This window comes from Squalius cephalus, assembly GCF_949319135.1.
Source record: "Squalius cephalus genome assembly, chromosome: 8".
NCBI classification, from domain to species: Eukaryota; Metazoa; Chordata; class Actinopteri; order Cypriniformes; family Leuciscidae; genus Squalius; species Squalius cephalus.
Genome location: NC_137129.1, coordinates 28,685,672 through 28,757,760, shown reverse-complemented (window position 1 = coordinate 28,757,760; position 72,089 = coordinate 28,685,672). Strand labels below are relative to the sequence as shown.

Below are 72,089 nucleotides of genomic sequence, written 5' to 3'. Positions count from 1 at the left end.
CCTAGTAAGAAATCTAGCAGCTGCATTTTGGACTAACTGTAGCTTGTTTATTGAGGATGCAGGACAACCAGCTAATAAAGCATTACAGTAATCTAGCCTCGAGGTCATGTATGCATGAACTAACTTTTCTGCATCAGAAACAGATAGCATGTTACGTAGCTTAGCAATGTTTCTAAGGTGGAAAAAGGCTGTTCTTGTAACATATGAAATATGATTTTCGAAAGACAAGTTGCAGTCTAGTATAACACCCAGATCTTTTACTGTAGTGGATAAAGTAACAGGACATCCTTCTAAATTAAAGTTGTATTGCAAGAGGTTTTGTGGGCAGTTTTTTGGACCAATAAGTAATACCTCCGTTTTATCTGAATTTAATAGCAGAAAATTACACGTCATCCAGTATTTTATATCTTTAACACACTCTGTTAATTTAGATAATTTTGTGTTTTCATCTGGTCGTGATGAAATATATCATTGAGTGTCATCAGCATAACAGTGGAAACTAATTCCATATTTTCTTATAATATTACCAAGTGGCAGCAAATATATTGAGAATAGCAGAGGGCCTAACACAGATCCTTGCGGCACTCCATAGTTTACTGACGTTATCTTCGATTTTTCTCTATTTAAACAGACAAAATGGTAGCGGTCAGATAGGTACGATCTAAACCAGTTTAATGCCTGTCCCTGAACACCAGTGTAATTTTGTAGTCGATCTAAGACAGAGAGGTGACATTGTATGGGGATGGGAGAAACCCACCCAAATAAGCTTCGGTTAAACAGGCGTATAATAATTTGGGTAAATGTGTAAGCTAGATTTATGCCAATTTTTTCACATCTTCATAGACACCACAATGATTTCCCTCGTGTGGAATATTTTTCCTTGTAATTATGTATGGTTTGCAAAAATGTCAACTGCTGCGTCTGTGTAGATGAGAGAAGCAAAGTGTATGCGCGTTGTGCACATGCTACATTATGGCCAAGCATGCGCCCTAAAATAGCATCTGAACGCGCCACTGAAAACGTGCCACTGACTTTAGACTAGGTTTTTCCTGGTCTGTGGCGGAATTGTTTTCTGGAACTGCAAAATAGCACCATGGAACGTTTGCGCCGGAACACGCCTCCTCTTTACGCTGAACCACCCCCAGAGTACGTAAGTTCATTCCCTAATTTACCGACGTGCGTCTGTGGAGGGAAAAGTCCACTGTGAGTCGGGTGCAAAATAGGAATAATACATGCGTCAGTGTACAAAGTCAATAGCGCTGGGTGCAAGATAGGGCCCGTTGTCGATTTAGATGATTTAACAAATTTAGTAAATTCTTCCTCTCATATATCGAATTTTTCTTCAAGGAGACTACAATGCACTGCCTGATGCAATACTGTAGTACACGGTTGCATGGTTATAATTTTGTAACCGCACTGGGTAGTACATTAATATTAGCTCAAATGATCTATAGGGAATTTTAATAATTAATCATGAATATGATTAATATATTGCATATTACAGTTACATCAAATTGTCGAAGCTGAAAATAGATTATTGTATGTATGAATAACCAATCACAACGAATTATAATTCCTTATTCATATATCAATAGCCTTATTTCAGATCGATTTTACGAGATAACCCTTAATGGAAATTAACATAATTATCAAACAGTTGTTTGTCCAGCAAAACGGCCGTAAGATTAACTTATCAACTTCTCAATAAAGTTATCACTTCTTATAATTTCAGGAAGAATAGTTTCTGGCCATGAAACCATTATCCTGTCCTTATAAAATTTAGGTTGCTGAAAAGTACCAAATCGTAAAGCTTCGTATAGCTAGGATCAACAAATCATTGACTTCGTAATGTGAGCATTTTAAACAGAAGCAGTCAAGGATGTATTGGTTTTAATAATTGCAAACTAAGGAATACATCGAACTACAATTCACACAGAATATATGTATGTACAGAACACGTAAACAAATACAAGACAAAATTGGATAACAGATGAAAGAGAGAGGATGAAAAGGTGAGAGAGATGAGATCGGAAAATGAGAGAGATGAGAGAAAGTGAAAGCAAAAGATCATCTGAAATGATCACCGTAGACTAAATCACAGACAGTAACCTTTTGAAAGACAACAAGGAATCAAATCACCTTGAAAAAGGGAATAGCCAACCTTAAGCAGCGTTTAAAAGCTCGATTAAGCTCGATTATACTTGCATATAGTCTGTGGTGTTGCTGAGGCAAGAAGAGCGCGGTCGCGGGGATTTCAAAAGAGTCTTTTCCTTTGAGTTGAAGTCGCTTCGCTGAACGTAGGGAGAGTCCGAAGACGAAAATAAAGAAAATACTTAAAGAAAAATAAAAGAGAAACGGAGAAAAGCTCCCGAAGGAGCCATGGGACCAGAAATTCTCTCAGACGAAGTGCTCTCTGAAGAAACTTTCCGTGTCAGTCTCTTATGGAGAGACTTGGTTCACGCCTCTGTTCGCGCGAACAACCAATGACCGTACGAGAATCTGAAGCGGGAAAAGCGTTCTTTGTCCTGTCGGACGGTTCATTTACATAGCTTATGATGTTATAACATTTCGTCATTTCTACCCAGAAAGATTGTACACACAGAACAATACATTTTACTGTAATCTCCTATGTATGCGTGGTTCAGTCAAAACAAGACGGTTAAACAGATACCAAGAATGACAGGTAAAAGTAGTAGGTTACATATACGGTTACATTCATATGCAGAATTACACACATTTAAAGTTCCCTCACACGACTATCAAGCCCTGATATCGGCTACTATGACACGGGAAAATCAAATCCATGTTTATACATTTCTTAAGTGGTTATACATATGGAAACTGTAGGATTAACACTTTATTCCTACTCCTCTCCTAGAATCTCAGCTTGCTTGACATTCCGTTAGGGGTCATAAAGATTTTATGGTATAGCAAGGGGGTAGGGTCAAAAGACAATGTGGTGGATCGTTCTTAAAATACACACTTAGAATTCAAAACTACACATTAGAGAATCACACTATAGAATAAAACAAAACTAATCAAACATGCAGGCTTTAATATGTCACCTACAGATTCTGACTCATTTGTTTTCGGAATTAAAGGCAAAGGGATGTTTGCGTGTGTATGTGTATGTGAGAGTGTGTGTGTGAGATCTCCTGGCCACCTGGGTCTCTGACTTGGAGAGAGAGGGATGTGAGCAGATAAGAATCTCTTTGAAACCATCTCCTCGAGTTCTGAGATGTTCTCTGTTAAGCATCACTTGGTAACAAGCGTGTCAAAAGGGATCAATTCAGTCCAGACTCACGGCGCCATGCTTTAATTTACAATTATGAGTTTAAGGGTTAAAAGCTTCCTTAAAATTTATAATGACAAGTAATCATGAGTCCTGTCCATATGCTACAATTTATAAAGTAAAGAAGTTCATGAAGTCATTACTGCTGTGCTGCTTGGAAACGTCTGGTCTTGAAGCTTTATTTTTCGTTAGTTTAGCCTCTGTTTCAAATAACTACCTAGGGTTTTGTTTATTTTCTTCTAATAGGGTTGAAAACTAAGCAGATCTTGCAGCTTGTAAGGCCTCTCTGTCACGTGTCAGTGTTTGTTTGTCTTTTCATAAGTCACATGTCTTCATTTGTTCTGTTTTGGTAACCCTCTTTAGTTCATCTGTCACACCTGTTTACCTCGTTAGTCTTGTCAGCTGTGTCTCGTTTTCCTGATCTGTTTCCCGTATGTATTTAAGCCCTGTGTTTTGCCTTGTTCATTGTCCGTTTTTCGTCTTATTAAGTGTGTGTGTCTTAAGTGTCTTCTGCCTGGCTGTACCCATATGAGTTATATTGTAAGTCAAGTTTGTATTGGAACTTTTGACTCCTCTTCGTCTTCTTCTGCCTGCACCACACTGTGACAGAAGAATGGACCGCCCAAAATGGATTGTAGGGTAAAAATGATCATCATGGCTGAGGAGAGCAAACGTTTTTTTTCATTTGTAAAGGACTTTTGCCACCTTGCCGTCACCAGCACCCTCGATGACGTCTTTCTCTCCCACCTCCTCCCATCCACCACCTCTCAACCCTTCTTCTGCCACTGCCTGTCAGCCCCTCAGCTCCTCAAACCACCTTCAGGGAGGTGGAGTCGCCATGGGTCTGCCAGCCTGCATCTCCAGCCTGGTCTGTGGACCCCCGGTCTCTACCTCCAACCTCTGCGACCAGGACTCTACCTCGGCCTGTCGATCCATCAGCTCAACCTTGGCTCCTACCTCCCTCAGCTCCACCGTGGCCCTTCAGTTCACCAGTTTCGCCAGGCTCCCTCGTCCCCCCGGATCCACCTTGGTTGCTCGGCGACCTACCCTTGCCTCTGGACTGCACTAATCTGGCTACACCATGTCCCTTCGTCCCCCCGGCTCCATTGGACTCCTCACTCCCTTCTGTTCCTCCTTGGTCTTCACTCCGTCTGTCTCCACTGCGCCCTTCTGTGTCCCCGCCCGGCAACGGGGCCGCCACGGATCGACCTGAGACAACAGCCGTAATGTAGTTAGAACCCTTAATAGTAGGGTTCTCTACTGCCCGAGAAAGAGCTTGGTGCTGGCAATCTCTGCATGCGGCAGGAAGTGGTCTTTTTTTCACCTTAGTTTAGATTGATAGCCTCGCCTATGGTTGAGGGTCTTTAAGCAGAGTCCTCCAGTCCCTGCACTGAGCTCGTTCTGATTCCAAGGATCATTCTGCTGTTGACAGTGATATCAAGTGAGAGTGGCTCTCTGCAAGCCTCCTTGGTAAGCTGTCTTTAAGGTTGAGCATTGAATGTATTGCCCTCGGTCTAGAGGGTTTGTATGTTGAGTATTCCGCTCCCCAGAGGTCCGTATAGACAGTGATATCAAGTGTGAGTGGGTGGCCTCCTTGGCAGACATCCCAAGTCTCCCGAAAGTTCTGGGAGTCTCCCACATATTGATAGCGGCTCCCTGATGCCCGCAAATTAGTTAAAATCTCCCGGAATCTAGAGCGAGCGAGCAAGAGCGCGCAATCCTGCGCATGTGAGACAGAGGCTGTGTTCCAAACCAAGTAGCGCGCGCATGGCAGAGAGGGAGCGAGAGTGAGAGACCTTTCGTGTGTGTGCTAGTGTGCGTGTGTGCCTCATGAAGCGCATGTAAGATAGAGAGCATCCTGATTGGCCTGTTTCGGTAAATCAACCAATCAATTGTCAGTGTGGGCGGGCTTTTATCTCTTCTCCCGAACCTAATTAATCAGTTCAGGGTTACCTCCCTGAAATGACTTTTTGCAGGGATTCCTGTTTTCGGTCGAAGCCCACAGTAGTCGATTGTTGAGTTCGGGCAAATGATCGTACGTACTAAACCTATGCGCGTGAACTCGACAATCGATTATGGTGGGCTTCGACCGAAAACAGGATGTAAATACAGGTATGTGCGCTGGCTGAAATAACATCATTTTTATTCATATCTTGCACATCTACTGCAGTCAGATTCACCCGTGTTCACTCTGAAGGAATCACTCACATGGCTGGGCACTTGTAATGACACATCAACAGTGTTGGGGAGGTTACTTTGGAAATGTAATAGATTACAGATTACAAATTACCCTATTTAAAATGTAATAAGTAGTGTACCTTTTCAATTACTTTATAAAAGTAAAGTAACTAATTACATCTGATTACTTTTTGATTACTTTTAAGTTTCTAATGGATATTTTCAACTAAATCATTTTCAAGCATTTATACCAAGCAGGTGTGACCTTACAGTAGCTCTGTTTACTGTGAGAATTTCAAAATCTTTCATCACTTGAATTAAGATTATATTAATTTAATTTTAACGTATAACAACCACAAAACCAGATCTTATAACAAAAAAAATTGTTTGCTGCCGTTACAAAATCTAAATTTTGCATAGCTATGACAGAACACACTGGCAAGTAACAATGCCTTGAAAAAAACTTTAATCTTAAAAAATAAAGATATACATAAAACCAGATAGGCAGTTAAAACAGTTATTAAAACAGTTACATAAAAGAAAAAAAACACTGGTGTCTCATAGCCATCAATGCAATTAGGGAAAGAAATTAATTAAATGTGTGTGTGTGCAAATGCTCTTTACCCTCCAAAAATCAAACTGGGCAATAGAGCGACAGATAGAGTGTCCACACCACACATCAGTCATCAAGGGGTAGGTCACTGGGACAGTGCTGTTTGTTGTAACGGAGCAGTAAGACCTGTTCCATGTGGTCATCACTCATTCTGTTTCGAGATGAGGTCAAAAGATTGCCTCCATGACTAAAAAGACGCTCCACTGGAGCACTGGAAGGCAATGTGGTGTTGTACTTGATAAAAAGCCTCTTAACTGTGGGAAATGCCTTGAGACGTCAGGTTGTTATGTGAATCTTCTAAGTACTTTCTGACTTCATCATGAGTTGTGCTGTCAGATGATGATTTGGCATTATGAAAGACAAAAAAGTTTTCCTCTGACTCATCAGATTTCTCAGAGTTGTCATCTCTCACTGTAGCTGGACTGTGCAGTGGTTCCTGAGCAATAGCTTCCTGCAGTAAGGTTCTCCTCATGTCGTCTCTCTTCTCAGGGCTAAGCCAGTTTAAGCGGAACTTTGGCAGGGTTGCGGTCGCCATCTTTGCTTCATGGCTGGCTAACACTGATCCAAAGCGTTCTTCTATGGCCTCACCGATAGTGGTAACGATGTGTGAATTATAAAGCAAATGAGGCATCTTTTCAAATAGCTTAGTCTTAAGGCTAAGCAAAGTAGGGATTAAAAATCCTAGGTAACATTTGCTTTCACCCTGGAGAATGTCAGTGGCAACAGCTAGAGGCTTCAGAACCTCAATGTACTCTTTCAGGAATACAGACTCTTGTGGATGAAGCCTTGGCACATCAAGCTTATCACAGATCTCCCTCAGCTTTTCTTCTGGGAGCCCTGCAAGTTTTGTGATAGCCCTGAACTCTGAGTTCCATCTTGTGACTGATGGGACAGTCAGATGCATATTGGCAATCTCCTGAACAACTTCTGTGGCCAATGAAGACCTATGTGCTTTATTCCAGATAGATGAGCATTTAGCCATGGCACTTCTGTATAGCTTACGTGATGGCCCATTTGATGCTGCTTTGTGAATCTCATTGGTGGCGATTAGATTTAATGTATGAGCAGCACAGCGCTGATGCTGTGGAAGAAAAAACTGCTCTCCATCTCCATCTTCCTGAAGAAGACCACCGACATCCAAAAATCTCACTTCATCACTGTAATCATCTGACTCATCTTCTCTTACACCAAACTCACGGAATGCCTTTACAAAATTACTTCCATTGTCAGTCACAGTTGATTTGACTTTGGTTTGAATCCTGTATTCTGCATGAATTTCGTTTAGTTTTGCTGCAACTGCATCATAGGTGTGTCGACCTTTGAGACGTGTACATGCCAGTGCTGCAGAATGTCTCTCCAGCGTGTCTTTGTCAATCCAATGACATGTGACTCCAAAGAAACTGCGGTTTTGTGCTGACCAAATGTCTGCTGTCGTGCAGACAGTGTCCACATTACTAAGCTTGGAGATGACCGATTCCTTCATTACAGCAAACTCTCTGTCAATGCGCTGCATCAGAGTTTTTCGGCACATCACTTTCTTCCCGCCACTGATTCCCTCAATCAATTTTCGGAAGGATGGCTGCTCCACCAATGAAAAGCACTGTACATCATCAACCAGAAAGTTGAACACCAGTTTGTTCACACGTTGCTGTGACACACTAAGCCCTGAATCTATCCTTGCTTGCTTCAAAGGGGGTTGTGTAACCACATGGGTAGAGGAGCTAGCTGTTGCATCTTCCATCCCATCAGACTGACTCGTGTCTTGCATCAATAAAGTTCTTGAATGTTTCCTCTTAAAAAACAAAAAAAAAACAAAAAAAAAACAGAGATAATTATTTTTTGTTATATTTAAGAGAAAACACAATTCTAGATTATAATAATGTAGTAAAAACACGTTTTTTTTCTTCTTACTGATATAATAAAAAATAGTAAAAATCTGCATATACTATTATTTTTTACCACTATGTGTGAAGGGAAAACATTATACCATACAGGGCTAATAATTATTTCTCACTAACAGAAGCAAGAATATATTCTAGAATAGATAATGCCAAATCCAAACAGACTGCATCATTGTAGCTGTGTCAAAAAAATCCATGTTATTGTTTATTTATTTTTTTATTGTTTTAAAGAGTTACATTTCATCTAAACTGCTTAGATTCAATGACCAATTGGGGTGCTTCACTAGATAATAGCTCGATTTTGAAAGACAAATTGGGACAAACTAATTGAGAGATTTGTCCACTAGGTGGCACGTTAGGTCAACATCCATCATTAGAGAAAAGTTTCAAGCCCTCTAATAGATTTATATTTTTCGAAAATAAACTTAACTGCAGCGGATTTTCATCCTTCAAATCATTAGTCACGTTTCAGCTGAAAATCACGCAGTAGTCTAAACACTGATTTTACAAATGACGCTCAAAATTAAAATGGGTTAATGTGATAAAATCGCTTTGGCCAGAGGAGTCTGCTGGTGCCCTAAATTTCACAAATCGATAACTTTGTGAGTCATAACGTATGCTACAATGCCAAAAAAAAAAAACTAAGTTATATTAGATTTGACATTACCAACCTCATTCAAGGAAAAAAAATGCAAGCTATGTATTTTTTTTTGTGAAAGGGTTCATAAAAACAAGTGTGTCTGGTAAAGGCAGCTAGCAGGCTAGCTAATTTGTTATGAATGTTTTTAATATTGGTCTCGAATACACAAAGGGGACGATGAACGTGAGGGTGCGTTTTGGTGATTTTTTTTTCACATAGCACCTACAGTAAATCGACTTAAAACTACTCCGTCACTTTTTATCATACAGAAACGAGTAATATATCATTCGAAGTGAAAGGGTCTGTTTTTATTTCTGTACACTCACAATAAAATAAAGAAAGGCTAGGTTACATACCTGCAGATGCTTCCTCAGGTTCGACATTGAAGCTTTTGATGTCGAAAGTATTTTAACAGCTGGCAAACAAATTTTGCACTGAACTGTTATATTTGGGCCCCTCTCGGATTTCAGGGTGAAATTATTTTTAAATTTCCAGCAATGAAATGCATTTTTATCATTCGCCATGGTGGCAGCTTTCAGACTGGTTGTAGTAGCCTAGCGGCAAAGAGGATTAACGTAATTGGCAGACGTGGTGCGCCGCAAATTCAAACCGATGAACCAATCAAAAGCATCAAAATAGCACCGCTTTAATAAATGGCTTTAGCAGAAGGCATCGTGCATATCAAAAACAGGCAAAGCAACAGATTAATATTCAACATATCCCAGATTTTTAAAGAACATTTTTAGATGTAACCCCATTTGTAATCTTTAACATTTTCATAAGTAACTGTAATTTAATTACATTTTTTTGTCAGTAACTGTAACGAATTACTGTTACATTTATTTTGTAATTAAATTACGTAACGCCGTTACATGTAACTAGTTACTCCCCAACACTGCACATCAAGGATGTTAAGAGGCTAAAAGCAGGTTTAAAACTTGCCCCATTGAAGTCAACAGGGTGCAAATTTTAAAAAGAGGATAACACGGTGTAGGCAACACCGATTTTTGTCGTTGTTCTCTGTACTGACAGCACTCCAAATTTACAAAAAAATTAGCTCAATGTTAAAATTGACCGGAGTTCTCCTTTAATGCCTGTCCCTGAGTACCAGATTAATTTTGCAGTTGATCTGAGAGTATGTCATAGGGGTGTGACGAGACACTTATCTCATGAGACGAGACGAGACACGAGATTGGGTTCACAAGAATGAGACAATATTTTTGCACAAATATTCTATGGAAATCCTCAATGACAAAATTCATGACTGGAAAAATAGTCTGCAGGAGCATTTTGAAGTGTTTTAACTGATAATCTTCTAATGAATGTCATTTCAGTTCTACTTTATGAGTATGAATTATCAAATGCATTGAAAGACAACAATATACAAGCACTGTAAAAGGTTTAGTCACAAACTCAACTGTCTGGCTTCTCTTCTGTATGATTTCACATTAGTCTTGTCAGACCTTATTGTACATTTATGAGATTCCACATCTTTTGAGTGAGGCTGTGTGTGACCTCCTAATTGAACTAATTTCCACAAATTGAACATAGAAATAAAAACAGTATTAATAACAAAAATAAATAACAGTTTTCTCTTAGTCTTATAAAGTGCAAACAATAAGTGCAAGTGCAACCATAATCAAAGTACTGTAGCTGCCAGGGCATGGTGCAGGCAGAAGAAGACAAAGAGTCAAAAAGTTCAAATGCAAACTTTTACTTGCAATATAATTCTAACAGGTACAGAAAAGACAGGCAGAAGGTACACACACCAGAGCTGCCAACTCTCACTCATTCACCTTGAGACTCACGCAATTGACACTTTTCACACGCTCTCACGCCACACATTCATTTTCTCACGCACAGAAAAATCGTGAAGCAAAGAGGACACGGAGACCGACAGACTAGACAGAGCAGGTTACTTAAAAAAAAAATCTCAGCTTTCAGATTCTGTCAATTTTATTACGAAATTCAAACAATAAATACTGTTTTGGCGCTTGTAAATGTGATGTGACAGATCCCTAGCGGCACGTGAAGCGATCATCTCTACTAGCTAATAGTACAACTTACCAAAATGTATATTCCTCATTCATAATATCGATCAATCAGTGTTTTTCAACTGCGGAAAGGGGTCAATAAAACAGCTGGAAAACAATTGTCAGATAACATTTACCTCAGGAAAGCCATTTAATGACCATAATATAGGCTATATATCACGTTAGTTGGCTAGAAAAAAAGAGCAATAAAGAGTATTTTGCCAAAATGTGTACTATATGACATATTTATTATATTTTTACTTATATCATTAAATAAAGTTGTTATTATAATAAAAAATGCATTATATTTAATTTGAGTTATTTTTAACCTTAAATAATACTACTAGCTGATAGGGCTCTCTGTATGTTTACAGCATTAGGTGAGATTTTATTTTATTTTTCTTGAGAAAAATTAACGCCTATCTTGTGTACCTAATATTTATCCAAATGAGTCAATATTAAATCAAATCGCAAGAATTGAACTGAATTGAAATCGTGAAATTTGTCTCAAGCAATAATAAAAAAATGTAGCTTACCAGAAATTGTACCATGTAAACATTGTAACATGTTGTCACTAAACCTAATAAAATTCAGTTACTAAAATGTTTTTACAATCACGAAACACTTATTGTGATGCAAGACTTTGTTATTTTTTTATACATCCAGCGCGCTCTCTATGTCTCTCTCAAGATTGCCCGTGGGAGATGGGAATAAGAGTAAATCATGTACAAGTAAGTGACCTTGGAATCCTGAATTCATTTAAAGTTGTTTCAGGGTGTTCTCACTCCTTATCCTCGACAACTTTGCTCACAGGCAGTGAACACCAGAAAGCCCTCCTGTTTGGGGGCATAAAAGGACATCGTTTTTTTTTATTATTTCATTCTTCCTAGCCTCTTCAATCCCCTGGTCATGTGGTCTCAGGAGAGAGGGCACCCTCAGCTCGAACTTAATACGAAGGAAGTCCAACTCGGTAAAGTGAGCATCTACATGGTTTAGTTTAAGAACAGGCTCCTGTAGCCACGTCACAGCTGAATCACTGACATCTTGTCCAACTTTGATGCCTTCTTGATTTTAATAAAGGAGTGCCCATCCTTCCAATTCAGCACATCCTCATTCTTCATTTCAACCACTTCCACCTTCCTGGAGTTTGAGCTTGTCACAACACTCACAAAATCCTCAAAGTCGATTTTTCATCTCTTGCTCAACACCATGGTGAAAACTGTCAGCACTCATGAAAGTGTGCCCCTTTTCAAAGTATTTCAGAGTGATATCCTCCATCCTACAGATATAATACAGATGAGCAAATGCTAAAGCTTGGGTTGCTGAATATTCAATCGCTTACTCCAAAAGCACTCATTGTTAATGATATGATTTCAGATAATAACCTAGATGTGCTGTGTTTGACAGAAACCTGGCTAAAACCAAACGATTACATTACTTTAAATGAGTCCACCCCGCAAGATTACTGTTATAAACATGAACCTCATCTGAAACGCAAAGGGGGAGGTGTTGCTGTAATTTATAGTCATATTTTCAAAACCACTAAGAAATCTAGTTTTAAATATACTTATTTTGAAGTGTTGGTGCTTAATGTAAAAATATATAGTCAAGTCAAGTCAAGTCATCTTCATTTATATAGCGCTTTTAACAATGTAGATTGTCTCAAAGCAGCTTTACAGAGACAAGCGTATAATTTAAGGCAACAGTGATTGTTTCGGCTTTACAGCAGAGTTAAGTTATTTCCATCTAAAGTTAGTTTTAACTGATTTGCTTCCGTCGCAATGATCATTTGTTATTAAATTAGGGGCCGCTAAGACGACACCATTCCCTCTACACAGACTTTAAACGCGAACCTGTGAGAAACACTGATGGCATTCACATGCACATTTAGAATGGGTTCTATAGTTATGTGCGTTTGAATATACGCAGGTTTGGAATTCCCTACAAGCCAAGCCTAAACAAAATACTTGTCTTTCCTTATAAATTTTGATAAGGAATTTTATTTTATTTGTTGCTTTGGGGTAGGACCGCGAGACGAATTTTCCCGACAACGCCTTATCTGTAGAGTGGTAGTGGGATCCTCCATAGGGAGAGACTAGTTGGCACTTCAGCACTGCGTTGTCATCGGTCCAGGTGAAGGTCCTTCGTCAGATCTGGATACGGCCTGGATCCGGCAGGCTGCAGGAAAACCTCGGGATAAACACAGACACTAAAATTAGCGTAGATGCCATTCTTCTCATGATGTAACGAGTACATCAGGATTTTTGGGAAGTGTTCCCGGTTCCGGCTGACCTACTATATGCAGCCTAACATTAAATTATAGAAGTCTATAATGTATTATGTGAAAGCTAGGTCAAAGAGATGTGTCTTTAATCTGGCTTTGAACTGACAGAGTGTGTCTGCTTCCCGGACAATGGTAGGAAGACTGTTCCAGAGTTTTGGTGCTAAATAGGAAAAGGATCTACCGCCAGCAGTCGATTTTGATATTCTAGGTATTATCAACTGGCCGGAATTTTGAGATCGTAATAGACGTGACGGACTATAATGCGTTAAGAGCTCGCTCAAGTACTGCGGAGCTAAACCATTCAGTGCTTTGTAAGTAATCAGCAATATTTTAAAATTGATGCGATGTTTAATAGGGAGCCAATGCAGTTTTGACAGAACTGGGCTAATATGGTCATACTTCCTGGTTCTGGTAAGAACTCGAGCTGCTGCGTTTTGAACCAGCTGTAGTTTGTTTATTAAGCGTGCAGGGCAACCACCCAGTAGAGCATTACAATAATCTAGCCTTGAGGTCATGAACGCATGAACCAATTGTTCCGCATTTGTCAATGAGAGCATATGGCGTAATTTAGATATATTTTTAAGATGGAAAAATGCAGTTTTACAGATACTAGACACGTGACTTTCAAATGAAAGATTGGTATCAAAGAGCACACCCAGGTTCCTAACCGACTACGAAGACTTAACAGAGCAGCCATCAAGTGTTAGACAGTATTCTAGATTATTACGTGAGGAAGTTTTTTGTCCAATAATTAGAAACTCTGTTTTTTCAGAATTTAGAAGTAGGAAATTACAAGTCATCCAATTTTTTATATCCGCTATGCATTCCGTTAATTTTGTGAATTGATAAGTTTCGTTAGGTTTTGAAGAAATATAGAGCTGAGTATCATCGGCATAACAGTGAAAGCTAATGCCATGTTTCCTAATGATATCTCCTAATGATATCTCCTAGTACTGAGCCTTGTGGTACGCCATACTGAACTTGTGATCGATGAGACATCTCATCATTTACTGCTACAAATTGATAACGGTCAGATAAGTATGATTTAAACCATGCTAGTGCATTTCCCGTAATGCCAACATAATGTTCTAATCTATTTAAAAGAACGTTGTGGTCGATGGTGTCAAATGCAGCACTAAGATCGAGTAACACTAATAGCGAGATACAACCACGATCGGATGATAAGAGCAAATCATTTGTGACTCTAACGAGAGCTGTCTCGGTACTATGGTACGGTCTAAATCCTGACTGGAAATCCTCGCAGATATCATTTCTTTCAAGAAAGGAACACAGTTGTGAGGATACTGCCTTTTCTAATATCTTTGACAGAAAAGGTAGATTCGAGATCGGCCTGTAATTGACTAATTCTGAAGGATCAAGTTGCGGTTTTTTAACAAGCGGTTTAATTATAGCCAGCTTAAAGTTTTTTGGTACGTATCCTAGAGACAAAGACGAATTAATGATATTAAGAAGAGGATCTATGACCTCTGGAAGTATTTCTTTCAGTAGCTTAGTCGGTATAGGGTCTAACATACATGTTGTAGATTTAGATGATTTAATGAGTTTAGTAAATTCTTCCTCTCCTATAGCAACGAATGAATCAAATTTTTCCTCAGGGAGACTACAATGCACTGCCTGATGTGATACTGTAGTAGACGGTTGCATAGTTATAATTTTGTCCCTGATATTATCAATCTTATAAGTGAAGAAGTTCATAAAGTCATTACTGCTGTGTTGCTTGGAAACTTCGGTGCTTGAAGCTTTATTTTTCGTTAGTTTAACCACCGTTTCAAATAAATACCTAGGATTATGTTTATTTTCTTCTAATAGGGTTGAAAAATAAGCAGATCTAGCAGCTTTTAAAGCCTCTCTGTAAGTAATTGAGCTCTCTTTCCATGAAATGCGAAATACCTCTAGTTTTGTTTTCTTCCATTTGCGCTCCATTTTTCTGGCTGCTCTCTTAAGGGCCCGAGTGTGCTCGTTGTACCATGGCGTTGGACTATTTTCTTTAATCTTCTTTAAGCGCAACGGAGCAACTGTGTCTAAAGTGCTGGAAAAGAGAGAGTTAAACGTTTCTGTTGTAATATCTAGTTCTTCTAAGCTATCTGAGATGCTGAGATGATGAAACTGATTATGAAGATTATTAATAAAGCAATCTTTAGTATCAGAAGTGATAGGTCTCACATATTTGTAACACGGAGTCGGCTTTGCAGCCTTGGCTAAATGAAGTTTACACGAGACTAGATAATGATCTGAGATGTCATCGCTCTGCTGCAGAATTTCAACGGCATCCACATCTATTCCGTGTGATAATATTAGATCTAGAGTATGATTACGACGATGAGTAGGTCCTGACACGTGTTGTCTAACTCCAATTGAATTTACAATGTCTTTAAATGCCAATCCCAATGCATCTTTTTCATTATCGATGTGTATATTAAAATCACCAACAATTAGTACTTTATCTGCAGTCAATATTAATTCTGATAGAAAGTCCGCAAAATCTTTGATAAAGTCTGTATGGTGCCCTGGTGGCCTGTATACAGTAGCCAGCACAAATCTCAAACGTGATTTATCGTTTACACTATATATTTTTACATTAAGCACCAATGCTTCAAAAGAATTATATTTAAAACTTGATTTCTTAGTGGTTTTGAAACTATTACTATAAATTACAGCAACACCACCCCCTTTGCGTTTCGGACGAGGCTCATGTTTATAACAGTAATCTTGCGGGTGGACTCATTTAAAGTAATGTAATCGTTTGGTTTTAGCCAGGTTTCTGTCAAACACAGCACATCTAGGTTATTATCTGAAATCATATCGTTAACAACGAGTGCTTTTGAAGTAAGCGATCGAATATTCAGCAACCCAAGCTTTAGCATTTGCTCATCTGTATTATAGCTGTTTTTTATTTGTTGAACATCAATTAAATTTTTAACCTTAGTTGGGTTTAAACGTTTTTTTTGGATTTCCAAATTCGGGGAACAGACACAGTCTCTATATGATGATAGCTAGGTGAAAGAGGCTCTATGTGATAGGATTTATCTGACCTTGGTGACGCGAGGCCGCTAGCAGACAGTCGGTTTAGCCAGTCTGTCTGCTTCCTGACCTGAGCCCCAGATTGTCATGTTTGAGCTCTAAGACTATGAGCCATATTACTAGAGAGAAGAGCAGCACCATCCCAGGAGGGATGAATACCATCTCTTTTCAACAGGTCAGGTTTGCCCCAAAAACTTTTCCAATTGTCTATGAATTCTATATTATTAAGCGGACACCACCGAGACAGCCAACCGTTAAGCAAACATAATCTACTAACTATCTCATCACTCCTGCGAACAGGAAGGGGGCCAGAGCAAATTACAGTCCTTGACATCGTACTTGCAAGTTCACACACCTCTTTAATATTAATTTTGGTGATCTCCGACTGGCGGAGTCGAACATCATTAGTGCCGACATGAATAATGATCTTAGAGAATTTACAATTAGCATTAGCCAGCACTTTTAAATTTGCTTTGATGTCAGGCGCTCTGGCTCCCGGCAAACATGTGACTATGGTGGTTGGTGTCTCTATTTTCACGTTCCGTGTGATAGAATCGCCAATAACTAGGGCACAATCATTCTCAGTGGGTGTTTCACTGAGCGGGGCAAATCGATTTGTTATGGTAATCGGAACGGAAGAGTGGTTTTTAGATCCGCGACTAGAGCGATCCCTCACTGTCACCCATTTGCCCGGCTGCGCAGGCTCTACTTCAGCCGGAACCACGCCATGTAAAGTGTTCACTAGATGCGCATCCAAAACATCTAAAGCACTAGCACTCTTACTATCCTCAATTAAAGTTTGGATGCGTGTTTCTAATTCTGAAATCTTCTCTGTCAACCTAACTGTCTCCTTACATTTATCACATATAAATCCTATATTGTCGACAGAGAAGGCTATACTAAACATGTGACATGAAGTGCAAGTGACAATAACAGGACAAGACATTACTCACCGTGTTTGTTGACTGATTCTTACTCACCTGAGCTTTTTATGAACTCAAAGGCGCGGACGCGCGAGAGAAAAATAAATAAATAAAATAGCTGAGCGCACGGGTGGCGCGTTAACAGGCTAGCGAATTACTAGCGTTTTGTGCTAGTAGTACTAATAACAAAAGCTAGCGATGTCAGGTTAATCTGAGATGTTGGGTAAAATGTAGTAGTATAAACAACTAGAAATAGTAGTAAAATGATGGTTCAAAACAAAGAAATATAAGGCTAAGACGGAGCTTACCGCACCGAAGCACACAAACACACTCACAGCAGGCAGCGAGGCAGACAGGAGCAATCGATCAGCGATTCAGCAATCAGCTATATATATAGTGTAAAGTTAAACGATAAATCACGTTTGAGATTTGTGCTGGCTACTGTATACAGGCCACCAGGGCACCATAAAGATTTTATCAAAGAATTTGCGGACTTTCTATCAGAATTAATATTGACTGCAGATAAAGTACTAATTGTTGGTGATTTTAATATACACATAGATAATGAAAAAGTTGCATTGGGATTGGCATTTAAAGACATTGTAAATTCAATTGGAGTTAGACAACACGTGTCAGGACCTACTCATTGTCGTAATCATACTCTAGATCAGGGTTCACCAATCTCGGTCCTGGAGAAACACCGGTCCTAAAAAAACACAACTTGATCCTAAAGAATTAGTCAATTACAGGCCGATCTCGAATCTGCCTTTTCTGTCAAAAATATTAGAAAAAACAGTATCCTCACAACTGTGTTCCTTTCTTGAAAGAAATGATATCTGCGAGGATTTTCAGTCCGGATTTAGACCGTACCATAGTACTGAGACAGCTCTCGTTAGAGTCACAAATGATTTGCTCTTATCATCCGATCGTGGTTGTATCTCTCTATTGTTACGTCTAGAGCCGTAAGTTAATTCTTCTGTTAATTCTTCGTCGTCGGTTAGGAACCTGGGTGTGCTCTTTGATACCAATCTTTCATTTGAAATTCACATGTCTAGTATCTGTAAAACCACATTTTTCCATCTTAAAACTGTGTGCAGCAGCAGCAGCAGCAGCAGCAGCAGCAATGAGGTCCCATCTTCAACCCCAGACCTGAGACTTTGTTGAAGCCAGTAGTGAATAGTGTACTAGTGTTACTTGATCTTAGTGCTGCATTTGACACCATTGACCACAACATTCTTTTAAATAGACTCGAACATTATGTTGGCATTAGTGGAATTGCACTAGCATGGTTTATATCATACTTATCTGACCGTTATCAGTTTGTAGCAGTAAATGAAGAGATGTCTTATCGATCACAAGCTCAGTATGGTGTACCACAAGGCTCAGTACTAGGACCGTTGCTGTTCACTCTGTACATGCTACCATTGGGAGATATCATTAGGAAATATGGAATTAGCTTCCACTGTTATGCTGACGATACTCAGCTGTATATTTCTTCAAAACCTAACGAAACTTCCCAATTCAGAAAATTAACGGAATGCATAGCTGATATAAAAAATTGGATGACTAGTAATTTCCTACTTCTAAATTCTGAAAAAAGAGATTTTAATTATTGGACATAAAACTCCCACACGTAATAACCTAGAACACTGTCTAACACTTGATGGCTGCTCTGTTAATTCTTCGTCGTCGGTTAGGAACCTGGGTGTGCTCTTTGATACCAATCTTTCATTTGAAAGTCACATGTCTAGTATCTGTAAAACCACATTTTTCCATCTTAAAAATATATCTAAATTACGCCATATGCTCTCATTGACAAATGCGGAACAATTAGTTCATTCGTTCATGACATCAAGGATAGATTATTGTAATGCTATTATGGGTGGTTGCCCTGCACGCTTAATAAACAAACTACAGCTAGTTCAAAACGCAGCAGCTCGAGTTCTTACCAGAACCAGGAAGTATGACCATATTAGCCCGGTTCTGTCAACACTGCACTGGCTGCCTATTAACCCTCTGAGGTTTGAAGACAAGAAAGATGTAAGGTAAGAAATTCTTACATATTAGTTTGTTATTGTTGCATAAATTTCACATTGCAGTTGAACTGTTGCTAGCCTATATGGTGAATATTATAATATTTAGACCCGTGTTTACTGTTACTGTGTTTGTGGATATCTGCTCAAATGTAGATATGTATATGGTAACCATAATGTTTTATATTTGAGCGCGATCGCGTTTGAATGTATCATATTTGGATCGCGATCGCGTTTGAATGTATCATATTTGGATCGCGATCGCGTTTGAATGTATCATATTTGGATCGCGTTTGAAAAGCACCAAAGGCGCTTCATGTTTTTACTATTATCTCATTTCATGTCATCATAACGAATGGAAACATTTGAAGTAACATGATAATCAATATATTTTTCTCTAGCTTAGTTGTTACTGAAATATTTTGGAAGATTTATAGGCTGCTAATATGGTTATTGTTATTATTATTTTATGCAGCACTGCGCATAGCCTATGCCTATAAGGCACAATAAACCTGATGTTCATTATTATTGGAAACATTTATGTGTGTGTGTATGTGTGTATTCTGTGAATTTTAAAAAGCAATTTTAACCAGAAAAATCTAAAATTTATTACCAAAATCGTGCAGGCCTATAGTTTCTCTTGATATCAGTATGTTCACTTTTTTTTTTCTTTCAGGGCCCAGATGCCACTCCTGCTGACTTCAACATTCACATGAGTCTCTCTCTGTACATGAACATGGTAAAGTGAAAATCAAACACCTTGGAAATGAAAGGTATGTACAATGTTTTTAGGAATGGCACAAAGGTCTCTGTCTTTGGATCAGTGTGTTCAATACATGCTTTTTTGTCATTTGTTTTGTATCTTTGGATTATGTTGTGTTGTAAATAAATCCAAACAATTTAAAAACCATTCTTTTTTAAATCTCCTCATTTACAGTATTGTGCAAGGTTGCTCAGAATGATAGGGCCCTGATAGCTCCTAATTGGGCCGTTAGGGGGAGGTTCTTTGTCTTTCTCAGGTGAGAAAAGCTTACATATTAATGAGGTCCCGCATAAGGCTTTTTCACACAAAACACGTCGTAAAATGTTTAAATCAATATATTGTCTTCTCTGAATGAGCAGTCAGGGTGATTTTCACATAGTTTTAGAGCAAATATTCTAGGCTACGTCATACAATTTTCAAAAATCTTGTGAAGAAATAATCAGTATGGGTTTCATGGCCTTATTTCAGTGAGAATTTTTTTTTGTATTTTCACAAACCACGCATAAATGCAATTATCTCAAAACAAAAAACTTTTACACACATGCTGCTGATATATTATTGTAGCAGAGTTTGTGCTGAATACAGTGTAATTCGACTTTAGCCATGAAAATGTCACAAGTAACAGAAATAAGCACAAATGTCAGAGCATGTCAGAACACCTCCAGGGCCCAGAAAACAGCTCAGACCTCAGAGGGTTAAACATCACATAAATTTTAAAATATTGCTGATTACTTACAAAGCACTAAATGGTTTAGCTCCACAGTACTTGAGCAAGCTCTTAATGCATTATAGTCCTTCACGTCTATTGCAATCTCAAAATTCTGGCCAGTTAATAATAATACCTAGAATATCAAAATCGACTGCTGGCGGTAGATCCTTTTCCTATTTAGCACCAAAACTTTGGAACAGTCTTCCTAACATTGTACGGGAAGCAGACACACTCTGTCAGTTCAAAGCTAGATTAAAGACACATCTCTTTGACCTAGCATTCACATAATACATAATACATTATAGACTTCTATAATTCAATGTTAGGCTGCATAGATTAGGTCAACCGGAACCGGGAACACTTCCCATAAATCCTGATGTACTCGTTAATGTCACGTTTTGATGTGTTGAGTTCTGTTCTGTGGTCTTGTTTTCCCCTGTCTTTGTGATTTTGGTTTAATTCTGTTAGTTTTTCCCTGTCTGTTTAATTAGAAATTCCCATCACCTGTGTCTTGTTAATTATCCCGTTATCCCCAGTACATTTAAACCCTGTGTTTTCCCTCAGTGTTGGTTGTTCGTCGTCCATGTATGGTTGTGTGTACTGAATTCCTGGAGTTTTTCCTTTGTTCCTGTATGTTTCTGGAAACTTAGTTTGTAAATAAATCAACTACATTGAAGTTCCTGTGTCCTCGTCTTCAGCATCCTGCAACAACCCTGACAGAACGACCAACCTTTAAAAACCAAAAATGAGCAAGGTGAGGAATAAAAAGAAGAAAAAGGTGAACCCCATGGAAACACCTATCCTCTTTCAATATGAGCGCTCACTTGAGGAATATGCGGGGCTTTACCTGGATCTTTATGATGACGTGACATGGCATGAAGAGGAACTTAAACAGAGTTTTTGGGGTGGATTGAAAGACCCTCTTGCCCAGATACTTCTGGTATGAAGGCACAGTGCTGATTGTAGTGTCTACGGCTATTCTGTGTGTGTGGGCAACACACGCATCGATTACGGCCCATGAGTCCAGCCCCGAGTTTCCTGATATGCTGGTTCCGTCCAGACCCGAGTTTCCTGATATGCTGGTTCCGTCCAGCCCAGAGTTTCCTGATATGCTGGTCCCGTCCAGCCCCGAGGTTCCTGATATGCTGGTCCCGTCCAGCCCCGAGTTTCCTGATATGCTGGTCCTGTCCAGCCCCGAGTTTCCTGATATGCTGGTCCCGTCCAGCCCCGAGTTCTCCAATCCGCTGGTCCTGCCCAGCTCAGAGCCCTCTTCGCCACTGGTCCTGCCCAGCCCAGAACCCTCTTCGCCGCTGGTCCTGCCCAATCCAGAGCCCTCTTTGTCGCTGGTCCTGCCCAGCCCAGAGCCCGCTGATCCTGCGCCAGAGCCCGCTGATCCTGCGCCAGAGCCTGCTGATCCTGCGCCAGTCCTGAGCACAAGGAGTCCAGTCCCGAACGCCAAGAGCCAATCTTTGTGACTGTCCCATTAAAATGTTTGGGGGGCGCAGTACGTCCTCTAAGGGGACCATGGAGGTCGTGCCGACAGGGTCCTCACCACCATGGCCACCCGAAGGGTCCTCACCACCATGGCCACCCGAAGGGTCCTCACCGCCATGGCCACCCGAAGGGTCCTCACCGCCATGGTCACCCAAAGGGTCCTCACCGCCCTGGACGCTCGAGGGTCCGACAGCTCCGCCCTGGACGCCCGAGGGTCTGACAGCTCCGTCGTGGGCACACCCAAGCTGCCTGCTCCGCCCTGGTTCCCCGAGCTACCTGCTTCGCCCTGGAGGCTTCCCGTCCTGTGCAACCATGCCCTCGTCAGCCTCCAGGGCGCCCACCCTCCCTCCCAGTTGAAGTGCCAACTACTCTCTCCCTATGGAGGATCCCTTTACCACTCTACAGATAAAGCGTTGTTGGGAAAATTTGTTTTGCGTACCTACCCTGAAGTGACAAATAAAATAAAATTCTGTATCAAAATTTATAAGGAAAGACCAGTACTTTGTTTAGGCTTGGTTTGCACATGTATTCAAACGCACATAACTATAGAACCAATTCTTAATGCGCATGTGAACGCCATCAGCGTTTATCACAGGTTCGCGTTTAAAGGGGAAATGAAGCAGTCAATCAAGTTTACATGATTTACAAGATGGATTTCCACTATAATCAACAATTATATAAGAAACATGACAAATGTAAACATATAAAAGAAAAACAGTTATATCTTTTGCGGCCAGGGCGCCGCCATTGTGCAGTATTCTAACATGTGACGTCACGGGGTTGGTTGGCTCTGGGCAGTGAAAGACAGAAATAGAGAAAGATAGAGATAGATAGTGAACGACAGAGATAGCGAAAGGTAAAGATAGTGTAAGAGACAGTGAAAGATAGATAGTGAAAGACAAAGATAGCGAAAGACAGAGGTAACGTTAAGTTAGTGGAAGAGACAGGTAGTTTAGTGGAAGATGGAGACTGAGGAGCCACAGGACAGAAGACAAAAGGGAGGACACTATTGTATTGCTCCTGGATGTAAAAACGAATTTTACAGGGTCAAAGCCAAGGACAAAACAGTCCATTTTCATAAACTGCCGCTGAAACGTAAAACTGTACTGCTGTGCTGGCTAACATCGCTGAAGAGAGAGAGCCCTCCGATGGGCGCTGACTCCCGGGTTTGCAGTGAACATTTTCTAGAGGAGGATTACATTGAGGAGAAGACCTTTGAGTTTGGTAAACTAGTTGTTCGCCGGACCAACAGACTAAAGCCTGAAGTTGCTCCGTCTGTCTTCAATTTCACTGCATATAATGTGTGATCTACTGACCGCCCAACATACTCTGACAACAGCGGGACAGAGGCATCAGTCCGCCGTAGGGAAAGGGCGCTAAAACGCGCCAGCCAGGCAGGGAAGAGACAGGTAGGGCATTCAGCGACCCACAGAAGTCAGCATCAAAGATGCCCACACCAAAATCAAATAAACAATATTCACAACATCTGTTAAACGTAACGTTAGATGATCATCATGAGCATCTCTCAGTCCAAACAGCAGCACTCATAAACACCTGTTACCCTGATGGAAACCTCGAAGAAATATTTCTTACCGTGACTCTTAACTTTCCATAGCAGTCAAGCTTACACTTCACTCCAGACTCCAAACGTTTTACCACCCCTGAATTGACTCGCAACAAAATAAGCCTTTTTGACTGGCTGATGTCCGCTGTTCCAGCTCATTTATATATATGTGGACGATCATGCAACTTTCTACATGAGTAATATCCATCTGACTTTAACTAATGTTATAGCATATTAACTTTTAAAATTATACTGTCAAAGAGTATATTATAGTTATGTTTATATCGTCAGTATACATACATACACACACACACACACACACACACACACACACACACACAGACGATATAAACATAACTATAATATACTCTTTGACAGTATAATTTTAAAAGTTAATATGCTATAACATTAGTTAAGGTCAGATGGATATTACTCATGTAGAAAGTTGCATGATTGTCCATAGTTACAATTAACGTTACACTTTTGTACATTTGATTATCACAAGTAACTATCTTTCACCAGGGGAGAAATAATGGGCAATAGTGAGAAAAAATTATATATATATATATATATATATATTTATTTATTTATTTATTTTAACATCCCTCAGAAGCGTAACAAACATCCCTAATGTTACACATATTACTCTTATGTTAATAAAACACCAAATAAAAGTAATTTTACTGATTAAACCAACACTACAGCACACAACTTGTATGGACATTGAACCAAAAATTATTATTATTACATGGTTATTGTAAGAATAACAGAACAATAAATAGTGTTTCAGTGTAAGATTATTTAATATGCTTTAAACCAATAGTCAGGATGTAAGTACAAAGTATTCCATGATAAGGCTGTCAATATCAGTTGGGAACCTAAAAACAGTAAATGTGTTTACAGGTTAGGCAGACATGCAGTGTCAACACCCTCTCGACAGTCAGTGTCAGCACCCAGACTGATCCACTTGAACAGGATACAGAAGAGGGAGGCAATAAGCAGTACATTTGCACAGGCACTTTGACAGATGACATACTTAACAACCACATACTAAAAAATGACCATTCATATTTTACTTAGCAGTGAGGGCTGTGAAGAGTCTGAGGTAGAAAGTTTAACACTAGAACTCCCAAGGCGGTCATTTTGACCGTTTTTAAATTTTACAATGTAATAACTTTGTTAAAATAAAATAAATGTGGCTGTAGGACTCTGACTTTTCCTAAATATGTGGATATTTTATTCTGACACTGTTATTTTATTAAAATCATAAAACACACAACAGTTCTGACTATTTCTACCTAGAACTACCATAACGGTCATTTTGACTGCACGCGTTATAGATATCATAAGTCCGCTACATTGCAAGTTTCGCAGAGGGACTTCATCATACGACTGGCGAGCGAACTTCACTCCGACCACATGGAATCAAAAGCCATACAACTGGAGGAACTGCAAACAAAATAAAACCAAGGAGATGTATCAAATGTCACAACGTGTGTGGGAGCTGCACGCGAAAGGCGGTGTTTACCTGTGTGGAATGTGCGTAAGCGTCAATGATGCGGGGTGTTTGCGCCGTTCAAATGGGCAGTTAACCTGATTTTGTTCGTTAATATTTTTTGTTCACTGAAACTAATCGTTCTGAAGCAGTTCGTTTTCTTGTTTAGCTAATGTTCATGTTTTTTCTTAGCCTGTTTGTGTGTGTACATTTTCACATTCATTTGAATTAAAATTGTGTGTCCTGTTTATCATTACCTATCATTGCAGATCCATTTATTTTTAGATTTTGTATTGATTATTGAACTTATTTACAAACAGGGCTCTACTAACTGTATGAAGCTTTGACGTTTCCTAACTTTTGTGCGTGTCTATTCACGTGGTGAGTGCAGTGAAAAAAAATATTATTTTGATGCAAAATGTTCCTCAAATAGAGGCAGCACCTGTCGGGGCAATCTTTCTTTTGTGCTTGTTTTAAGGTCTATGACGACAGGAATTAAAAGCTTCATTGGAAAAGAGAAGGTTAACATGTAGCCTACAATAGATATTACATGACGAAAATGACGTTCAGTACGGCCATATGAACGTCAAAGTATGAACGGTCAGAATGACCGCTATGGTCGTTCTAGTAGTTATGGAATTCCGGTAGTTCTAGTGTTAATGGAAGAGAGTCAAGATAATCCCAATGATGATGAGTTTGAGTTGGGTAGTGAGGAAAGCATCAGTGATGAGGATCAGAGTTTCAGTTATGTTGAGGATGAGGAAACAAATGTCTCACAAGAGCGAAAAAGTATTGTGTCGACAGGAGAATTGTTGAAGCTCTTTCATGTGTGTCATTGGGAAGGCTGTGGCAAATGTTTGGTGAGGCCACCGACAGTCTCCAAAAGTGGATTTGGGCTTAGGATCAACACAGAATGCATTGATGACCATGATTTTATGTGGCATTCTCAGCCTTTAGTTAGAGGAATTATGGAATGCAATGTTTCTTTACCTGCTGCTGTATTTGTCACTGGTAATGAGTGCAGTCCATTCATGGAGATGTGCGACACCATTGGTCTGGAAACCATCTCAAAAAGACAGTGGTTCAACATACAGAAGGCCTATGTCATCCCAGAGGTTAACAATACCTGGACAGTACACAATGAGGCTGTACTGAGTGCCTTAGGTGATGAGCGGCTCATCGTGTCAGGAGACTCCAGATATGACAGTCCAGGTCACAACGCCTCATATGGAACCTACTCACTCCTGGACATCAAGTCAAAGTTGGTGGTGGCACAGGAAACTGTTCAAGTCACAGAGGTGAAGAACAGTTATTGGCTTGAGGTGGATAGTATGGAGAGGTGCCTTTCCAAGTTGGGAGAATATGATGTGACCATATCTGTTTTGGCAACCGACTGCCGCCCATCAGTGCAGAAAGTCATGCGTCAGCAATATAAATCCATACAGCATGAATATGACCTCTGGCATATTGTTAAGACCGTCAAAAAACGACTGCTGCAGTGCCACAATGAAGAGTTGTTTGAGTGGATCAGAATGATCACAAACCACCTCTGGTTTTGTGTCACAACATGTGAGGGAAGTGTGACAAAGCTGAAAGATAAGTGGATCTCAATCCTGCATCACATTACCAATGTGCACCACTGGGTATCTGGTGAGACAATGACCAGGTGTGAGCATCCTACCTACACCCCTGAGGAAGAGAGTCAGCGTCCATGGCTCCTCCCTAGCTCTGCTGCCTTTCAGCACCTGCAGAAGATAGTGCTTGACAAGCAGCTCCTGAAGAAATTGGAGAAAACCACACTGGGCATTCACACAGGACAGCTAGAAAGTCTTCACTCCCTGTACACGAAGTATGCCACAAAGAGGAAGACATTTCTGAGGGAGAGTTTGGAGGCACGTCTGCGGGTTGCTGCACTGGATCACAACAGTAATGTCGACCGGAAGACAGCTAAAACGAAGGAAGGTGAGGAGCAACATAAACACCAGTACTCCAAGTCTGCTCAACAGTATGTGGTGACCCCACTGAAGGTGGACAAGGATTATACCTTCAGGAAGAACATAGTGGCAGGAGTGATCAATAGGTGCAAGTCGACATCCATCCGGGCAACATTGCAGGAGCTGAAAACGGAGACTGTTATCACGCTGGCCCAGCACAAAGGTGTGGAAAAACCAGAGAAAGCGGTGTCTGTAGCCAAGCATCTGAGCAGATTCGCATCCTCACAGCCCCGTAACAGAGTAACAAACCCTGACTGAGGAAGAGCAGAAAGAACAACACAAAGTTGCTTAACATGTTAAAGTGACTAACACTATCCTGTACATTGTCAAAAATTAATTTCCTTGATTGTTCCATGATTACACTGTATATTAGAATTAATTTTGAGGAAAAATATTTTTTTTCTAAATGAGTTATATGGATTTACATTGTAAATTTCACATCATTTAAAGTACATTATTAGTGCAAGTCTGAGCTCGTTCAGTGTCAGACAAGCTCTTGTCATTAAATCACTATGCCTATTAAATATTTATTTGATGTTAAACTTTCAAATGTGTATTAGAGTCTTTACTCTATTAGAGTGATTGTTTAAACATATCCATGGTCACAGTATACTGAACCAGTACCTCAACCACCTAGCTTGACTTACCTGCATTGTTGTTAAATATTCACATTCCTTCTCAAAACTACTAAATAGCATTTACATGCACATTAAACCACTTGATGAAATATTACAATAAATCATATTTAATGGCAAACATTGAATGCGACTTAAAATTCATCATATGCATATTCAAAACCATGATATTCCAGGGATGGAAAAACAGCCCTGATTGAGCCAACAACACAGGCTGGAATTGGAATCCGGTTCTTCTTCCCCAAATGCCCCCTGGCCCAAAGGGTAAACTGCCGGTATGCAGTCAACCTAAAGAGACTGATGAAAGAAAGACATGTATTGGTTAGGTTTAGTATAACTACATGTATTCATACATTTACTCTCCAGAACTGTTTGCTATTCATGCAGTTCCACATGATTTAATTCATAACATAGTAGTATACATATGGTTGTGTGACAAGGTCTGATGATTGTTGTTTTCACCACAGGGCCACAGAATTCTGTTCAATACAGTTTGCCTGTATGGGTTTAGCACTGCAGAATAACGTTGGTAATGTAATCTAGCACATTACATTATGTATTATTTGTATCTGCTATCAATTACAAGAGGGTGAATAATTTCTGTCAGATTACAGAATATGGCTGCTGTGTAGTGATGATCTCACTCAAAAGTTATTGACAATAAACCTGGCTGACAAGGGAATGCTTGTCAACTAACGTTAGGTAACGTTACAGTCGTTATTAACTAACAGCTGTAAGCATGAACTAGCTAACGCTAACTTAGTGAAGTTTATTAGTACCAGACAAAAAGACGACGTCTAACGTGATATGTTAACAAACTGCACATGGAAACATTGTTCGCGATGTCTGCCATCATATTCCTGTCTCTTGTCAACACAATGTAAGTTAGCATGTATTTGTTGTAATGTACTAACCCTAACCCATTCGGCGGTGGTTAAAGCTAGCTTGACTTACCAGCTATTGATGGGACACTCCAGTGTCTCCGCTCTGACATCCTTCAGGGAAAGCATTGCCACTTCCAACACGTCTACCTCCCGGCACAGCATGGTAAATGTGCGTGCCATGGTGATGCAGGATTGGCCACGCAATACATGGTCAAGATCAGCCTCTTGACAGCAGATGGACCCTGATACGGTGGGAATCGCAGTACAACAGCCACACTGACACCAGGTAGCGTTGCCAACCCGCTCTTCGCCCCAAACCACCACCGGCTGTTCGACATAACGACGTAACGTTACCACTGCTCGGTTCCCACGCCGTATCGGCTCAAATGCGTAAGCAATGGGACACACGGGCTCAACAGGTCTTTCGAGTTCGTCTTCCTCCATTTTTTAAATCAAGCGCGGTACAGGTCAGAACGCTTCACTCTCTTCGCTCACCAACCAACCCCGTTACGTAGGCTGTAACGTCACTTCAAAATGGCGACTAGCTAGCTAGATATTACGAAAATAATTTTGTCATATCTGTGGTTTTAACAACTTTAAAAAAAAAATTTAGGCAAGGTGATTTTTCTAATATATGTAGCTACTACCAGTGCGAAAACATGGACGTTTCATTTCCCCTTTGAAGTCTGTGTAGAGAGAATGGTGTCGTCTTAGCGGCCCCTAATTTAATAACAAATGATCGTTGCGACGGAAGCGAATCAATCAAAACTAACTTTAGCTGGAAAATAACTTTATTAAAGAACAACTATAAAGCCAAAACAATCTCTGTTACCTTAAATTATACGCTTATCTCTGTAAAGCTGCTTTGAAACAATCTACATTGTTAAAAGCGCTATATAAATGAAGATGACTTGACATGACTCCATGGAGGTGGTATCACCATTTAGGATAGCAAGAATCAATTCTTGTTATGGGCAGAACAGTTGTCCTCCCAGAAGATGCTGTGGCATATGTCCCTTTCTTTTTTTTTAGTGCAGTCACATAGGCTGATCTCTGCTGTACTTCGCCCTGCCATGACCTCATGCCAGACCACAGAGATGGTGTTTTTTATTTTTTTATTGCCAACAGAGGTAAAGGTCTCATGGAATACCACAATGCACTTTGTAAAAATTTATGTTTTCAGACCAGGCATACAAGGCAACATGATTACTTTTTGAAGGTCCACACTCTTTACTAATGTGTCCTCTGGCCAGTCCTTTGCATCATCCGGGTAAATCATCCTGCTCTGCACGGCAGACTCTTTATGCCCACGCCACCTGTGGCACTGCAAGCAGTCTATTTCATTGCCATCCACATCATGTTCATTTTTCATGTGCTGATCCTGCAGTAGGCACTCCTACATTCCTTCTCTCCAAGCTTTGCAAAGATGATGTTCTTATGCTTTACAGCTTTGTGGTAGCTTTCATAGAAGCAGTTGTTGCCTTTTTCCCAATAATCTGCATACATGAGCTTGATGTTAACGTTGCTAGGGAGATAGTGACGATGTGGGGCATGCTCCCTTCGGTAGTGGCTCACTGATGGGTGGAATGATTCAATGTGGTCATAAAAAGGCTGCATGTCCAGCTTGTTGGATGGTGTATGTCTTCCTCTTTGGTCTCTTGTGATCACCTCATTCCCTATCTCATTCCCCATCACAGAGAGGACCAGGCTGTCATTCGCCAGGTGGTATGGGAAGTGGCCAAGAAAAAAGTTTTACAGACCTGCTGTGGGATCTTATCTGCATTCTTTAGCCTGTAAACAAAGGACCTGCCACGTCGACTTGTTTTTCCATCCACACAAATTGTTGCTGTTGGTAGCTGGCTGACACTGTGGAACATGAATGCACGTCTGTCTGTGTAGTCAATGTCCCAGTACCTCTTTCAGATCTCCTCACTAAATTTGTCTGTGCATTTTCTTATGCATTTATGGCTACACAGATCTCTCATTGGTGGGGTTTTGGCTGGAGTGAGGGTGGGCTCTGGCAGTAGAGCTGTGGCTAGAGTGAGGGTGGGCTCTGGTGCTGTGGCTGGAGTAAGGGTGGGCTCTGGTGCTGGTAGTGGAGTGAGGGTGGGCTCTAGTCCTGGCAGTGGTGCTGTGGCTGGAGTGAGGGGAAACTCCATAAGACCTTCAAGTGTGGTGTCAGGTGTGCTGCAGAACAGCTCATCAGAACCAAACTCAGGGAAACTAATATCCAGACAACTATCAGGAACTGTCCATGTTTTTGATTTGGGTGCTGGATCACAATCAATATCACAACAAGTAACTGAAATGAACAGAACAAATTTACAATTGAAGACATGCATGGAAAAATATGGAACATGAACATGAAATATTTGAAGAATATTTGATTAATTAATGTCAATGATTAATATTGGGAAAAAGCCTACCACTGTCCAGAACAATTTTTTTCCCCCGGTGCATCTAGACCACAAGGAATATCGCTACAAGGAACTGAAAGGAATAGAGCAAAATTATTAATAATAATAATAAGGCATGGATGGCAATTTGAATAGGAAATAATATTTTATATACAAGTATATATACAAGTAGGTCCAGCAAACATTTGTTTTTACCAATAGGCTATTTGATCAATCAATGTCTGTTTTAACTAATTATTTGGCCTACAAGTTAGTGTCACTGGTAAATCAAGGGTTAAGTTTGGCTACAATGCTTTAATGACAGCTCTCTGACTGGTAGATTAGATTGGCCGATCTCATATGCTATAGCATGGAGTAATCTGACTGTATTAATTGTTCCCTTTCGTCAGCAGGGAACTCCGACGCCTCGTCGGGGGAGTTCCCCTGACGAATTGGGATCACGCTAGGGAGACCAATTGCCTTCGAGTGAATTAAAACGAGCCAATGAACATTGGCATGCAAGGTTTGCATTCCGCGGCCCGCCTACCAGTGCGGGTATAAGGCGGAATCAAGCGCATACACAAACGCTTTCTGCTTCGGAGCCGACCGGTTGTGTCCTCTCTGAGTGAATGAGTTTTAAGATTGTATTTATCTTACGCTCTACGAGTCTGCTGTTTCGGGAAGGGACCTCTCTGTGTTGGTGAGACGGCGTTTCAGCGACCGCGCGATTTCCTGTCTGCCGGCTGCGTCTACACGCTGTTAATTCAAAAGCTGTTTTTACAGCTGGTAAACGGTTGAGTGCGCACAGCGGGCTTGCAGTTTCCCCGCTGTGTCGCCGCGTTGGGTCACTGTGTGCTTCAGCACAATAAAGAGAGTAATTTCTTCCTGAAAGAGCAACACGAGTGAAGATCGCGTCCTTTTCAGGATGACGTTTCACTCGTGTGTTTCTGGATGCGATCGTTCCTGTCCTTATTTGACGCCCACGTTCATTGTTTCACATGCCTAATCAGTGTGTGAGACTGCGTTCGTGGGTGGTTCATGTTCTCTCATGAGTGCATGACCACGTCGGCACGTTGTTCGTCTCCCCTTTTTAAAGGCTCGAGCCGCTCAGCGTGCCGTGTGCCGTCGAGCGCCGGTTGACAGCGTGGGTTGTCACGGCAATCCAGCGCGCGTCATTCGGCGCTCAAGATGCGTGGTCAAGATCAAGACTCGCGTGCCTCTATGAGGTGAGTCCCTTTGCTTGTTTCCCGATCTAGTTCTCTTCTCGTGCACCAGGAGAGGGCTACTTTGGCAAATAACATTGGTGATCTGAGGGTTACAGTGCGGAATGTCTCGCCAGGTGAAAGACCCTCACGAGCTTCCCACTCCTCTAGCGCGTCACAAACATGCTGAGACTGTGTTCGTGGGTGGTTTGTGCTCTCTACATGAGAGCATGACCACGTCGGCACGTTGTTCGTCTTGCCTGAGGGCTTGAACGCTCAGCGTGCCGTGTGCCAGCGATGGCCACGTTCACTGTCTTGCATGCCTGGTTGACGGCCATGATCGCTGTTTCACATGCCTAATCAGTGTGTTGAGACGGCGTTCATGGGTGGTTCATGTTCTCTCATGAGTGCATGACCACGTCGGCACGTTGTTCGCCTCCCCTTTCTCGTAAAGGCTTGAGCCGCTCAGCGTGCTGTGTGCCGTCGAGGCTTTGAATGGGTTTTTGGTCCTTATCATGAGGGACCAAGCATTTCATTCGGGGCCCCAGGGGAGGACAGATGTCGATTGCTACATCGGAGAGAGGGCTGTTATACTCTGAAAATGATGCTGAGTTCCTACTGTAATGGTGTGTTCTCATGCTGAAGGTTCAGACTTGACAGCCACACTTCCTGGGTCTAAAGTGCCTAGATGTGTGTGAAAAATTTTGGCAGTATGGAAGTATTTTGGTGCCAATATGGCAAGCCAAACATGCCTAAATCTGCAGAAGTTTTTCCTCTCTCACTACCCCTGCACATTCAGTGCATGTGGGTAGTTCTGACTCGGAGTAGAGCTGCGCTTTATGACTGACCGTGATTAGTCACAGCGCTGGCCTTCGGTCAGACGATGTCCACACTGTGGTCCAGAAGCGCCTTAAAACCAGCCCGCTCGGAGTTCGTTTCCCCCCCAGCAAAAGGAGGGGAAATGACCCTGAGAGGAGCGACCCAGAGAGTGTGACGAAAACTGCTCTTTGGGAGTGTGTGTCATCACCACTCCTTCCCCCGGAGGAGGGCCGGGTGGAGAATCCTTTGTTAAATTTTTTGTTTCTGTTCCGCCGCCGACCAGCTGGTCGGTGGTACCCAAAACCTAAAAAAGAGCAGTTTCTTCCTCCTCTGGGTCATTCACGGTTGGGTCTGCTGAACAAGCAGTCTCTCCCGTTACAGAGTGGGAAGGCAGTGTGCGCCACCCTCGGGTCTCGCCACTCTCAGTCCCCTCTCCCCAGCTGGCAGATAGCAGTGGCGCCACCTCGGTCACGTCACTCCTGTCTGCCGCTGGGCGGGAAGGCACGGAGACCAGCAGCCGCCCTTGGGCCTCGCTCCTCGTCTCCTCCCCTTCCCTCGCCAGGCGACAGCCCGCAGCAGAACACTCTCGGGTCTTCTCTGCCGTCTGTCCTCCGGTGGAAGCAGGTAGGTGTTGTCCAAGTACACACCCAGACCCCGCTCTCGGCCGCTACAATGCCACCGGAGCCGTGTCCCTGCCTTCCGCCTCGCTGCCCCTCCGCGGGTACGCCGGCGGTGCGGGTGGGCTCGTTGCGGCAGTTTCTCGGAGCCTGGCTAGCGCTCCCGAGACCCTTGCACTGGCTCATTCGCACCATCCGGCTCGGCTATGCAATTCAGTTTGCACGCCGGCCTCCCAAGTTCAGGGGCATCCACTTCACCCGTGTGCGTCCAGTGGATGCTCCGGTCTTGCGGAAGGAGATCGACGCCCTGCTGGCGAAGGACGCGATCGAGCCGGTCCCTCCAGCCGATATGAGGTCAGGGTTTTACAGCCCTTACTTCATTGTACCCAAGAAAGGCGGTGGGTTACTGCCAATCCTGGACCTGCGAGTATTGAATCGGGCCCTGCACAAGCTCCCGTTCAAGATGCTCACGCAGAAACGCATTTTCGAGTGCATCCGTCCCCAGGATTGGTTTGCAGCGATCAACCTGAAGGACGCGTACTTTCATGTCTCGATTCTTCCCCGACACAGACCATTTCTTCGGTTTGCTTTCGAGGGTCGAGCATATCAGTACAAGGTCCTACCCTTCGGGCTGGCCCTGTCGCCCCGTGTCTTCACGAAAGTCGCGGAGGCGGCCATTGTTCCCATGAGAGAACAAGGCGTTCGGATTCTCAACTACCTCGACGACTGGCTCATTCTGGCACACTCGCGAGATGTGTTGTGCGATCACAGGGACATGGTGCTTCGGCACCTCAGTCAGTTGGGGCTTCAGGTCAACTGGGACAAGAGCAAACTCTCCCCTGTGCAGAGGATCTCTTATCTCGGTATGGAGCTGGACTCGGTCGCCCAGACTGCGCGCTTCACGGAGGAACGCGTCCAGTCAGTGCTCAACTGCCTCAAATCTTTTCGGGGCAAGTCAGCGGTTCCACTGAAACAATTTCAGAGGCTCCTGGGGCATATGGCAGCCGCAGCCGCAGTAACGCCGCTCGGTCTGTTGCATATGAGACCGCTCCAGCACTGGCTTCACGATCGAGTCCCGAGGTGGGCGTGGCAGAGCGGCACGTTCCGGGTCAAAGTCACCCCGCACTGTCGCCAAACCTTCACCCCTTGGTCGGATCCTGTGTTTCTACGGGCCGGTGTGCCCCTAGTCCAGGTTTCCAGGCATGCTGTGGTATTCACAGATGCTTCTGCCAAGGGTTGGGGGGCCACGTACAAAGGGCATGTAGTCTCGGGTCTGTGGACGGGGCCCCAGCTGCATTGGCACATCAACTGCCTAGAGTTGCAAGCAGTACGCTTGGCCTTGTGTCACCTCAAGGGGTTTTTCAGACACAAGCACGTACTGGTCCGTACGGACAGCACTGCGACCGTTGCGTACATCAACCGACAAGGTGGTCTGCGCTCCCGTCGTATGTCGCGACTCGCCTCCCACCTCCTCCTATGGAGTCAGAAGCATCTGAGGTCGCTTCGTGCCGTTCATGTCCCAGGGGAATTCAATTGTGTGGCCGACGAGCTTTCACGTCAGCCTCCCCTTCCGGGAGAATGGCGACTCCATCCCCAGGTGGTCCAGGTGGTCCAGCTGATTTGGCGAATCTTCGGAGCCGCACAGGTAGACCTGTTTGCCTCTCCGGACACGACCCATTGCCAGTGGTATTACTCCCTGACCGAAGGAACTCTCGGCACGGATGCCCTGGCACACAGCTGGCCCCGGGACTTACGCAAATATGCGTTCCCCCCAGTGAGCCTTCTTGCACAGACACTGTGCAAGGTCAGGGAGGACGAGGAGCAGGTCCTTTTGGTAGCCCGTATTGGCCAACCCGGACTTGGTTCCCAGAACTCATGCTCCTTGCGACAGCCCCTCCTTGGCCGATTCCTCTGAGGAACGACCTTCTTTCTCAGAGACGGGGCACTCTATGGCACCCGCGTCCAGACCTCTGGAAACTCCATGTCTGGTCCCTGGACGGGACGCGGAGGTTCTAGATGGCCTGCCACAGGCAGTGGTAGATATCATCTCTTCAGCTAGAGCCCCCTCTACTAGGCGCCTCTATGCTCTGAAGTGGAACCTGTTCGTCGGCTGGTGTTCTTCCCACGGGGAGAACCCACGAACTTGCCCGGTCAGAGTCGTGCTCTCCTTCCTACAAGAGGGGTTGGAGCGAAGGCTGTCTCCCTCCACTCTCAAAGTGTATGTTGCCGCAATAGCTGCACATCACGATGTAGTTGGCGGTAAGTCCGTGGGGAAGCACGACCTGGTCATCAGATTCCTCAAGGGTGCTAGGAGGCTAAATCCACCTCGCGATTTGCACCCTGTACCCTCTTGGGACTTAACTTTAGTGCTAGAGCGCTCCAAAGTCCTCCTTTTGAGCCTTTGACGACAGTTGAGCTTAATATCCTGTCCATTAAGACAGCGCTCCTGTTAGCATTGGCTTCCTTCAAGAGGGTAGGGGATCTGCAGGCTTTTTCGGTCGACGTATCGTGCCTAGAGTTCGGGCCTGGCCTTTCTCATGTTACATTGAGACCCCGGCTCGGATATGTGCCCAAGGTTCCTACCACTCCCTTCGCGGACCAGGTAGTGAACCTGCAAGCGCTGCCCCAGGAGGAGGCAGACCCAGCCCTAGCTTTTCTCTGTCCCGTCCGGGCCCTCCGGGTTTATATAGACAGAACGCAAAGCTGTAGGACCTCAGATCAGCTCTTTGTTTGTTACGGAGGCCAGCAGAAGGGGAAGGCTGTCTCCAAGCAGAGGTTAGCCCACTGGCTAGTGGATGCTATCACCAGGGCTTATGAGTCCCAGGGTGAGCCCTGCCCACCCAGGTTGCGGGCTCACTCCACTAGGAGTGTTGCCGCTTCCTGGGCTCTGGCACAAGGCACCTCGCTAACAGACATTGTAGAGCTGCGGGCTGGGCGACACCGAACACGTTCGCTAGGTTTTATAGCCTACGTGTGGAACCTGTTTCCTCCCGAGTACTTGCTATGGCCAGTAATTAGAGGGAATAGGTGTGTCGGCTTGCGACGCCATTCCGTGAGCGGATACGTGCGTCTTTCGCTCCGTTGGTTACCCAACAAACGGCTAACCTCGTGAGTTCCTCCATCACCCCCTCCGGTGTCAGGCGTTGCGGACCGCCTGGCACCAGGTCTGCTACCTTCAGTAAGGAGTTGTTAGTAGACTGGGTGCCTTTCCAGTGGTCCCTGCGGCGACCCATGATTGCCACGTGCAGTTCAGCCGTGTCTTCCCCTTGACAGACTCATTCTGTCGTCCCTGTTGAGTACGCTCCTCACTCCTCTGGACTGGGACTACCTTCAAGGACTGCCATATGTTTCACTACCCTACGTGGTTAGTACATGTGTGTATTTGAGGGCCTTCCTCTAGGCTGCCTCAGCTTCCGCAGCGTTCCCTCCCCCTATTATATCCTTGGGGTCGGGCACGCTTTCCCAGTGTTATCCAATATCCACTGATTGGGTCTTGCGGAACAGCAGTGTGATTCCCTAGCTAGCTCCCGCAAAATTTCTGGAAACTGCTGCAGGGCTGTAGCTTAGCTGGGCGCTGGAAGGGGCCAGCACCATGGCGTTTTGGTAGGGATCCCAATTCGTCAGGGGAACTCCCCCGACGAGGCGTCGGAGTTCCCTGCTGACGAAAGGGAACGTCTCGGTTACGTATGGTAACCCTCGTTCCCTGAGTCCAGGGAACGGAGACGCCTCGTCCCGTCGCCATGCTGCTGTACCTTCGCGGAGGACTGGACACCGTTCGGCTCCTCAGCGAAAAGCGTTTGTGTATGCGCTTGATTCCGCCTTATACCCGCACTGGTAGGCGGGCCGCGGAATGCAAACCTTGCATGCCAATGTTCATTGGCTCGTTTTAATTCACTCGAAGGCAATTGGTCTCCCTAGCGTGATCCCAATTCGTCAGGGGAACTCCCCCGACGAGGCGTCTCCGTTCCCTGGACTCAGGGAACGAGGGTTACCATACGTAACCGAGACGTTTTTCTGACCGTTACTGAAAACCAGACAAAAAGCTATACAGTACATGTGGGTGGATTCCGTTTTGCAACCAATTATTATTTATTGCAACATTCGCTAACGTAAAAGGATATAATTGCTTTTACATCTAATTGAATGAAAATCTCATTTAAAGGACTTGTGGATTGATGTGAACACCAGCAAGTAGGAATAATTCTTAGAATGCTTGTGGATTAAACATCTCAGATGATGTTCATTGCCATGGATTTTATCAGGTTGCAAGAAAATGTAGGATATGGATTTAATTGCGAGCTGTTTCTACTGTTTTTATGTGTGATCATACACGGTAACTGCATTGGAGTCCACACTCGTGCAACTAGTGGGCAGCTGCTGTCACTGACAGGCTGGCACTGAGTGAATAATCTGCATTATGAAAAGCAAAAATTTACTTATTTTTTTAATAAGTAAGAGATTACTTATTTGTGGCAAGTTATTTAGTCTTTGCTTGTTCACTGTTTAAGTTTAAACAATTCTTCCTCTGCTATAACAAAGAGTTAATGGAATTGTTCCTCATGGGGTCTATAGCATGATGCCTGATGTGATGCTGTAGTAGATGGTTGCAGGGTTATAATGTTCTCTCTAATAGTATCAATTTTGCAATTAAAGAAGTTGAAGCTTTATTTCTCATTAATTTAGCCACTGTATCAAATAATAGACTTTTAAGAGTCGAAAAGTAACCAGATCTAGCAGTTTTAAGGCCTTTCTGTATATGTACTTCCACAAAATGTGAAATACCTCTAGTTTTGCAGCCTTGGCTAAATGGATTATACACTGGACTAGATACTGATCCGAGATTTCATTGCTCTACTGGCGAAATTCAACTGAATCGACATTGATTCCATGTGATCTAAAGTATGATTACGACAATGAGTGGGTCCTGACATGTGTTGTCTAACTCCAATAGTTTAGAATGTCTATAAATGCCAATCTCAATGCATCTTGGGATCTACATGGATATAAAACAACAATTAAGACTTTCTCTGCAGCCAGTACTAATTTCGATCAGCAAGCTCTTTGATAAAGTCTGTATGGTGCCCTGGTGGCCTGTACACAGTAGCTAGTACAAACAGAATGTATCACTTACGATGACCTCTGAGTAATAGTCAAAATATTACTTAAAATAACAGCAGTCTCGTGTTTATAACAGTAATCTTGGGGGGTTGGCTCATTTAAAGTGTTGTTTGTTTTACTCTTCCAGTTTGATTCTTTTTCCACAATCCCAAGCTGTCCAAGATAGTGGGCATACTATAGCTGTCTCCGTGGTCGGAGAGCGTGCACTGTGGCTTAATATCTCCCTGATAGTGAAAAGTGGCGTATTGCAGGAAAGCCAGTTGAGCCTGTCCAGGGAGCTGTCACTTTAATGCCACAACACAGTAATGACAAAAAAAAGGACCCAAGAGGCCCAAGAAAGCGACCAAAAAACAACAACAAACCCCACTCCCTCGGACCTGCTTATCCATGTCACTAAGCATGTCTTTATATCCTTGTTTGGCAAAATTTTCATTATTGTATGTGCTGCTAAGTTTAATTATTTTTGCGTGTTACTACATGTCATTCAGATCTCTGACTATGTAACTTATTTTAACTTAGTTAAGTGTTACCAGGCTCATTATTATGGATCAAGCACCGCCTTTTCAGATGACTATCCTCTGGCTTACAGGGCCTCGATGCTCGCTTAAGAAAGGTAGCTGGATCTATCCACTCGATGTTCCAGAGAACCAGGGTTTTCTGAAACCTATTGTTAACCTAAAGTTAATTGCATTTTATTCACATTTGGTATTGTTTTTTCCTTACTGTCCACGAACAGAATACATGTTGGGTCACAACCTACCAGATGAGAATGTCATGATCCTGGTTCTTCCTTTACTTTGTCTCCCCCCTCTGGTCACACACATTTACACACACACACTCATATGTACGCACACACACCCCTGATTACTTCATCGGTCATTACGCACACACATAGCTCTTATCCCCAGGTGTTCCCATTCATTACTTATTATCCTCATCATCAGTTCCACACCAGTCAAGTCAAGTCAAGTCATCTTCATTTATATAGCGCTTTTAACAACGTAGATTGTTTCAAAGCAGCTTCACAGAGATAAGCGTATAATTTAAGGTAACAGAGATTGTTTTGGCTTTATAGCAGAGTTAAGTTATTTTCCATCTAAAGTTAGTCTTGATTGATTTGCTTCCGTCGCAACGATCATTTGTTATTAAATTAGGGGCCGCTAAGACGACACCATTCCCTCTACACAGACTTTAAACGCGAACCTGTGAGAAACGCTGATGGCGTTCACATGCGCATTTAGAATGGGTTCTATAGTTATGTGCATTTGAAAATACGCAGGTTTGGAATTCCCTACAAGCCAAGCCTAAACAAAGTACTTGTCTTTCCTTATAAATTTTGAAAAAGAATTTTATTTTATTTTGTTGCTTTGGGGTAGGAACGCGAAACGAATTTCCCGACAACGCCTTATCTGTAGAGTGGTAGAGGGATCCTCCATAGGGAGAGACTAGTTGGCACTTCAGCACTGCGTTGTCATCAGGTCCAGGCGAAGGTCCTTCGTCAGATCTGGATACGGCCCGGATCCGGCAGGCTGCAGGAAAACCTCGGGATAAACACAGACACTAAAATTAGCGTAGATGCCATTCTTCTCATGATGTAACGAGTACATCAGGATTTATGGGAAGTGTTCCCGGTTCCGGCTGACCTAATCTATGCAGCCTAACATTAAATTATAGAAGTCTATAATGTATTATGTGAATGCTAGGTCAAAGAGATGTGTCTTTAATCTGGCTTTGAACTGACAGAGTGTGTCTGCTTCCCGGACAATGGTAGGAAGACTGTTCCAGAGTTTTGGTGCTAAATAGGAGAAGGATCTACCACCAGCAGTCGATTTTGATATTCTAGGTATTATCAACTGGCCGGAATTTTGAGATCGCAATAGACGTGAAGGACTATAATGCGTTAAGAGCTCGCTCAAGTACTGCGGAGCTAAACCATTTAGTGCTTTGTAAGTAATCAGCAATATTTTAAAATTTATGCGATGTTTAATAGGGAGCCAATGCAGTTTTGACAGAACTGGGCTAATATGGTCATACTTCCTGGTTCTGGTAAGAACTCGAGCTGCTGCGTTTTGAACCAGCTGTAGTTTGTTTATTAAACGTGCAGTCATCGCTTTCCCTAATTATCATTACTTCTTCTAGCCTTGTTTTCCCCTGTCTCTTTGCCAGATTATTTCAGAAGCTATGCGTACGAATTCTCTGCGAAGCATCCTCTCCTGTCGTTTCTAAGTTCTGTCCTGCCCTGTCCTGTGCACGTAAGGGGATTGTTCTACCACTGTGAATTGCTACTAAGCTATGCTTGTTACAGAGTACCTGTGACTGCGCTCGTTGCTTTCTGATCACCTGGAGGTCCCGGAGTTGGCTGGCATTCTCACGGTACCCTCGACTACCAGAGACGCTCCGCTGCCTAGACGGAGGAATTACGTTTAGTTCCCGGCAACTGTTTAACCGGAAGATTTTTCGTTGTCAATTATTATATACTGAAGATTTCTGTTCTTACCTCTGGACTTCTGACTCTGTTTATTAAAGACTTTATTGCTGCATATCGCTCTTGGGTCATCTTTCTCTCCACGCATTACAGAGAACCAATGCCACAGAACAACAAGAATGATTCTGTTATTTTGAGATCAACCTTGATAGACTCTGTTTGGCTTCTTTTTATATACAGTATATTATTTTTATTGGGCTTCCAATCTGTATATATATATTTTTTTTTTCTTTAGGATGTATATGAGATCAATTTAATGATCTCTAGACAAACAGACTAGACATTACTGACACAGCACAATGTCCAGACCTGCTAACAGTACAACTCTGTACACTCTTTCAGTTACAGATGTCTCTCTTCCTGAGAATGTTAACTCTGAATTGGATGAGATATCTAAGGTAAAGTAACATTTCTGAATAATCTGTGACGGATCTTTATATTTAAATTATAAACTGCTGATTAGATATTGCTTTGTGTTTTCATTTCAGGTTCCTAAAGTTCGCCCCTTTCACACTTATGTGGCACTTTACAAGTTTCTCCCTCACGAGCAAAAAGATTTAGAATTATGGTAAGTCCAGCATGTGTGTGTGTGATAGAAAATCTCTCAAACACCAATGTGACAAGTAAAGTCACAGTAAAAAAAATAGAAAAATCTATGTCTGTGTCTATAAGCATATAAACACATTTACACAGATGGTTTGAGACATATCACATTTGGCTTTCTCTCTGTTTTTATTTTAGTCCTGGTGACAGAGTTATGGTGATTGATGACTCTAATGAAGAATGGTGGAAGGTGGGTGTTCATGTGTAAAGAGCTCTACATTATCAGCAGCATCACATACTAGTGTTTCTTTTGGAGAAATTCTATATCAGACTTTGCTTTAATGAGTCCTATTTGCAAAGTCCGGAGAGGTGAAAATGGTATGTGAAGGAGTGTGACAATGTCAGTTTAAACTATTGGTTCCGGCCTGTTATACACACATTCCTGAGTTCTTGTGGTGTAAGCGCGAGAAGTGATGGTCCTCTGTGCTTCTGCGTCACTTCTCCTAAAGTGTTGGGCCAGAAATAATCAAAGCTTTATTGGCATGACTGCCAGGCATTTACAGTATTTACAAAACATAGGCTATATTCTGCAGGCTGTTAGATAATACATAACATTGATTTTGGGTAAAGAGATAATGAAATCAAATGGAAAATTATATATAATAAACAAAATCAAGAGAGCCAGTGAATGGATTTAAAATACTTTACAATGAGATGAATATATATATATATATATATATATATATATATATATATATATATATATATATATATATATATATATTAGCCTAGCTTAAATATTCTATTAACATATATTAACAGTATTTGAACTTTATTTGAATGCTGTCACGGGCACGAGTGGCTACAAATGAAAACAGGCACTCATTTATTGTCACATAGGCTACTGGTAATACAGTCATAAAGTCACAACTTTATTGCTCGGGCATTTACAGTATTTACAAAATATATACTTTAAGTAACATAATAAAGCTTAAGAGATACGGAAAATGAATGAGAAAATAAAGCAAATACATAACAATGAATAAGAAATGTAACCAATAATACTAATAACAGGCCAATAAAAATATTAAATAAAAAATAAATGTCCAGTGAATGGATTTAAAAGACTGTTGGATGGATACAAATGTACAAGGCATATTATTTTAACATTTATTGTTAAACTTCATTCTTCATTCGAATGCTGCTATAGGCACCATTACGCGCAATATAATGGGCAATATGTTAATATAATTATTTCTTAATTTCACTCTTTTTTTTATTAAAAAATAAGGTAACACTTTTGACATTTTGATGGTCCCTTTTGAACATGTTGTTGACTAAGTAACTTTGCAACACTTTATTGTGATGGTCCTCCAACAGACAGTCTACTGACTATAAGTAATTTTGCAACTACATGTCAACTTAATCTAACCCTAACCCTACCAGTCTATTAATACTTAACTAACAATCTAATGAGAGTTAGTAGACATGTAGGTGCAACGTTACTTATAGTCAACAGAATGTGTTAAAGGGACCATCAAAATAAAGTGAAACCAAAAATAAATATTATTATAGGCCTATCTATTTCTGATGATTCCAGGTTGCTATGGTCACGGAAGTTGTTTACGCATTTAACTCATGGCCATGAGAAATAGATTTAGGTACCTCAACATATGAAGTTGTTGCCATGAGAATATTCCGTTCTCTCAACATCTCAAGGCCATGACTTTACACTGCGTGGCCGATGTAAAAAATTATCTCGTGGCCACCACTTCATAACACGTTCCCGCGAGTTTACATGTCATGGCCACAACAAAACTAAGTGAACCGAACAAGTCCCCTCCCGGTCACCGTAGTTTTCTTAATCCTGCCCTTACAAAAAATAAGTATACTTTAAGTTCATTTTATTAAGTATACTTAAGCTCAAGCATTATTTTAAATATACTTTATGTAGTAAGTATACTTGTGATAATAGTAACTATACTAATATCAATGTACTAGAAGTATACCTGTAAGTGTACTGTTTTAATACTACTTAGGACTAAATTTCCCCACTTTTTTGTGTTAAAAGTATTAAGTATATTGCTGTTTTGTGGTGAGTTTTAGTTCTTGTTCACGTCATTTTCCCTATAGCTTTTTGTATCTTTGTAGTCGTTGCTTCACTAAATTCTGAACATGAATCCTGCTCTCACTTTCTAAGACTCACTTCATGATATCAACAGGTAAATCGCATGGTAGCCATTCAGACAAAAGGACTGAAGGATTATATGAAAATAATACAATTTACAACCAATGTATTACACTTTTCTAACTAAATGGAATGACTTATAAAAGATACTGTACCAATAAAATTATAACAAATCTACTCTTTCAGAGACACTGTATAAAGGATAATTAATTATTTGATTTCCCTCTTAATGAGCACCAGCTTTTATAATCACTGTGCTGTGTTGTATTGTGTGTGCAGGGAAAATGCGGTGATAGAATTGGATTATTCCCTGCTAATTTTGTGCAGCGAGTACGTCCAAGTGAGCGTGTCTGGAAGGTGACGCAAAGTGTCCTTGGCAACAAAGATCTGGGTCACTTGACTGTTAAAGAGGCTCAGGTATATATACAAGTATAAAACATAAGCCTTCTCTGCTTTCCTAAACACTATCAGAGTTGCACTTTAATATATTTTTTCCATGAATAAGTATTCAATTATTCCTAATAGTACATTCTCTTAATTTCATAGCTTTTCTCCTGTTTAGAGCTTTTATCCAATTATATTTCAGCCATCATGTGTTGCCATGGCCAAAGAAATCTGCCTTGAGGCCTTCAGAATCAATAGTGCTGGCGCCTGTAGCTTAAAATTAATGGCAATGAAACTGTTGCTTTAACCAATCAGATAATCAGTCAGATTTAAACAGCCAATCAGATTATGATTTAACTGCATTTGGGCCATCTAGCAGGCGTACAGTAACATCAGCATTTTCACGTCCTTTGATTGGATAGTCAGAGCGCGTACTGGTATTCAGAGGCTGAGCTAGCTAAACGCAACTGTAGCGAACTGCATAAACTAAAATATATTCCCGTAGATTTAACCCTTTGGTGTTCTTCTGGGTCTTTTTAACCCGCAAATGACTTTTGCTGAATTTGAAATAAATGTTATCTTTGTCCAAATGGCATGAAACTTTGTACGGCTCTCAACCCTTTCTAGATAAAAAAAAAAAAAAAAAAAAATTTTGTAATGATATCTGCACTTATGTTAGCATGAAAAAAGTAGTCACACTCGTGGTATTCGGGGTCCCTGGAGACCCCGCATAGAAAATTCATCATCAAAATCAGAAACAACGCAGAACACACATCAAGAAAATTTGACAGAAATCAAGTGGCACACTTCTAACAGTGCTAAAACCATTCACAATGCAAAATTATAATGCTCACACGCGCACACACACACACACACACACACACACACACACACACACAGAGAGGAATACATTTGTCAGACATATAAAAACTGCTCTTATAATTTGTCACATAAAATAGTTCAAAATGCAGAACCACCACAAAAATAAATTTGGTGACACTGACTGTTAGCTGAGAATGGTAGATCCAATTGCAAGTAAGCAGTTTATTGTGACAGACAAGAATGTATGTTTGTATGTGTATGTGTACACACATACACAACATACATTCTTGTCTGTCACAATAAACAATATATATGTGTGTGTGTGTGTGTGTGTGTGTGTGTGTGTGTGTGTATGAATGTAGATGTGTTCCTAAAAATATGCATATATTTTTACGTTTGCACGTGATTGTTTTAAACCCGTGTTTAGACCCGTGTTTCCCCCGTGTCCGACCCGACCCGCACCCGTATCCGACACAGTTGGATATTTCTCACCCGTTTGAGCAAAATTTGCGGGTACCCGAACCCGTGCAGTGGCAAGGAACCAAAACTCCATCAGGTGGCAAGATGGAGAAAAAAACCTTGTGAGAAACCAGGCTCAGTCGGGGGGGGGGGGGGGGGGCAGTTCTTCTCTTGCCAATGAACAAACAGTGTATGATTATGATTCAGGCAGCATTATAGGTCAGAAGACAGATTGGATTAGAACAATCAGAATAGTATCCAGTTCCATCTGGTTTAAGATCGGAGTCATCACGTCGGTATGGAGACAGGTTTGTTTCAGAATCAGTGCTGATGGCTGTCGTGTCGATGAGGCCTTCACAGGGGGTAGTCTAGTTGACACACCCTCTGCTGACACTTCAGGGATGCGAAGTGAAATAGAAATTACACTGTAGTGGTGGGAGGGGGTGAAAACAGAGAAAGCTCCATTGGAGGAGAGGTAGGCGGAAGAGTCTGTGGTGGAACAGTGGGAAGTGTCCATGGGGTAATCGGCAGAGGGAACAACCAAGGAGGAGATGCTTGGAGGGAGGAGCTAGTGAGCACACAGAGAAGAACCATTAGAATGAAGGCCCATGGCGGAACCGATGGAGGAAGCAACCAGGGTGGAGGCAGAAGCCCAACTGCCTGAGGTAGAGTCGGGAGACAAGGAGCCTCAGTGGAGCTGAGCAAACAAAGATCCAGGGTGACAAAGGGATGGAGGGACGAGGTCCGGAATGCCAGAGGCCCGGAAGTCTGTGGTGCAACCAGGGTGATGACAGACCAAGTTGGAGCCAGAGGGACAAGGTAGCCCGGCAGAGCCTGAGGGATGACGGACCATGGGAATGTGGGGAATGTGGAGGGAATGTGGAGCCAAGGTGGAGAAGATGGGCTGAGGAGTCCAGGGCTCAGGGCCCATGGAGGCCCATATTTTATAGTCTGCCGATTCTTCAGTCAGTGTGTTGGTTGCTACTGGAGCCAAGAAAAATTGAGGAAGAATCTAGCAGCAGCAAAACATATTTATTTACATAAATAAACAAAAACTAATACACATTGGAGAAAACGCACCAACATAGTACAGAAGCAAGAAAGGACCAGGAACTAAACTAAACAAGGAGTATTTATACAGAGACTAAATGAGTGAATTAACAAGGGGCATGTGTGGACACAATAGGTTTCTACTTTAACAAACAGGCACACGCTAGGAACCTAGGTCAACTAAGATAAACAGGAAATAAACTCAGGAACCAGAAACATAGAGCACATAGAACTAAGAAATAATCAAAATAAGAGTACCAAAACAGAACATAAACCTGCAATTAATTATACTGTTTGTCCTTTTCATCTTCAAACCACTTTTTTTTTTTTTTTTTTCTGTCACCTCACATAGATTTGTGTTGGCAAGAATGAAGACATGGATGGTTTTCTGAAGCTAAGCAGTGGTAAGAAGAGAGGTCTGGTGCCGACTGATTCACTGGAGGAAATATAACAGGTCATTTAACACAGTCAGCAACAGCTGCTTTTAGCATCACTGCATTGATCATGATACAGTAATATTGTTAAACATAAACCTTTTGTGCTTGATTATTCTCTACATGCATACAGTATGTGTGTATACATTAATGTAAGCAGCATTGAAGAGTCATGTTTCGTTTGATCTGATTTGATACTTACAATTTGTGTTTCTATAGCATACTGAATTTCACATGAATGTCCTGTTGCCATATTTAATTCCTAGTGCATAATGGTATAGAAATGTAAAGGAGAAGGTTTAAGGTTTGACCCTTCTCCGAAAAACAGAACTACTCTGCTTTTCAAACAAAAAGTAATAATGTGACAACTTCCATTCGAATGATAACAATAAGTAAATTAATAACTAAATAGAAATGATAAGGAGTCAATTTAATGAACGTCTCAGGTTATGACTGTAACGGTACCCTGAGTAGGGAACGAGGCGATGCGTCAATGACGCTTTGGGAACGCCCCTGTGTGATTACGTCTGAAGCACATGCAATTCAGCTAGTCCAATGGCGAGAGTGAACGTCACGGGCGGGTGATGTCATGACCAGGAAAGGATAAAAACATATCCGGTTAGAACCGCACTAGCTTCGAAAAAGGCCAAAGCAAGTCGATCACAGGGATGTAGGAAGTATAGCAAAGTGACGCATCGTCTCGTTCCCTACTCAGGGAACTAGGGTTACAGTCGTAACCTGAGATGTTCCTTTTTGAGGGAACTCGCAATACGTCGATGGTGCTTTGGGAACGAGAATGGTCTTCAGGGTCCCTGGAGACCCCGCATAGAAAATGGACAAAATTCATCATCAAAAGTTTGCATAGTGGACGTGAACGCAGACCCCCTTGATGATTTATATAGGAGACCACCGACGTGTTGTCTGTGCGAACAAGCACGTGATGGCCCCTCAGGTCTGGAAGGAAATGTCTCAACGCATTGAAGACCGCCATCATCTCCAGGCAGTTTATGTGCCATGAAAGATGATGACCCTGAGCTGAATGGCCTTCCATTACCGCTCCCTAGCCCGTGAGAGAAGCATCTGTCAGGCTAAAATTCAATGGCAAAGAGCTCCTAACACTGGACCCTGGGATAGGAACCAAATTTTCCTCCATACAACCAAGGCATGGGGAAAAAAATCGGGGAAAACCCCTTGGTCTTGAGTTACCACTGTAGGGGCCTCATGTACAGCAGGCCGAACGGTATAATGTTGGACGCCATTAGACCCAACGGCCTTTGAAACTGTTTTACAGTGAGTGACTGGCCTAGTCTATCTCTTTTACAACTGTGAGGATTGAAGGGACACAAGCAGTGAAGAGTACGGCCCTCATTGTCACTGAATCCCACACGACACCAAGAAAGGTGTTCCTCTGTGCTGGAGGAAGTACACTTTTCTTGGCATTCAATCTCAACCCCAATTTCTTCATATGCACGAGAACGACGTCTCGATTGCGAACCGCCAGTTATTCCGACTCCACTAGGATAAGCCAGTCGTCTATATAGTTCAGAATACGTATTTCCTGCAGCCTGTGCAGTACTAGAGCTTAGACTATGCATTTCGTGAACGTGTGGGGTGATAGAGCTAGACCGAATGGAAGAACCCGATGCTGGTAGGCTTTTCCCTCAAAAGCAAACCATAGGATCTTCCTGTGTTGTGGAAGGATGGAGACATGGAAGTATGCGTCTTTCAGATCTATCGTGACAAACCAGTCTTCGGATTTGATTTGAGTCACGATCTGCTTCAACGTTAGCATTTTGAATTTCAATTTCTTGACAGAAGACGAAGATCTAAAATCGGACACAACCCCCCATCCTTTTTTGGAACAATGAAATAACGGCTGTAGAACCCAGAGTCTCTGCTGGCTGGTGGAACCAGCTCTATGGCTTTTTTCGCTAAGAGTGCTTTAACTTCTTGTTCCATCACCAGAGCTTGCTCTGGATGTACTACTGTGAGTAACACCCCATTGTAGCATGGTGGACGAGAACCGAACTGGATTCTATACCCCTTTTCTACTATGTGCAGGACCCACTGATATATATTTGGTAGATTCTTCCACTCCAATGACCTGGAGCATATTGGCAGGAAATAACCGAACTGACTGACTTTCGACCCTCCTCAGAGGGCGCGAGTCCGATGCAGCGTTGTGGGAGCGCTAAGTCGGAAGCTCGCTGGAAACCGCTGTGCCTCGAGGCACCGAGGGTGGCGAGGTTGGCAGAACGGCCTCCTGAGGGCACCGGGATGGAGCAGGCACCGTGTACTGAGGTGAACAATGCTCCACCCCGGAGGGGGCTGCCCTCAGAAGTCTGACGCCAACAGAACGTTCCTTAGATCGGTCTGCTAAGGCTTCGGCTGAGAGTGTCGCCCCGCACCCCACGTTTTTTAATTTTTTTTAGGGGTGGGCGAGAGGTGAAAAAATGTTGTTGTTTTTATAAGCATGGTTTTATATCAGATTCTTCATTTAAACCATGTCTCCACATTGGGCCCTATCTTGCACCCAGCGCAATTGACTTTGTACACCGACGCATGTATCATTCCTATTTTGCACCCGACGTACAGCGGACTTTTCCCTCGACAAACGCACGTCGGTAAATTAGGGAATGAACTGAGGAGGTGTGTTCAGGCGCAAATGTTCCCTGGTGCTATTTTGCAGTTCCAGAAACAACAATTCCGCCACAGACCAGGAAAAACCTAGTCTAAAGTCAGTGGCGCGTTCATATGCTATTTTAAGGGCTCATGCTTGGCCATAATGTAGCGTGGGCACAACGCGCATACACTTTGCTTCTCTCATCTACACACAGACATAGCAGTTGCTATTTTTGCAAACCATACATAATTACAAGGAAAATATATTCCACATGAGGGAAATCATTGTGGTGTCCATGAAGATGTGAAAAAATAGGCATAAATCTAGCTTACACATTTACCAAAATTATTATACGCCTGTTTAACCGAAGCTAATTGACCCTTCACACGCCCGAAAACCGCCACAGGCCAATCGTGGCTTAGCAACCGTAACTAGGCGCGGGAGGTCTGGCAAGCTTTCGAGCGAGGGAAACATGCTGAATTGTTGTGCGTATGGATTGTGCAAATCTGATACCCGGATATCCTAAAAGTTTGGATGGGGGGTGGGAATTTTTTCCCTTCCTGAAACTTAAAACCCAAGGGGAGAAATGCCGGGCGTGGATAAAGCAGTGTGGGAGACCCCATTCACAACTAAATGTCGACAGGAAACGACGTGTGAGCAGTAGCCTGGCGCGCTAAAAATATAAGCGCAAGAATGTTATCATTGTAAAGTGGTCAGGCTAATGTCTTGTGTTTATTCCACAAGACTTATGGATAAGCTGTTTGATTTATAATTATTAGATTATTTTCAAATTTCACTCACCATGCGGTGCAGGAACATAGCTGTTCCTCAATTTGTGTGTTTCCCATTTGAATGGTCAGTGTATGAGGTGGGTGCTGCTTGCGCTGGGACCTACACAGTGTAGGCTTTAGCTTCAATTTTGATTAAATTATTCGCTAATCGGTTGCATATTATGTTGTGGATATATCCCTTGAATGCATACTGCAGTCCCTTTTGTCTTGCTCTCTCAGATATTTCACCTGTTCGCCAAAAATTACGAATTATCTCCTTGAGAATGTCTGACACCGGTGCATACATACTGTAATAGACATGCCAGGAACGAAAGCTTGTCAGGCGTAGCAACAGTAACTAAGGAGGGTCGGGCTTAGCTAAGGGTAAATTTGGGTGGGTTTCTCCTATCCTCATACAATGTCACTTCTCTGTCTTTTATGGCCCTGACGAGAACGTTGGTATCCTCGGCTGTGAACCGCTCCTGGCGTGTGCCTGGCAAATCCGCCATTACAATAGCAATCCGCCATGGAACAAATGCGCCTGCTCTTAAAGGGAATGTGAGATGATGCTCTGATTGGTTTATTTCACGTTACGCCCACAACACACCTATGAGTAATGTAGCTACTTAAGACCAACCCATTTTAGATTTGCGTCAGGCGCAAGAGTAATTTATCCCACCGTATAATAGAGATCCGGCCACAAAGTTACTTGCGTTTCACGTTTGATACTTGCGTTTCAGGTCGTTAAAATAGGGCCCATTGTATTTAAATTATAAATCCAAAAGGTTTCCCATTGGAGAAGCCTTTTATCATGATCTCCTCCTCTAGACGGTTTATCTGAGGGCGCTGACATTATGTCCGGCTAATTTAAAATGAGCGGCGACAGGACTGCGCTCATCCCCTGTTCTAATGGTACTTCTGTGTTCACTGATTCTGGTCCGTAGTGCTCTCGTTGTTTTGCCCACATATGCTAAGCCACATGGGCAGCAAATTAAATAAATAACATGTGGTGCTACATGTAATGATACCGCGAATGGATAATGTCTTGCCAGTGTGTGGATGATTAATTTTTATTTATTTATGCGTGTACGAGCACTGGGCACAACTGCCACATCTATAGTTACCATCTGGCATACTAAGAAAGGACGTTGTGAGTTGCGGACGTTTCATTTTTAACTAGGTGGTCTTTTAAGTTAGGGGCACGGGATTTTTGGGAAAAACCAATGTTCGGCCAATGTTTTTAAACAGATTTTCTAAATTCTGACACAAGTGGGGAATATTTTACGCAACATAAAGGGGACTTGTTTTGGATTTTTAGTGCGCTTATTTGATCGAAGACACTCATCTTGTATTATCTGATCAAAACATTTTTTGGCCGAATCAACCCAATCTTGTTTATAACCTCGTTCAGTAAGATGTATTGTCTATATTGTCTGTATCTGCATATTCTACGTACACGGTTAAATTGACTGATCGGAAGACTTTTGATCAACCGCCTAGGATGAAAACTATCCCCATGCAATATAGTATTGTGATCCGTGGGCTTGCGAAAAAGATCAGTTTTTATGGTCGTGCCATCTTTGTATACCTGAATGTCCAGGAAACTGATGCGATGTTTATCATATTCCAAAGTAAATTTCAATATTTTTTTTTTAAATGCCTGTAATATAGCCATAGTGTGAAGGCATGCCCCGGCCTGACCTGCTGCCATATTTGCTTTGCCCACTAACATAGATGATGTTTTTAACGGCTTAGTGGGTATAAGTGGCAAGTAGTTGTTCTACTTTCGGCATAGCCCCATAACCATATTCCTTTAGCCCCCTTATATCTGAATAGACGTGAACTTGAGGGCTAAAAACTCTGGAAGAATATGGTTTATTCCACGACCTTGATAGCTCTTTATGTAGGTTGTGGAAAAATGGAGGTCCCCTTGGTGGAGGTAATGATAGATGATCAAAAGCACTCGTCTAATAGGCTTTTGGGACGAGCGCCTTGCTTCTCGGCTGGCCATTCAATGTTCAACTTTGACACAGCATGAGACAATACCTCCAACCAGCTCCTCATACGCTGGGGAAGAAGCTGCCGTTTCTTCTTCCCCCATTTCGACACTCAACACATCTAGTTCCTCGGAACTAGACAGCTGAAGCACCAGTGCCTCTTCCGGAGTGGAAGGAACCGCGGGGCGTGCTTCCAACTCCGGAGGGAGAGCATTGGATCCCACGGGTAAAGGTTGAGAAAGGGCGGGGCCTGTCTCAAACCCCCCTGTAAGATCCATTTGCGATCCTCACGTTAAAAGCTGCCGTGCTGCCTCGGCAGCAGCGGGGTCCGAACCGCAGGGGACACTCACCTGAACTCCCTCCTCAAAGAGTGACAGGCGAGAGCGGAGCGTGCAAAGCGGCAGCCTCTCACAATGCTCACAGTCAGCCCCCTCGAAGGCTGACAGAGCATGCTCTGCTCCCAAACACATCACTCAAAGTTTGTGTGTGTCCCCACCTGTAAGATAACGAGGGCAGGGAGAAGCACAGAACTTGAATGATTGTGTGGACGCCATGATAGATAATATATAGTATGAAGCTGTATGGTTTTCGTGACAGACAACAATAAATAAAACAGAGAGTTTGACACAGTGCTAAGGCACAGAAGCTAGCGCGGTTCTAACCAGATGTGCTTTTATCCTTTCCTGGTCATGATGTTACCCGCTGTGATGTTCACTCTCGCCATTGGACTAGTTGACACATGTGCTTCAGATGCAATCACACAGAAGCATTCCCAAAGTGTCATTGACGCATCGCGAGTTCCCTCGAAAGGAAACAGGGCAAGTCCCAGTTTGGAGTTTGTTTTCATCCATTAACCCCCTGAGGTCGGCTATCGCGCCGGCGCGATAGGCTCGTTTTTTTCCGTATGAGTGCAAAAAAAAAATAAAAAAAAAATATTAATTTTTATCTTATATGCTTGTGTTATACATCAATCGATCCTGTTTAGTGTGTATTTTTTTTGTGTATGCTCATAATAAAAACAAAGTGTTGTGCTTTTCGCCAAATAAAGAAAAATAAACATGATGCGAGTTCTGCCTACTCTCCGTCAGTGAAGTCAATTCTGAAACGCGTCCGAAAATGAACTGTAACTCAGCGAATACTCAGTCAAACAGGCATACAGTCACACAGGCATGAAGCTTGAATTATCTTCTTTCAAATGAAGTAATTTTTATAAAAAACAAATATTCACAGTTTATATAATATGTATGTAAAGAGAGAGATGTCAGTCGTTCTCATCTCAGCTAATTAAGTTTTAATGTGACTCCGCCTACGGAGACCGCGCGCTATTCAAACGCAAATGTGAGGCGATCCATACAAACCTGTGAAACGCCCACATCCGCTGGATAAGGCCGGTGAAACACTGGATGCGTGGCGTAAGCGTCTCAGCTGCGTGGCGTGTCCGTTTTTATTTCGGCTCCCATCCATGTTAACAGTTTAGAGTTTGCATACTGCCTGTGTGAGACGCGCGTCTCAGGCGCGGCACGAGCCGCGTGGAAAACGCGTGCATTCTAGAAATAGAACCGACGCCTATTTTTCACGCGACACGCAAGCGTCTTGGAAGCGTTTCCATGCAAAATTGAATAGGAAAATCTGTTTATTTGTCATTTTGACACGAATACATATTAATAAATGTCCTTTTGATGTTTAAAAGTGTCTAGGTTTTGACATAAATGCAAATATAAATGTAATTTTACAAAATATGATCGATTTTCAAATACTGCTGTATTGAATGAACAGCTTTTAGCAAACTCTATTGCTATACTGAGATGAGGAATATATACTGTATGTGTTTTGTCAAAAATAAAGTCATCAACTAACTAATGAATCCTTTACTTTGAAATACGTATGATAAAATGTATACTTTAGTTTTGAAAGACGTTGACTAGTTTTGAAAAGATTATAAAGTATGTATGTGCATGCATATATATATGTGTGTGTGTGTATATATGAAGAGTTCAGATGCAAAAGCCTCTAAATGCCATCTGAAATTTTCTCCTAGAATGATCATTTTTATGAAGCTTGTATATTTAAGTTAGCTATAGGTGACACGTCACCTGAATGAATGGCTCATTAAGTATGCAGGGACGTAGTCTCACCAGGTGTGAACTACTACATATGCATGATGCTGTTGGAGCGTTTACGCCCCATCCGCATATTGGCTTTCCAAACTAAAAGTGTTTCACAAAACTAAAATCAATGTATCGTTTTTTTGTGGATGATTAGGCAGGATGATTTTCATATCATTTTGAAGAAAAAACACTAGGCGATGACATCCATTAGTCAAAAGTCTTATTGCCACATATTTAGTATGTGTTTTGTGGCCTTATTTCAGAAACTTTAGTTTTTAGTTTTTTCAATAACCACGCATAAACATTATTCTCTCAAAAATGCAGACATGTACATTCTTGTTGCTCACATATTATGGTAGCCCTGTTTGTGCTAAATAGTGTGTAATTTTTTTTTGCCATTAATATGTTTATAAGCAACTGAAAAAAGCACAAATGTCAGGGCATGTCAGAACATCTCAAGGACCCCAAAAACACCCCAGACCCCAGAGGGTTAAACACAAAATCCTGAGAACCTGGGCCTTTACCTAATGTAACAATACTACAAGAGGCCTGCACTTAAGATTTTAAGATTTATAAGATTTGTAATGAACACATGCACCTTTCAAAGAAAGGTAAAACGTTTGCATTTCCTCCCATAAAATAAATAACATAGACTGAATATGTCAGGGGTGACCACTTATCATAGACACTTATGCTAATGTAATTGACTCTTCTCTACATACGTGTGTGTGTGTGTGTGTGTGTGTGGCAGTGTGTAATGCCGAGCTGTACAGATGGTCTTTCATAGGAGGTATCAGACAAGTGCCTTCACTACACAGAAGACCTGTGAGAACCAGCTTTAAAACTATTGCCAATAAGAAAGCAAGGAACCTACAGCACATTTACTGTCTAAAACAATCTGGAGAAATAAAGATATGTAATTAATAGTTAATTTGTGTTTTTGCACTAATATACTTGCATAAGGTGAGATGTTGGATTTTGCCTTCATTTAAAAGGGGTATGTGTTCAAGCAGTTACAAGTGAAAGAAAAAACAATAATCTGTTCCATGTAAGTCACTGTATAGCTTTTAAAACATTGTAAAATGTTCAGTAATTTATTTCAAGGAATAATAAATTAATAAAATAGTTATTTGCTGTTTTATGAGACTTGGTTATAGAACATGGCTTGCTTACTAAAACAAATAAATATTAATGGAACACCACACACTGATTAAAATTAGGCTACATATTTTTTTTCCAAGTCATGTGACTACTTTCTAAACATAAACAGGTTATCTTCATTTTAAAGGTGCCTTTCATTTCTTCTAAACCAATGATACAACAGATTTATATAGACTACAACCTATTTTACACTATAACTGCTGTACATCTCTATTTTTGCCTGCCCTCATTCTGATAGACCTTATATGTGTATTTAGAAATTAGGACACTAAAGTAGGGCAGATTTCAGAGATGATGAAATGTGCTTAACGCTATGGTGCAGTGAGATATGTGTTCATGAGACAGTTATTTCTGTCATCCTGCTAGCGTCCACCTGAAACAAAACTATAGACTCACGGTTCCTACTGTATATCAGTATTATTCATTTACATTAAATCTTCTCACTCTAAAGACATAAAGAAACCCTAATTTTTCTTGAAAACTGGCCATGAAAATAATATCCTAAGAACTGTGAAAATGCTATTTCTTAGCATGGTAACAAGAACGTCTCGGTTACGTATGTAACCCTCGCTCCCTGAGTAGGGAACGGAGACGTTACGTCGGATGACGACTAATGGGGTTTCGCTTAGAAAGCCTATCACCTTCGAGTATATAAAACGAGCCAATGGCAATGAAATGCAATGGGTCTGCGGAATTTGCATAGCGTATCTCCGCCCCCCTCAAGTATTTCAACCCCAGGGGTGGCAAGGTGGCTTGCCGAGGGAAAGACACATGCTCAGAGAGGCTTACAGTGGAATTACACATGTGGGGGTCGCCCAAAGGGGGAACCAAGCACATGGAGGCATCTAGCCAAGCGCGAAAGCTGCCGGAGGCATAACTCTGGCGTTGACATCGTCAGTGCTGGAGGAGACTCAGGGCTTATTAGGCTCACCTGAGGAGAATATCGTACGTATCCCGTCCGTGGAGAGGAATGGCGAGCAAGCGAAGACACCTGAGCAGAATCTAGTACCGGCTAGTTGAAGCGAGTACATGAGAAGAAACTGGCTCCACTCGGAGATTATAGAATCTCGCGAATGTGTTAGGTGTCGCCCAGCCTGCAGCTCTACAGATGTCTGTTAGCGAGGCGCCATGCGCTAGAGCCCAAGAGGATGCCACACTCCGAGTGGAGTGGGCCGTCACACCAAGGGGCATGGTCGACCTTGCTGCTGGTATGCCAAAGCAATGGCGTCCACTATCCAGTGAGACCTTTGCTTGGAGAAAGCCTTTCCCTTCAGCTTCCCACCATAACAGACAAAGAGCTGGTCTGAGGTCCTGAAACACTGCGTTCTGTCTACGTAAGCACGGAGGGCGCGTACTGGACAGAGCAGTGCCAAGGCTGGGTCTGCCTCCTCCAAGGGCAGCGCTTGCAGGTTCACCACCTGGTCTCGAAAGGGTGTGGTGGGAACCTTGGGCACATATCCAGGCCGGGGTCTCAGGATCACGTGAGAGTTAGCCGGCCCGAATTCCAGGCACGCTTCGTCAACCGAAAATGCTTGCAGGTCCCCTACCCCCTTGATGGAGGCCAATGCAACCAGGAGCGCTGTCTTCATTGACAGGAACTTAAGCTCCACTGATTGCAGAGGCTCAAAGGGAGCACTCTGCAGGGCAGTTAAAACCACTGAGAGGTCCCAAGAGGGTACGAGGGGAGGACGAGGAGGATTCAGTCTCCTCGCCCCCCTCAGGAACCTGATGATCAGGTCATGCTTTCCCAGAGACTTACCATCAACTGCGTCGTGATGTGCGGCAATAGCGGCAACATACACTGTCAGGGTGGAGGGAGACAGCCTTCGCTCCAACCCTTCTTGCAGGAAGGAAAGCACGACACTGATCGGGCATTTCGTGGGTTCTTGATGTTTAGAAGAACACCAGTTGACGAAGAGGTTCCACTTCAATGCATAGGCATGTCTTGTGGACGATGCTCTAGCGGAAGTGATGGTAGCCACCACCGCTGGTGGTAGGGTACTCAAACCTGCCTCGTCCCGTCCAGGAGCCACACATGGAGGTTCCAAAGATCGGGATGAGGGTGCCAAAGGGTGCCCCGTCCCTGAGAAAGCAGGTCCTTCCTCAGGGGAATTGGCCAGGGAGGTGCTGTCGCGAGGAGAACTAGTTCTGAGAACCAGGTCCGGTTGTGCCAATACGGGGCAACCAAAATGACCTGCTCCTCGTCCTCCCTGATCTTGCGCAAGGTCTGCGCAAGGAGGCTCACTGGGGGAAACACATACTTGCGTAGGCCCCGCGGCCAGCTGTGCGCCAGTGCATCCGTGCCGAGCGTGCCCTCGGTCAGGGAATAATACAGGGCGCAATGGGACGAGTCGTGGGAGCCAAACAGGTCTACCTGTGCGTCCCCGAACTGATCCCAAATCAGCTGGACCGACTGGGGATGGAGTCTTAAGCTGCGCGCACATGGCGACCGAGTCGATCTCCATACCGAGAAAAGAGATCCTCTGCACGGGGCAGAGTTTGCTCTTCTCCCAGTTGACCCGAAGGCCCAGACGAGCTAGGTGCCAGAGCATTAGGTCCCTGTGTTCGCAAACCTGATCTCGAGAGTGAGCTAGGATCAGCCAGTCGTCGAGATAGTTCAGGATGCGAACCCCGTGTTCCCGGAGGGGAACAAGGGCTGCCTCGACGACCTTCGTGAAGACGCGAGGAGACAGGGCTAGCCCGAATGGGAGAACCGTGTACTAGTATGCCCGCCCCTCGAAAGCAAACCGAAGAAACGGTCTGTGTCGAGGTAAAATGGAGACATGGAAGTAGACCCTTCAGATCGATCGCTGCAAATCAATCCTGCGGCCGCACGCACTGGAGGATGCGTTTGGCCGTGAGCATCTTGAACGGCAGCCTGTGAAGGGAGCGGTTCAAGACGTGCAGGTCGAGGATTGGCCGTAACCCACCGGATTTCTTCGGTACAATGAAGTAAGGGCTGTAGAAGCCGGACTTCATTTCGGCTGGAGGGACAGTCTCGATCGCACCCTTCGCCAGTAGGGTGGCGACCTCCGCTCTCATGACAGGGGCATTGCCACCGACCATAGTGAAGCAGACTCCCCTGAAGCGGGGAGGAGATCGCGCGAACTGAATCGTGTAGCCGAGCAGCGGGGAGTGGAGAACAAAAGATTCTCCCCCGGCCCTCCACCGGGTGAAGGAGTGGCCCTGCTACCATCTCCTGTGAAGAACTGATTGTCAACCCTGAGCAGCCCGTCTCAGGGGCGCCGCTTAGCCTGCCGTTTAGCGGGGCGCGGGGCCGGAGAGGGCTGTGGCGCCTTCCTGCGGCTTCCTCCACGACGCGGCCCGGGTGGAGGCTGCTGCTGAGGCCGTGCGGGAGGGGCGGGAGCCGCAGAAGGGCGCCCTCGGCGGTGAGCAGGCTGAGGATTCTGTGCCGACGGCTGGGCTGGCCTCCTCATGCACATCCGGGAAGAAAGGTATTGGGGTCGGATGCCGACGGGGGTCAGCTGCTGCACCCAAAAACCTATCGTCCAGCCGTGAGCGCACTGGGTCGGGTGGCGGGGACCACTCGAGCCCAATGGCCGCGGCTGCCCGGGAAAGCATGGCCGTCATCTCAGGATCAGACTCGGGCAATGCTGGCACACCCGAAGGTGGCAGCACAGCCGAATCCTCACTTCCCGAGGACTCCTGCCCACCTTGTGATGCAGCGATCGACATTGCATCCTCTTCTGGAGCGCCAAACATGATTCGCGGGGCCGCCGTAGAGGGACCAGCGGTCTCAGTCTGGACACTCGCGGGTACCAGCGCTGGAGAGGGGGGTGTGGACCGTGCACGAGTCGGCGGTTTGTTCCACACTGTCACCCTCAGGTCACCCTGGCCACCAGCCGAAGTACAGCCTCTCGGGGAGACCGTAGATCGGGGTATGGATGAGGGGACTCTCACTCGAATGAGCTCATTGAGTCTCGACCGTAGCGCGGAGATGGTCATGTTCCCACAATGAGGTCATGTTCCCACAATACTGATTGGCTTCATCACTGTCTCCTCTCCACCAGTAAGCTGGTGTGTGGTGGGCGTTCTGGCGCAATATGGCTGCCGTCGCATCATGCTGCACATTGGTGGTGGTTGAGGAGATTCCCCCATCTATGTAAAGCGCTTTGAGGTCTCAGAAAAAGCGCTATATAAATGTAACAAATTATTATTATTATTATGAGAACATGAATCATCCACAAGCGCTGCTTTAGCGTGATCAATGCCCAAACACACAAAGCAGCGATTGTGCCCATCAGAATTAGATACCTTGCGACCGCAACCAGAAGTGCACGGGCGAGGCATCTTTAAAAAGACGTGCCGCGTGCAATGCTCTTTTGTGAGAGGAAAAACTCCGCGGATGTTGAAGCAACCAGGGAGAAACACACTATCTGTCCGATCCGGGTTTGGAGATACGCTATGCAAATTCCGCAGACCCATGGCATTTCATTGCCATTGGCTCGTTTTATATATTCGAAGGTGATAGGGTTTCTAAGCGAAACCCTATTTGTCGTCATCCGACGTAACTCGGAGTGACCACGAAAGGGAACATCAGTTTACTTGTAAGAACAAAGCACAAGACAATTTTCTTTAAATACAGACAAGACTGTATTATTCTATTTCGTAATACTTTACAATAACAGTACATGAATGATGTACTAATACCTGAATTAGTTAGCCTACTTAAACATGAACTCAAGATTAGCGAAGCTATAGTCTAATCATGAACCAATGAAGAGCTATCCTTAACTATGACAGGAGTCATAAGGATTCATAAATTAATAACAGCAGCCTTACATATTAGTACATGTTTGATAATTAATGCATTAATTAACATTTAGGGGTAATCAATCAGTAAATAAATAAGTACTCTGAATTTGAATTAAACATGATTTAATACTGTCATAATTTAAACTGTTATATCTAGTGCTGTCAACATTAACGCGTTAACGCATGCGATTAATTTTTGTCTGGTTTAACGTGTTAAAATATTTAACGCAATTAACGCAGCGTCCGTCTTTTCTGCCATCCGTTGGCTAGCTTTACATTATATGATCACGCTCTTATTCATTTAAATGCTTTTAAACATTTCAAGCGCGGCAAGACAAAAGAGAATGCACTGTCTGTGAATGTCCTTATGTGACACACAAACACACACACAATGCATAGACAGGGCGCCAGAATCCAGTTCTCTTTCGCGCTTGAACTAACAATAACAATAACAATCCCAAAATGTCAGTTTTGGCGATTATCCTAAGATTAGCAGTCTTAAATTATTTATATAAAGTCTAAAATGAACAAAGAGTTGTGAGAGAATGAGGCGCGTGTGAGATCCATAGACAGTATATAAACGGTGAGATCCGTGTGTCTGTCTGCTCTTAAAGGGACAGCAGCCAATAAAGCTTCCTGTCAGTAAAGTTAAAGAACAAAGGGAACAGAGAAAATGACTCTCTGCTCTTGACTAAATAACTTTTGTAGCTTTAATAAGGATTAACTATGTAATTTATAGTTTATGCAGTGCAGACAGCATATAACTTTGATAACTTTATTAAATTTCTGTATATTTCCTAACTGTTAAGACGAGTAAATATGACATTTATTATGGGTTTATGTTAGCATTGTTTTAAGTTCACTTAAATTTAAAACTGATATATTTTTGAAGCCTAATAAATGTGAAAAAAAAAAAATCAGTAGCTGTATTAATATCAGTAATACTGGCCTTCATTCATAAAAAGATGCCATTAAACAAGTATTTAAAATATACGGTCTTTATGTTGTTTCTACATTAATTTGATTAACTGTGACATTATTACATTATAAAATATATTAAAAACGTACAAAAACATTTCTTTTTTTATTGCGATTAATTGCGATTAATCACAGAAAAAATGTGTGATTAATCTAGTTAAAGTTTTTAATCGATTGACAGCACTAGTTATATCATAATCTGCCATCTGCAGCTTTGTGACAAATAATTGAAATGGCATGCGATTATTTAGCCATTAATAACAAAGATCCATCTAATCAAATATGGGAAATATACTAATAACTACCACAAATAAATTCCTGATTTGCATTGATCATTTATGTTTAGTCATAGCTACTTTTCTTCCCGGAACTACAGTATGTAGGGTTTGTTTCTGGTGGGACACAAGTTAGTGGCACACTTTAGGTAATCTCCAGGCACGTTAGTTGTGTTCCTACAGTAATGCTGGCATTTTATCTAATAAATGTTGACTGCTTTGTTAAACCAAATGAATAATTAAAAGACATGTTTGCATGTATGTTTTGTGGATTTTTCAGAGGGTTATGTACAGTAATTAACTATATATTTTGTTATTTAAATGTATATGCTTTGATTAGCATTAGCTTATGGACGTGCCCTATTTTACATAACGTGCATGTTTACAGGTATGTTTGGGCTTTCTTTAAGTCCATATATATATAAATATATAAATAAAAGAACAGCAAACAATTTATATCCTGTTTTTTGTTCTTTTTCTTTCTTTTTTTTTTTTTTTTTTGTATCAGGGGTGTAAAGGAATAAGGACTGCACTCAGTGTATATGTTTATTCATATTTTAGTTAATAATTTGTAAGTGCATCATTGTGTCATGAATTTACTTGAGAGGGCACATCAGTGTGCTCAATAATGTGCATTTAACTTTTGAACAGGATTCAGTTGATCCTGATTTAAATGTATATTAGACTTCCTGCTTTGCTACTGTTCGGACGCTTTTGCCTACTGCTCCGCACTTTGCTCTATCGCTTTCGTTATTATTACATTTTATCACCTAATTTTAACTTCAGTGAATCAGCACAGTGCTCAGAACGCTTGGATTACTATAAAAAAGCAGAATTATTTTCATTCCTTCAGAATTCACTGAAGCTTACATTCCGAGGAAGAGAAAACTGAACTGCTTACATTCCGGCGGAAGAGAAAACATTCACAAGGATAAGAGAAAATGCGTCCTTTTGATTCTACTTGCTGTACTAACTGCCAAAAACTTTTACAAAGGATTACAGTTCTTGAAACAAAGCTAATGGTAGGATCAAACCAGACGGAACCCACAACAGAGTTTCATCATGGACAAATACAGCGCACAGCCGGTGAGTGTCATGAATTTAATGCTCCTCAACAGAATATACCTAGTGCAGAGAAACAAGCCGATCGACCTACAAACCGTTGGTACAAAGAGGGGGCAAAACCCCAAAATAGAGACATTAGACTCTCTCAGGCAAAAATAGTTTCATCTACACCATACACAGCTACAAGGATTACAAACACTGGTCGTCTTCCACAACCTATTCATCTTAAGAACAGATTTGAAGTATTATTGAATGAGGAATGCTCAAATTTGTTAAATGTGGATGAACACAGACAGCCAGGAGCTCACTCTGATACTAACAGGCGCTCAAGGTCAAGCAGACAGCGGCACTCAGCTCAGAGCGCAGCCGAGGTCAAAACATTGATAGTTGGGGACTCTACGATCAGAGATATCAGCTCGAAAGATACAACTACATGCTGCCTTCCACAAGCAACAACCTCTGACGTAAACAAAGAAATTCAAAACATTTTGATGAAACATAAGACTGCAAATCGACTCATCATTCATGTGGGGAAGAATGATATCCATAAAGAGCAGTCAGAACAGCTTAAGAAGGATTTCAATGAACTTTTTGAAACACTCAAAAGACTGAAAGTACAAACATTCATCAGTGGACCACTCCCAGCAAGAGGAAGTAACAGGTTCTCACGGTTGCTTGGGCTTAATTCATGGCTGCAAAAAACCTGTAATATAAAAGGAGTGAACTTCATAGACAACTTTAATCTTTTCTGGAATCAGAGGCCACTGTTTCAACAAAATGGCCATCTTCCAAACAAACTGGGTTCAAGAGTGCTAAAGGACAATATCCTTTTCTCCCTTCATCATCCTTCTGCCAATCCAATCAACCAGAATGGCACACACTCACCTGGACACAGTTTGAATGACCACAGGACTTCACTTCAGGACTTGAATGGACATGCGGCTGACACATCTCACAAAGACAATGATAACACCATGCAGCCAAAACAACTTCTGCTCACGGACACAACTTCAGCTGAGCCCTGCCCACTGAGCTCACCAGAGTCAGACTGTGACATATTAGAAATGTCACAAGATTCAGCTCCCAAGGACAGCATATTACAGCCTCGAATAACAACAGATTCAGCACCCAAGAATGACCAGGGAAGCCAGGACAGCATATTACAGCCTCCAATAACAACAGATTCAGCACCCAAGAATGACCAGGGAAGCCAGGACAGTACATTACAGCCACCAGTAACAACAGATTCAGCACCCAAACACGACCAGGAAAGCCAAGAAAGCATATTACAGCCTCCATTAACCTGTTAAGCTGCAACGCCACTTTTGAAAAATCCCCAGAAATGACATACCCAAACTTAAACAGATACAGTTCATGAACCCTTTGTACTAAAAGCACAAGTATGATCTCATTTGAAAGCTGACACCTGGCAGTTTATTATAAATGTAGAATTAATTATTGTCATAATGAAAAAAATTGTTATAAATAGCTTCAAAGTTTTGTAAAGTTATTAGAAATTAATTTTTATGAAACATCCTCATGAAAATAAAATTGAAGTTGGCACTGGAGCAATCTAGAAATGCACTACAGCTAAGGCCACATGTCTAAACATTTTATATTTAAAATCTGAAGATAATAAGTCCAAAACTCTGTATTTAGTTAAATGTTTTTCAAGACTATGTCAATGACTTTATTTTGATTTGCTACTTTAAAATGCTACTGATGTTTATTGCCATCTTCTAAACATCAATTCAGTATATTGTCTCTATTGTTTTGTGGTGCAAACGAGCCCCATTCAGTCTCAGTCTCCCTCTGCACACATTCACACCTCTCCAGCCTGGTTATGGCTCGAAATATGCATTTCTTTTGTCTGCATTATAGTTACTAACGACTGGCTATTCACAAGCTATTCATAGGGTTTCAATCCCTAATTTCTTTTATCAAAGTTCTCACTTAACATTTAAAAACGGGATCAAATGCCCTGCTTGAATTTCAGTAAGCATATTTAGAAAAAAAACATAAAAGGATAACTGCTATATGTGGCAGGTGCACCTAGGGCTAGCTAGCATGTTAGCTTAGCACACCATCAATACACGGCAATTTATGAGATTAAAACCATGTTTGTGCTCCAAACTTAATTTATAACGCAAGTCGAGTGTTTTAAATAATCTTCTGTGATATAATTTCGCTTCAGATAAAAAAATCAGACAGAAAATATATATATATATATTTTATTCTGCACAATGATAAAGTCTATATCGATTAGCATTACATTATAAATATAATCTATTATTATGGAAATACCTGACATTACTCGAAGAACACAGGTAAACCAAATATCATTTCAATCATGTTTATTGTCTTCAAAACATGTTACAGCGATCTCTGATAGCTTTGAATGTGTTCAAGACTTCCTGGAATGTCACATGATCATGCCTCTTCTTCATGTTCTATATATGGACTATTATTGTGCATGTAGCGCCCTCAGGATGTTGGTATGGATTGAAAACACAATACGTCACAGTATCCAGCGCTCATAATGATTACATCGACGCATTTGGGCATAAATTCAATAAATATTATTCCTGTCTATAGAAATCTGATGAAAACCTATGAAAATATATCAATATTTCTCCAAATCTGCACATTTTTGAGCTAAAGCCCTGAGGGACGTTGTTTTGTGTATCGCTGTCATGACGACAGCACGGGAGTTTTTTATGAATGAAAGCGGTTGACGGTCATAATTCATATTAAAGGTATCGACTCATTTTTTCATTTCATAACTCCTGACACAAATTAAGACATAACTGTCACTATAAGTTTTTCAGAATACAATAGTGGTCAAATACTGAAACTTGAGTCTTATATCTTTTTAATGATGTATAGTTTGTCAATGTATAACATTAAATCTGATAGTAATTTTTAACTAAATAAAAAAAAAAACGCTTCAGTGCGCCGACGCACTGGTGAAGCTTAACAGGTTAACACCACAGCCACTCTCACCGCTATCACTATCTCCTACATCCCCATTGATGTGTTTCTCAGAGAAAATGGAAAAACTAGTGTATGCTGGAACCCAATTCGCTGGAAGCCCCCAGATATCAACCAGAAAAACATCACTACCACCAAAGTCTATGAGCGCAGCACGCCCTCTCCCCCCTCCCCCTCTTCCTCCTCCTCGAGCATTAAGGCCCCTTCCACAACGCCAGGGCCCACAACTTCCACCGTCTGCTCGAGGTGTTACAAAATCAACCGATACCAGCTCCAAGTGATTTGTGCCGGGTCCCCGCTGTGATAACAGTAACTTTCTCAAATGTTTACAGAACAAGCGGGAACCCAGTGTTCCTGTATCATCTGTTCATTCACATGTTAGAAAGTCTAAGGCCTTTAAAAGCCGTACAGCAAACCCATCTAATCTGGTGTCTATCACACGACAAACTAAGATTGTGGACACAAAAAGCAAGACTGTTAAGTTAGCACTTTTAAACATCCGCTCACTTAAAAATAAATCACTTCTAGTCAATGACTTTATAAGCACATACAACCTGGACTTTATATTCCTAAATGAAACTTGGCTAGAAGACAGCTGCAGTGCAACAATCCTCAATGAAACATCTCCTCCGAACTTTACCTTTATGAGTGTCTCCAGAGCTGGAAGGAGAGGTGGGGGTGTAGCTGCTCTTTTTAAAGATGTCTATCAATGTAAGCAAATATCATTTGGTAATTACCCGTCTTTCGAATATCTGGGTATTGTGTTAAAAGGTGCTCCACGGATTTTACTTATCACTATTTACAGGCCTCCAAAATACTCTTCAGCCTTTGCTGAAGACTTTACAGAACTGTTATCAATAATTTCCTCAGAGTTTGACAGTTTCACTATTGCTGGAGATTTTAACATTCACATAGATAATGCAGAAAATAATATGGCAAAAGAAATCATTACTGTTTTAAAAACTTTTGATCTGATTCAACATGTACATGGGCCCACACACAATCGTGGACACACTCTAGATTTACTTATCAGTAAGGGTCTAAACATTTCATTGAATGATATTAAGGATGTCACACTCTCTGATCATTACTGTATTTTCTTTGATTTATTGATCTCTCCTGCCATTGAAGTTAGATCTGTGTCTGTCAAGAAGAGATGCCTAAATGAGAACACTAGTGTACTATTTATGAAGGCCATATCCCTAAGACCGAGCATATCTGCTGACTCGGTTGATTCTCTCCTTGATTCTTTTAACTCGAAGGTTAAAAATGTAATTGATGATATTGCTCCTGTGAAAGTCAGGAAGAATGGTAAACAAAAAGCACCTTGGAGAAACTCAACAGCAGTGCAAATTATGAAAAGACAATGCAGAAAATCAGAGCGCATGTGGCGAAAGACAAAACTTGTAATCCACTATAACATCTATAGAGACACCATTCGTGCTTTCAATATGGAACTAGGCAAAGCTAGACAGACTTTCTTCTCCAATATCATAAACAGAAACCTAAATAATACTCGAAATCTCTTCGCTACTGTCGACAGACTAACAAATCCCCCAAGCCAGATTCCCAGTGAAATGCTCTCCGACAGCAAGTGTAGTGAGTTTGCTACCTTTTTCTCTGAGAAAATCAATAATATTAGAAAGGTGATCAGCACATCCTTGAGTTGCGCTGGGGTCAGTCAGATCAGACTACAACCTGAGAAAGTAGTTACTATGTCTGATTTTGAAGAAATTGATAGCAAAATTCTGAAAGAAACCGTTCAGCACCTTAAAACATCAACCTGCGCCCTTGACACACTTCCCACATCTTTTTTTAAAAGTGTGTTAGACTGTTTAGAAGCAGATCTTCTAGAAGTGGTAAATGCCTCACTTTTCTATGGAAGTTTTCCAAACTCCCTTAAAACTGCTGTTGTCAAACCCCTCCTGAAAAAGAGCAATCTGGATAAGACTATATTAAGCAACTATAGACCGATCTCAAATCTTCCTTTCACAGGCAAAATCATTGAAAAAGTTGTCTTCAATCAGCTGAACAAATTCTTAAACTCAAATGGATACTTTGATAATTTTCAATCTGGCTTCCGATCGCATCACAGCACAGAGACAGCGCTCATTAAGATAATAAACGATATTCGCTTAAATACGGATTCAGGCAAATTATCAGTGCTGGTTCTACTCGACCTCAGTGCTGCATTTGACACTGTCGATCACAAAATACTTCTAGACAGGCTGGAAAACTGGGTGGGGTTTTCTGGAACAGTTCTAAAATGGTTCAGGTCATACTTAGATGGGAGAGGTTATTATGTGAGTATAGGTGACCATAAGTCTGAGTGGACATCCATGACATTCAAATCATTGAGCCAGGTTTTGGTTCTTTTGGCAGTGTGGGCAGCTGCAAATCCTGCTGGAAAAGTCAGCATGAAGTGCTCTGAAAATGTCCTGGTAGACGGCTGCGTTGACTCTGGATTTAATAAAGCACAGTGGACCAAAGTCCTCTTTTCTGATGAGAGCAAATTTTGCATCTCATTTGGAAACCAAGGTCCCAGAGTCTGGAGAAAGAATGGAGAGGCACACAATCCAAGATGCTTGAAGTCCAGTGTGAAGTTTCCACAGTCTGTGTTGGTTTGGGGTGCCGTGTCATCTGCTGGTGTTGGTCCACTGTGTTTTCTGAGGTCCAAGGTCAACGCAGCCGTCTACCAGGGAGTTTTAGAGCACTTCATGCTTCCTGCTGCTGACCAACTTTATGGAGATGCAGATTTCCTTTTCCAACAGGACTTGGCACCTGCACACAGTGCCAAAGCTACCAGTACCTGGTTTAAGGACCATGGTATCCCTGTTCTTAATTGGCCAGCAAACTCACCTGACCGTAACCCTATAGAAAATCTATGGGGTATTGTGAAGAGGAAGATGCGATACGCCAGACCCAACAATGCAGAAGAGCTGAAGGCCACTATCAGACCAACCTGGGCTCTCACAACACCTGAGCAGTGCCACAGACTGATCGACTCCATGCCACGCCGCATTGCTGCAGTAATTCAGCCCCATCTAAGTATTGAGTGCTGTACATGCTCATACTTTTCAGTTGGCTAGCATTTCTAAAAATCCTTTTTTTGTATTGGTCTTAAGTAATATTCTAATTTTCTGAGATACTGAATTTGGGATTTTCATTAGTTGTCAGTTATAATCATCAAAATTAAAAGAAATAAACATTTGAAATATATCTGTCTGTGTGTAATGAATGAATATAATATACAAGTTTCACTTTTTGAATGGAATTACTGAAATAAATCAACTTTTTCATGATATTCTAATTATATGACCAGCACCTGTAAGTGTATTTGTGATTATTATGAAGGCGGTTTTATGTTAAATTCAGTGTCTTCATGGTTACTTTCCCTGTGTAGCCTACAAGCGTCTTTCTCTACCGTGAACAAGATTATAATGTTATTCCCCGATGTGGATATACAGATCCAATGTTAAATTTTTGAGGTTGACATATATTTCTCTTGGTTGTTTAGTGGCCTTAACTTTTTGTGGCGATGTGCTGCATGCAAGCTATTAGGGTTTCCCTCAATACTTCAGGATTCCCCTGCTGAACATTGAAAACGCTTAACGTAGCAACCCTGGAGAACCCACGGGGTCAAATTTGGCCGCTGTTAATTGCTGCTACCCAAAATGAACAAAAAAAAAAAATTGTCAAATTTAACTTCAAAAACCCAGAGTGCCACTTCTGACCCCTGCATAGAGACACCTAGTGGATGAATATTGAACTCACAAGTGCCAGAGTGGTAGTAACATGATGGCTGACCACATGCTGTTTTGTTGAGCTGGAAACCTACCCAAACAAAATCGTCTTCTCAGCAAACCAGCGGTTGGTAAAATTGTGTATTTTTTGTTAATCTATTAAGTATTAGCTTGCAGAATGCCTAGAAGTACGTTTTATATTATTTTTGGATAAATTAGTGACTCTGAGCTAGTTCAAAAAACGATGGGCCAAAAATGACCCTCTGGGTGTATGGGTTAAAAAAATGTCGGGTCAAAAATGACCCTTTGGTTCTTTGAGTGACTTTGATGGAGAATGGTAACAGTCCTGTATTTGGCTAAAGCATTGAAATAATTTCATTTGTATAATATATTTTAATAAGTTACCTCAGTAGTACAGGGCCAGAGACTAATAAAGTAGTATATCTTTTCAGGGAGTATGGCGTATGAGCAAGGACCTCAAAACTGAAATGCACTGTGAAAAATGTGCAGTTCCTCTCTGCATCAACAAAAAAAGAAATTGTTTCAAAGACTACCACAATGTCTAGTGTGAGTTCCTCTCTCTAGCAGAACAGATTTTTGGATAAGCAAAGACCCATGGTGTTAGTTTTTTTCAGTCGTGAGTTTGGCCTTGTGTTCATTTCCATTGGCCACATTTGGAATCCAGTTCTAACATGCAACAAATAAAGCAAAAAAAAAAAACATTGTTAAATGTAGCTGTGTGGTTGACTGATTATTTTCCTAAATTTAAAATAGTTTGCATTGACAATGTTTGTTATTGTGATTCTTTGAAATGATATGCCTAAAGCCCAATGGGTCAAATTTGGCCCTAATCCTAAATTAGGGTATAAAGGGTTAAAATTGAAAAAGTGGATATTTTGGTGTTCAGTGAACTTACAGCAGTAATTTAATGCATAGTTCATAATTTTCCAAAGAAGAAAAGGGTTCTTGGGTTCTCCAGGGTTAATGGACTAATTACAGTGATATAAAAGACTAAACTTGCAGGCAAGCAGATGGACTCAGAATAACGCGCAAAGTTTAATGATGAGCGTTTCCCAGTGATACATTGGCATAAAGTTGGCTTGACGTTGGACATTCGCACATTTAGGGACCGTCTCTAAAGTGTTTACGACTTTGGTATACACGTTTCTAACTTCAATAGCATTTTCTAGAACGACTTACAGTCATAAAACCAACTGTAAAGTGTTCATGTAGTGTCAGGCATAATGCGCACCCTTTGGATTTTTGATATTTATTCAAATAAATTAAAGTTTGCTATTGAAGTTAGAAACGTGTATGCCAATGTTGTATGCAATTTTGAGACGGTCCCTAAATGTGCGAATGTCCAATGTCAAGCCAATTTTACATTTATTAGGCTACATTTAGTCATTTATTTAGCAGACGCTTTTATCCAAAGCGATTTACAGTTAAACTAACAATAGGAGGACAACAATATGCAAGTGCTATGACTCTTCCCAGTTTAAGCTAATGCAATACATGTAGGCATAGCCTACTATACTATACTATATATATATAGAGAGAGAGAGAGAGAGAGAGAGAGAGAGAGAGAGAGAGAGAGAGAGAGAGAGAGAGAGAGAGAGAGAAAAGAGAAAGTGTTAGTATTGATCAAGTGTTGATTTTATGCCAGTATATCACGAAACGCTCTGCATGAAACTTTGCGCGTTACGTTCATATTCTTAGTCCATCTAGCCTATATAGTAGCCTACAGCCAACATCCCCAATAAGGTGCGAGTTTGGTCTTTCATATCACTGTATTAGTCCATAAGCTACGTTAAGCGTTTTGTCCCGACGGAAGGGGAATCCTTGAGTATGAGGTATTGACGGAAACCGATTATAATCCTGTTCATGTAGGTAGAGAAAGCTGATGACATGTAGGCTACACAGGGAAAGTAACAATGAAGTTATTGAATGTAACATAAACACAGCTTTTGTGTCTTTATCATCTTTTCAGCATATATACTGACACAGATAATCATTTTCATTTTATGAATGAATGGCTTGCTCTAACTGTTGCTCTGTCTTCGTCAACAACAAGCACTTTTGCACCACCTGCTGGTGAGGTTGACTAACAGCAGATGGAGAGTATCTCGGTTTTCTACTGCTTTTCCTGCAGTTCCTTTGAATTTACTGTCGAATTTGAACCACTGAATTTGTGGAAGCGAATTTGCAAAGCGAAATAAAATGGACCGAAAATTGCCTGTTGAATATTATAGGCTGTATTTTTAAACAGTTTGAATATTTTGGAAGTGAAATATGAAAGGTGAATATGGATTATTGAATTTTTAATAATGAAAATGTGTTTGAAATGTTTTTAATTGAAATATTCACAGCTTAAATATTCAACCATGTTGAATTTCAGGCCATAAAAATGCAAGCCCTAAAAATACAATGCATTAAAATGCAAGCATGGTTAATGCAATGCCTATTTTTTTTCAAGTAGTGCAATTCAACAGGCTTTTTGTTTCAAAAACATTTGACATTATTTTACTTCCATAGAGTTCACAGCTGCTGCACTGACGAGAATGTCTCCCAAGCGTTGTAGGTGTTGTGTAGCTGGATGTATTAATCC

At 42.0% G+C, this 72,089-nt stretch overlaps 1 protein-coding gene across 1 annotated transcript; it reads left to right on the top strand.

Moving 5' to 3' along the window:
- Positions 1-41,413: 41,413 nt before the first annotated feature.
- Positions 41,414-47,011, top strand: LOC307163310 (SH3 and cysteine-rich domain-containing protein 2-like; the record flags this gene model as incomplete). The annotated part of the gene is made up of 5 exons (XM_079879349.1): positions 41,414-41,512; positions 41,603-41,682; positions 41,856-41,907; positions 44,125-44,262; positions 46,913-47,011. 5 exons carry the CDS (start codon positions 41,414-41,416, stop codon positions 47,009-47,011), a joined length of 468 nt encoding a protein of 155 aa, XP_079735475.1.
- Between the last annotated feature and the right edge of the window lie 25,078 nt (positions 47,012-72,089).